The 66,890-nt window shown below is 38.3% G+C and overlaps 1 protein-coding gene and 2 pseudogenes across 31 annotated transcripts; 2 read left to right on the top strand and 1 right to left on the bottom strand.

The window, feature by feature from the left end:
- On the bottom strand, nt 7,702-8,569 carry Fth1-ps5 (ferritin heavy chain 1, pseudogene 5; annotated as a pseudogene).
- On the top strand, nt 8,403-17,485 carry Eif1-ps6 (eukaryotic translation initiation factor 1, pseudogene 6; annotated as a pseudogene).
- A 25,342-nt stretch (nt 17,486-42,827) lies between these two features.
- On the top strand, nt 42,828-63,094 carry Andpro-ps1 (androgen regulated protein, pseudogene 1). Of its 31 annotated transcripts, XR_015684702.1 has the most exons (8): nt 47,672-48,030; nt 52,177-52,305; nt 55,003-55,098; nt 55,644-55,689; nt 55,864-55,977; nt 57,104-57,164; nt 60,327-60,385; nt 61,161-61,486. XR_015684702.1 is itself a non-coding variant. In XM_087655230.1 (7 exons), the coding sequence occupies exons 3-7, from the start codon at nt 52,204-52,206 to the stop codon at nt 61,210-61,212; spliced, it is 423 nt and encodes a 140-aa protein (XP_087511356.1). In that variant the 5' UTR covers nt 46,510-46,667; nt 47,921-48,030; nt 52,171-52,203; the 3' UTR covers nt 61,213-63,094. The 31 variants fall into 31 exon arrangements, 23 of the variants coding, with proteins under 23 accessions (XP_087511365.1, XP_087511367.1, XP_087511366.1 ...); XM_087655230.1 differs by lacking the exons at nt 55,644-55,689; nt 57,104-57,164 and adding an exon at nt 46,510-46,667 and having other exon boundaries at nt 47,921-48,030; nt 52,171-52,305; nt 61,161-63,094; XM_087655232.1 differs by lacking the exons at nt 55,644-55,689; nt 57,104-57,164 and adding an exon at nt 47,374-47,466 and having other exon boundaries at nt 47,910-48,030; nt 52,171-52,305; nt 61,161-63,094.
- The last annotated feature ends 3,796 nt before the right edge of the window (nt 63,095-66,890 follow it).

Genomic DNA, 66,890 nt, shown 5'->3' with positions numbered 1-66,890 from the left:
TATTTAATTCAAACTTTTGAGCTAATAACCACTTATCAGTGAGTGCATACCATGTGTGTTATTTTGTGATTGGGTTACATCACTCAGGATGATATTATCTAGATCAATCCATTTGCCTAGAACACTAGATTGAAAGAATGGCTGTGTCTCTGCCATAATTGTTGATCAAGGACATTAATTTGAGCATATACACAAATCAATTAACTCAATTGGTTACTAATACTAGCCAAATATCCTTCCCTATAAAGGATATAGAAACTGATGGCTGCAATTTGGATATTACCTAAATTTCTTTAAGCAGGATTTTTGCACTCCACAAATTAATTTTCCAAAAATAGATAAATCCTCTATCTTAATTAAGTCTCTGCAAATCTACACCAACTTGGGACAGGATTATTATTATATTATTATGCAAGACGACCTTAGAGGGGCACAATAAAACAATAAGTGGAACTTCCAACATGGATTGTTTAATGGCATTAAATAAGATAGTCTAATAAACATTATTACGTGGAAGCTGGTAAATGACCTGAAACTGGGAATATCCTGAGGTATCTTCCCTCACTCTTTGCCTGAAAATCCATTATAATGATGACAAAGTAGAGAACAAATTAAATTTTCACTGTAAAATGTTTTACATGAGGGTCAGTATAACCAGAGAGACCCAAATGAAAGTTTAAAAGGTTTAGTGGATGATTTAATAATACTACATGAAAAAAAGAGATGGGGAACTTGACACATTTAAATGAATAAGAACCAAATTCATTAACCTCAAAAATCAAACAGCAAAAATAAAATTTATCCTTCTGAAGGAAGAAATATAATAATGAGGCAAATATAGTTGAAGGAATGAAGCTGATTCCTATCCCTCAGAGCCTTTATACAAATTTCCTAAATACTTTTCTATTTTGTACTCAACAGTATGTTTGAGGGTAGACAGATTTGGTTATAGGGCTACTGAACTACATTGATTCAACTTTGTGCCAGGAGTCTAATTTTTTTTATAACAAAAAGTACAACACAAGTCAACACAAACTGACATGGTTATCATGGTAATACACTGTTTTAAAACATTCACCTTCATCTTTCCATATCTGAAATTTGCAGAACCATCAAGAAATTAAGGACAAATTATTGTTTTTAATTAAGGTAAAATAAATTTCTAAGTGCTTTGGAATATAAAAGTGAAATATAAGGTGAAACTAAGCATTTATACAAATAGAAAATGCTATTTAGGAAGTAAGTGTCCAATGAATTAAATCCAGCTGCTCTACCAATCTTCTTTTTGATGGCATCCTAAGTTGTCTTCTACTATTGCTATATATTGCTGCCATACTTAGAATTTCTTCCCTACTTCGTTCAGTATCCAACTTGAAATACCTGGTATGTTATCAATGTTTGGTCTAAATGAGAAAGTAGGTAAATAAGAAGAAAAAAAGATTGAGGTATATCCAAGCACTCTTTTACATGCTAAAGACTAAAAAGACCTTAAAATGGCAAGCCAAGAAGAAAGTGTCAGATCTGGACAAGCAGGAAGTGTCAGATCTGAGGAAGCTGAAGATGTGGTAGGTTCCTTTAGAGGATAACTTGAGATGAAGGGTAGTTTTGGTATAGACAGAGATTTGAGGATGATGGCTACAAGAAATAGAAAAGAGAAATGTTAAGATGGGAACACTTGGACCATGTATCTAGCCTTGATCAGCATTATAAAGAGTGGCACTTTTTGCTTGCTAAGCATGTTAATTCCTCTGTTTATTGAAGCTCCTACTACTACTGTTATTTGATTATCTGGCGATAACCTTCTTGATTTCTTTTTATATATTGGATATTAGTCCACTATCAGGTGTAGGATTGGTGAAGATATTTTCCCAATCTGATGGTTGCAGTTTTGCCCTAGAGACTTTGTCGTTGGCCTTACAGAAGCTTTGCAATTTTAGGAAGTACCATTTCTCAATTCTGATCTTAGAACATAAGCCATTATTGTTCTCTTCAAGAAATTTTCACCAGGGCACATGAGAACAAGGCCATTCCCCAATTTACTGTATTTACTTGAGTGTATCTGGTTTTATGCAGAGGTCCTTGATCCACGTAGAATTAAGATTTGAACAAGTTGATAAGGATGGACCAATGTGCATTTTTTCCATGCTGAGAGCCAGTTGAACCAGCACCATACACAGAAAATCCTATCCTTTAAGTGGATATTAGCCCAAATCCTTGTATTACCCTTGATGCACAGAACACATGAAACTCAAGAAGGATGACCAAAATGCAAATGCTTCACTCCTTCTTTAAAAGGGGAACAAGAATACCCTTGGCAGGGAATAGGGAGTGAAAGTTTAGAACAGAAGCAGAAGGAACACCCATTCAGAGCCTGCCCAAACTGTGGCCCATACATACAGAGCCACCAAACTAGGTAAGATGGATGAAGCAAAGAAGTGCTGGCTGACAGGAACTGGATGTATATCTCTCCTGAGAGACACACCCAGAATGCAGCACATACATAGGTGAATGCCATCATTAAACCACTGAACTGAGAACGGGACTCCTGTTGAAGGAATCTAGAAAGGACTGAAAGAGCTTGAAGGGGCTTGAGACCTCATATGAACAACAATGCCAACCAACCAGAGCTTCCCGGAATTAAGCTACTACCCAAAGACTTTACATGGACTGACCCTGGGCTCCAACCTCACAGGTAACAATGAATAACCTATTAAGAGCACCAGTGGAAGGGGAAGCCCTTGTTCCTGCCATGACTGAACCACTTGTGAATGTGATAGTTGGGGGGAGGGTGGTAATGTGGGGAGGATAGGGAGGGAAACAACCATAGAGAAAGTGAGGGGAAGAAGTTAAGGGGATGTTGGCCCTGAAACTGGGAAGGGGAATAACAATCAAAATGTAAATAAGAAATACCCAATTTAATAAAGATGAAAAAAAAGAAAAAGAAAAAAAGAAAATGCTCTCTTTTATACACTAGATGGATTTAGCTCTTTGTTGAAGATCAAGTGACCATAAGTTTGTGGGTTCATTTCTGGGTATTCAAAACTATTCCAATGATCTACCTGCCTGTCTATGTACCAATTCTGTAAAGATATAATCACTATTGGTCTTAATGCAGATTGAGATTGAGGATTTTGATTTCCCAGGAGTTGTTTTATTATTGATGATTGTTATAGCTATTCTTTTTTTTTTTTTGGTTGTTATTTTGTTATTCCAAATGAATATGCAAATTTCTCTTTCTAACACTATGAAAACTTGATTTGGAATTTTGAGGAACATTGCATTGAATCTGCAGATTTTTTTTTTATTTTGCCAAATGGCCATTTACAAAATATTATTCCTGCCAATCCAGGAAACATGGGAGATCTTTCCATTTTCTGAGATCTTCTTCAATTGCTTTCTTCAGAGACTTAAAGTTTTATCATACATATCTTTCACTTGATTGGTTAGAGTCACACCAAGGAATTTCATATTATTTATAAATATTGTGAAGGGTGTCGTTTCCCTAATTTCTTTTTCAGCTTGTTAATTCCTTGAGTAAAGGAAGACTACACATTTTTGAGCAAATATTATATCCAGTCAATTTGCCGATGTTGTATATTAAACTTAAGAGGTCTCTAGTGGAACTTTTCTGGACACTTAAGTATACTATCATATCATCTGCAAATAGTGATTTTTTTTTACTCTTTCCTTTCAGATTTGTATCATGTTGACCTGACTTTGTTCTCTGACTGCTCAGACTACAACGTCTAGTACTATGATGAATTGGTAGGGAAAGAGTAGGCAGCCTTGTCTAGTCCCTGATGTTAGTGGGACTGCTTCAAGTTTCTCTCCATTTAGTTTGATGTTGCCTACAGATTTGCTATGTATCGCTTTTAGTATGTTTAGGTATAAGCCTTGAATTCCTTACATTTTCAAGACTTTTAACATGAAGGGGTGTTGAACTTTGTCAAATGCTTTCTCAGCATCTAATGAGATGTCATGTGGTTTTTTTCATTTGAATTTTTTATATACTGGATTACTTTGATGGATTTCTGTATATTTAAACCTCCGTGAATCCCTGGGATGAAGCCTACTTGATCATGATGGATGATCATTTTGATGTGTTCTTGAATTCTCTTTGTGAGAATTTTTTAAATTTTTTATTATACATTTCTTTACTTTCATTTCAAAGGTTATTCCCCCTCCTGGTTTCCTGTCCATAAGTCACGATTTCTTCCCCTCACCCTTCCCCATACAAGTATTCTCCAAATACATCTCCCTTATTGCCCTCCCCAATATTCCCCTGCACTGGGGGTTCAACTTTGGCAAGACCAAGAGTTTTCCCTTCCAGTGGTGCCTCAACAAGGCTATTCTCTGCTACATATCCAGTTGGAGCCCTGGTTCAGGCCATGTATAGTCTTTCGGTAGTGGTTTAGTCCCTGGAAGTTCTGGTTGGTTGGTGGTTGGCATTGTTGTTTTTATGGGGTTTCAAGCTCCATCAACTCTTTTAATACTTCCTCTAATTCCCCCCAATTGGGTCTGTTCTCAATTTGGTGGTTTGCTGCTAGCATTGACCTCCATATTGTACATGCTCTGGATGTGTCTCTCAGGAGAGATCTATATCCAGTCCCTATTCTAATGCCTCTTTTAGCTTCATCAATCTTAACCAGTTTTCATGGCTGTATATATATACAGCCGCATGTGTGTCAGGCTCTGAACGGCAATTCCTTGAGTCACTGCTCTAAACTTTGCGTCCATATCCCCTCCTATGAATATTTTCCCCCGTTTAAGAAGGAGTGGGAGCATCTGCATTTTGGTCATCTTTCTTCTTGAGCTTCCTGTGATCTGTAGATTGCATTTTGGGTAATTTGAGCTTTTTGGATAATATTCAATTATCAATGAGTGCATACCAAGTGTGTTTTTCTGTGATTGAGTAACCTCACTCAGGATGTTATTTTCTAGTTCATTCCATTTGCCTATGAATTTTATTGAGTACTTTTACATCAGTATTCATAAAGGAAATTGGCCTGAAGTTATTTTGTCTTCGTGTGGTTTAGGTATAAGCATAATTGTGTATTCATAGTAGGAATTATATAATGTTCCATCTGTTTTTATTTTATGAAATATTAGGAATAGAATTGGTATAATTTCTTCTATGAAGGTCTGAGAGTATTTGGCACTAAAAATACCTGGTCCTGGGATTTTTGTTTGGGACATTCTTAATAACTGCTTCTATTACTTTCTTAGTTATGGAACTGTTTACATGGTTTATCTGATCCTGATTTAACTTTGGTACCTGGTATCTGTGTAGAATATTGTCCATATCATCCAGAGTTTCCAGTTTTGTTGAATATAGGCTTTTGCAGTAGGATCTGATGATTTATAAATTTCTTCAGTTTCTGTTGTTAAGTCTCCCTTTCATTTCTGATTTTGTTAATTTAGATACTCTCTCTGTGAGCTCTGGTTAGTCTGGCAAGACCAAGGGTTTTCCCTTCCACTGGTGCCTCAACAAGGCTATTCTCTGCTACATATCCAGTTGGAGCCCTGGTTTATCTATCTTGTTCCTTTTCTCAAAGAACCAGCTCCTGGTTTTGTGGATTCTTTGTATACTCATTTTTGCTTCTACTGGGTTGGTTTCACACTGAGTTTGATTATTTCCTGCCTTCTACTCTTCATGGGTGTATTGGCTTCTTTTTATTCTAGAACTTTTATGTGTTCTGTCAAGCCAATGGTGTAAGCTTTGTCTATTTTTAGAGGCACATAGAGCTATGAGCTTTCCTCTTTTTACTTCTTTCATTGTGTCCCATAAGTTTGGGTATGTTGTAGATTCAGTTGCAGTAAATTGTAAAAACTTTATAATGTCTTCCCAAAGTTATCACTGAGTATAACATTGCTCAGATTCCATGTGAACTGAGCTTTCTGTTATTTTTGTTGTTATTTAAAAAAAGTCAGTTCATGGTGATTTGAAAGGATGCATGGCATTACTTCAATCGTTTTGTATCAGTTGATACCTGTTTTATCACCAATTATATGGTCAATTTTGGAGAAGATTGCAATGCCCACCTCGTCCAGCAAGAAGACGCAACACCATTGGATTCTTCTCAACAGCCCTTTGTTGCAGGAACACCTCATTGTTGATACGGGGACCCCAAGCAACAAAGGCACCAGCCTTATATACGAAACAGGCTATGGCTATATACTTGTCCTCTAGGGATTGGTGGAGCATGAAATACCTCATTAGCATGAATATCACTCCAGCCTGATAACTGCCGGAGAAATGCCAGGACATGTGCTTTGTGGGTGTTAACCACAAAGGACCATCAGATGTCAGCGCCATCTTTTATCTATATGTGCCGCTCCCTACAGAAGATAGTATGAGTTGCTGAGAAAAATGATATCCTTTTCTGTTAGGATGGAAAGTGTTATAGATATATGTTGAATCCATTTGGCTCATAACTTTTGTTAGTTTCTCTATGTCTCTGTTTAGTTTCTGTTTCCATGATCTGTCCATTGCTGGGAGTGGGATTTGAAGTCTCAAACTATTTTCTGTCCTCACAATGTGTGCAATGTGTGCTTTGAGCTTTAATACATTTTCTTTTATGATTATAGATGCCATTTCATCTGGAGCATAGATGTTCAGTACTTAGAGTTTATCTTGGAGGATTTTTCCTTTGATGAATATGAAATATCCTTCCTTATCTTTCTGACAGCTTTGGTTGAAAGTATATTTACTGAATATTAGAATAGCTACTACAGCTTGTTTCTTGGGACTACTTGCTAGAAAATTGTTTTCCTGCCTTTACTCTGAGGTACTGTCTTTCTTTGTCACTGCGGTGTGTTTTCTCTATGCATCAAAATGTTGTATCTCTTTAAATATCCAGATGGTTAGTCTATGTCTTTTTATTGGGAAATTGAATCCATTTATATTCAGAGATATTATAACATAGAGATTGTTGTCTCCTGTTATGTGTGTTGTTAGAAGCGGAATTATGTTTCTGTGGCTCACTTCTTTTGGGTATGTTGCAAGAAGATTATTCTCTGAATTTTCCTAGGATGTAGTCTTCCACCTGGTGTCAGAGTTTTCCATATATTATCCTTCATAGAGTGGGATTTGTGGATAGATACTGAGCAAATTTGGTTTTCCCTTAGAATATCTTGGTTTCTCAATCAATGTTAATTGAGAAGTTTTCTGGACATAGTAGCCTGAACTTGCTTCTGTCTTCTCTTAGGGTCTGCATGACATTTTCCCAGGAACTTCTGGCTTTCATAATCTCTGCTGAGATGTCTGGTGTAATTCTGTTAGGTCTGCTTCATATATTACTTGACATTATTCCCTTACTGCTTTTAATGTGTTTCTTTGTTTTGTGCATTCACTGTTTTGTTTATTATGTCAATGAAGGAATTTCTTTTCGGGTCCAATCTCTTTGGAGTTCTGTTGGCTTCTTGTATGTTTGTTGGCATCTTTCTTTAGGTTAGAGAAGTGTTTTTTTTTTCCTGTAATTTTGTTAAAGGCACTTCCTGGCCCTTCTTATTGAGTCCTAAATTTCCTTGATGTATTGTGTTAGTAGCTTTTTGCAATTTACATTATCTTTGATGGTTGTGTCAACGTTTTCTAAGGTATATTCTGCCTTTGAGATTCTGTCTTCTATTTTGAATTCTGTTGCAGATGGTTGCATCTATGACTCCTGATCTCTTTCCCAGGATTTCTTTTTTTTGGGGGGGGGTACCAAAATTCTTTATTTGAAGAAATGGTACAAATTAAAGAACTTTTAAGCAGATGTTTCGGTGCAACTTATAGAAAAAATAAAGGCAGCCTGACATGCATGCACTGCCTCAGTGACCAGTAAAGTCACATGGCCTTGGGGACTTCAGCTTAGCTCTCATCACCCTGTCCCAGGGTGTGCTTGTCAAAGAGATATTCTGCCATGCCAGATTCAGGGGCTCCCATCTTGCGTAAGTTGGTCACGTGGTCACCCAGTTCTTTAATGGATTTCACCTGCTCATTCAGGTAATGCGTCTCAATGAAGTCACATAAGTGGGGATCATTCTTGTCAGTAGCCAGTTTGTGAAGTTCCAGTAGTGACTGATTCACACTCTTTTCCAAGTGCAGTGCACACTCCATCGCATTCAGCCCGCTCTCCCAGTCATCACGGTCAGGTTTCTTTATATCCTGCAGGAAGATTCGTCCACCTCGCTGGTTCTGCAGCTTCATCAGTTTCTCAGCATGTTCCCTCTCCTCATGAGATTGATGGAGAAAGTATTTGGCAAAGTTCTTCAGGGCCACATCATCCCGGTCAAAATAACAAGACATAGACAGATAGACGTAGGAGGCATACAACTCCAGGTTGATCTGGCGGTTGATGGCAGCCTCTGAGTCCTGGTGGTAGTTCTGGCGCACTTGCGAGGGAGACGCGATGGTCATGATGGCGGCTGGGCGAGGCGCGGAGGCGACGCTGGAGCGGCGGAGAGACAAGTTGCAAAGGGCTCAGGCTCAAAGCGGCCGGCGGGGGTCGGAGGGGTCGAGCACCAGGTTCAGTTCAAGCACTGTTGAAGCAGGAAATCGCGGCGACTCTGGGCGAGAACGTTTCCCAGGATTTCTATATCCAGGGTGTATCCTTTGTTTCTATTTCTATTTTTAAATCCTGTATTGTTTTGTTCAATTGCTTTACCTGTTTGGTTGTTTTCCTATCATTCCTTAAATGATTTTTCTGTTTCCTCTTTAGGGGCTTCTACTTGTTTACCTGTGTTGTCCTGTATTTGTTTATGAGAGTCATTTATGTCCTACTTAAAGTCCCCTATCTTCATCATGAGATATGATTTTGAAAACAAAGCTTGCTTTTCTGGTGTGTTGGGATATCCAATATTTGCTCTGGTGGGAGAACTGTGTTCTGATGTTCCCAAGTAGTGTTGGTTTGTTCTGTAGGTACTATACATGCCTCTTGCAATCTGGTTATCTCTGCTGTTATTTGCTCTTGCTATCTCTCAAAATAGCTTGATACTCATTTAAGCCTCTGTTTTAGCACTCCTGGAGGCTGACTTTTTCCAGTGATATCTGGGTATAGAGAGTTGTGTCACAGTGTCAGCTCTGGGCCCAGGCAGAAGCCAGAAGTATCCTGTCCAAGACAGTTGTTTGGTGCCTCTGTCCAAATGGCACCAGGCTGATACCTCTAGATCCAGAAAAGGGGGCAAAAGTGGTGGTTTCATCTGTGCTCTCAGGATTGTCCTCATTTTGGAGAATCCAGCTCTCTCCCCAGGGGAGATACATAACCAGGTCAGCTCTGAGAGAAAGCAAAATGTGGAGCAATCCTTTCCCAGACTGCTTTCAATTCCTATGTTCTGAGGTCTTCAGGTTGGTCCCTCAGAGCAGAAGTGGTGGTCTTACTTCTGCTCTCAAACTTGTCAGTGCTCCTGGAGACCAGCTTTCAGCTCCAGGCACAGGCATAAACAAGAGACAACCTGTCCCTGATTGTTCCTAGGATCCTATATCCAGACAGCTTCAGGCTGATTCCTTTTGGGCCAGGAATGTGAGCAAAAGTGGTCATCTCCCCTGTGCATTTCTGGGAGTCCATCTCTCTCCCCCATGTAATCTGAATATAGTGAGCTATGGGTCGAGGTCAGGTCCAAACTTTACCTTCTTGAATGTATCATCATGTACATACAAAGAGTTTATATACTCTCTTTAAGTGTGTATCCCTACCACCAGGAAATGCTTAGAAATCACACAACTTAAAGACAAGTATTAAGACTATAAGTATGGATAATGCACATTTAGTGCTTTATCTGACATAAAAAATAGTATTAAAATACTACCAATGCTATAAATATCACTACAAAAAGTACAGGACTAGGAGATTTCAGAGTTTGAAATATTCATCGTTTACTAGTAAATATTAAGTATATATTGTTTCAGTTAAAATATCTTCTGACTTCCCTGATGATATTACAAAAGCCCAATTATATTTCCTTTTTATCTGGGCCTTGTGGGGTTAGGCTCTGGAAGAACTATAGGCAAGTTTGACTAAAGAGATTGGTGCTCATAACTACTGACTGGGTCACTTCGTTTTCTACTATAGATGAACTCTCAGTTGATTTGAAAAGAAAATTCGAACTCAGCAAGTTGGTACTTCCTGTAGCTCCTGATATAATAGCACTGTGAGGGACTGAAATTTTTGATGCAGGTGTTAGGAGGTTAGATCTGAAAAATCAGGACTCCAGGTATTAAATCCATGCCTTCAAATTTTTTCCCTAAAACTAATGTGAGGTTATAAGCCTTTGAAGATGATCAGGTCCTCTGTTTACAGAAGCATTTTAATGTGAAATTTGCATGTAGGAAAGAATGGCAAGGGCATTTGGGAAAGGCACATGCTGAGAAACCAGGATAAGTGTTAGGTGTCCTCTAAGGAATGAAATGAAAGGAAGGATTCTTTGGAATGGATGAATATCTGGAGATGATGCAGAGACAGGAAAGGTAAATAACAGAAAACAGGGATATATTTGGTAGATGTAGCTAGCATTATCTAGAAAACTACAGTACAGAGCAGACAGTTTTAACTCCCTTACATGTATTGTCCTTTAGTTTGCCAAAGCTCCAGATTCAGTTCTGAGGAAATCATGACTAAAGTACATTATAGATCCCTGCTATTTTTATATTTCTTGCTCTGTCCTGAAAATAAACCATACAACTAAAACTTATCAACAGACACATATGAGCAACAGTACTTAGAAAACCCTTAATTAATAAGGGAATCAGGATATTATATAGATCATAGAATATGGTTGCAATATCAACAGAAAAATGAGATCCAGACAGGACAGTCCTGACTCAGAAGTTCCAGCCATATATACAACAGAAACATAACTTTTTCTGAAAGTTAGCTCCCAACTGACTTTGGAATAAATGATGTCATGTGATAGATACAAATCCAAGCTTGGGATGAAGAAGAGGTCACTGAGTTTGCAATTCAAAACTTTTATCATTGCCATCATCTTTAGTCCATGGACACATGGTCTTATTTTCTAGACAAAAGCATGTTACTGTCTAGAAACTCCTTCTGTAAGCAGAGAATTGTCTTTCCTACCTCGGTTGCTACCTCATAACTCGAGGGTTTATGGACTTCACTCTTGTCTTTGGGACACAATCACACTTGTAACTATACACTAACAAAAATCCTGAAAAGGAGAGGGATTAAGACATTTCCCTGGTTGTCTGCCTCTTGCTAAGTCTAAGGTATGCAGTGTAAGCTGATAAGGCTCCAGGGAGAAAGCTTATTTAAGGAAAAAGTATCACCTTTTCTTATGGTGAAGAGCCAGGATCTATGAACCTGAGACGTACAGTTAAATTGATTCAAATAAAAGATCACATGTCAGCACTAGCTTTGAATATGTTCTAGCAAAAAGACTAAGCCTGAGAAAGAAAACATATGATAACTGTGAAAAATATCCCTTTAAAAGATATAAAAATTATAAGAAATATAAATTGCTAAAGAAGGAAAGTTTAATGTGACAGAGGAAAAACCTCAGGACTAACATTGAATATACAGAGATAGAAATTTTCCGAATAAGCCCATAGATGGTTATCTGAATGGTGGACTAGGACGAGGAAAGTTGATAGGAGGGATCTACTTATTACTTGATTCAATATCAAAGAAACTAAATTTGAAAGAATGCGCATAATAAAAGCACATGAAAAGAAGCAAGGGAAAAATGTATTGAATGTGATGAAATAAAGTCAATGAAGGTTAATACAGTTTAAAAAGGCAAACACAACCATATTGTTTAAAAAGCATCACTCTAGAATGAGAGAACAACCATGTAAATACAGTAAATTTCCTTATTTACTGATGCCATGCAAAAATTTGTAGAACATAGCTAGACCTATGCACTGTATTTAAGATAGAATGGTCATATGTGAAAATCTACATTTTCTGGTGTTCTAATACACTGTATTCTAACTTGAAATAGAATAAAATCAATAGAGAATGGCTAGTTTAACTTTAGGGAATAATCAATAAGATTGGGCTGTTTTCTTGGATTCAGTTTGCAAGAATTTTATTGAGTATTTTTGCATGGGTACACATAAGGTGAATTCGTCTGAAGTTCTCTTTCTTGGTTGAGATTTTCTTTGGTTTAGCTATAAGCGTAATTTTGGCTTATTGGGAATTGGGTGGTGATTCTTCTGTTTTTATTTTGTGTAATAGTGTGGGCAGTATTGATATGACGTCTTCCAGAAAGTTCTGCCCTAAATCCATCTGGTCCTGTGCTTCTTTTGGTTGGAAGACTTTTAATAAGTGCTTATATTTCTTTAGGAATTATCGGATAGCTTAGATAGTTTATCTAATCCTGATTTAACTTTGGGACCGGGAATCTGTCTAGAAAATTATCCATTTCACCCATATTTTCCAGTTTGGTGAATACAGGCTTTTGTAGTGCGATCAAATGGTTTTCCAAATTTCCTCTGATTGTGTTGTCATGTCTCCCTCTTCATTTCTGATTTTATTAATTTGGATAGACTCTGTGTGCCCTCTGGTTAGGCTGACTAATGGTTTATCTGTCTTGCTGATTTTCTCAAAGAACCAGCTCCTGGTTTTGTTGATTCTTTGTATAGTGCTTTTTGTTTCTACTTGGTTGATGTCTGCCATGAGTTCAATTAATTCCTGCCTTATACTCCTCTTGGGTGTATTGGTTTCTATTTGTGCTAGAGCTTTTACATGTGCTGTCAAACTGCTAATGTTTGCTCGCTCATGTTCCCTTTTGAAGGCATTCAGACCTATGAGTTTTTCTCATAGCACGCTTTCATCATGCCCCATACGTTTTGGGTATGTTGTGTCTTCCTGTTCATTAATTTCTAAAACATCTTTAATTTCTTTCATTATTTCTTCCCTGACCAAATTATCATTTGGGGGAGCTTTGTTCAACTCAATGTATATGTGGGCTTTCTGTCATTTATTTTTTGTTTTGTTTTTGAAAACCAGCCTTAGTCCATGGTGATCTTACAGTGTGCATGTGATTATTCAAATCTTCCTGTAACTATGGAATTTTATGGCCTATTTTGGATAAGGTACCATGACATACTAAGAAAAAGGTATATTCTTTCATTTTAGGATGAAATGTTCTACACATATATGTTAAATCCTTTTGGTTCATCACTTCTTAGTTTCTATATGTTTCCGTTTAGCCTCTATTTCCATGATCTGTCCATTGATGAGGCTGTTGAAGTCTCCCTCTATTATGGTGTGAGGTACAATGGGTGCTAAGACCTTTAATAAGGTTTCCTTTATGTATGTAGGTGACCTTGCATTTGGAACTTATTCAAGACTGGGAGTTCAACTTGGTGGAATTTTTTGATAAACATGAAATGTCATTCATTTTCTTTTGGTTGAATCTCAATTTTATTTGATATTACAATGGCTACTCCAACTTGTTTCTTTGGACCATTTGTGTGGAAAGTTGTTTTCCAGTCTTTTACTCTGAGGTAGTACCTCTCTTTGTCTCTGAGGTTGTTTCCTCTATGCAGTAAAATGCTGGGTCTTCTTTACATATCATGTCTGTTAGTCAATATTTTTTTGTTGGAGAATTGGTTCCATTGGTCTTAAGAAATATTAAGGAATAGTCATTGTTCCTTCTTGTTATTTTCCTTGTTAGAGGTGGAATTATGTTTGTGTGAATCTCTTCTTTTGGTTTTGTTGCAAAATTAGTTTCTTGCTTCTTCTAGGGTGTAGTTTTCCTCCCACTGTTGGAGTTTTCCATCTATTATATTTTGTAGGGCTAGATTTGTAGAACGTTATTGTGCAAATTTGCTTTTCTCTTGGATTATCTTGGGTTCTCAATCTATTTTATTTGAGAGTTTTGCTAGACATAGTAGCCTGGGCTGGCATTTGTCTTCTCTTAGCGTCTAGATGATATCTGCCTAGGATTTTCTGGTTTTCATAGCCCCTGTGAGAAGTCTGGTGTAATTCTTATAGGTCTGCCTTTGTATGTTACTTTACCGTCATATCTTACTGCTTTAAATATCTTTCTTTGTTTTCTGCATTTAGGGTTTTGACTATTTTGTGATGCGAGGGCTTTCTTTTCTGGTCCTATTTATTTGGAGTTCTGTATGCCTTGTTGTGCCTGAATGGGAGGAGAAGCCCTTGGTCCTGCCAAGGCTGTATCACCCAAGGTAGGGAAATGTCAGGATTGGGAGGCTGGAATGGTTTGGGGTTTTTGAAACAGGAACACCCTCAGAGAAGAAGGGGGATAGGAGATGAGATGGGGAGGCATGGGGGTTATGGATGGCAAACCATGAAAGAGAATAAGGTTTGAAATATAAATTAAAATGTGAATAAAATATTTTAAAAAATTCAAAAATACCCAGTATCTATGGAAAAGCATCAAGAAAGAAGGAAAGAAAGAAAGAAAGAGAAAGATTATTTTAAAAAGAAAAGGAAATACCAAAAGATGTTTTCCAATGACTCTATGACCAAACACATGTAAAGTGTTTGTCTTCCACTCTTAAATGAGTATTTTGATACCTTTATGAAAATTAGACAAGAATGTGAAAAAATCTACCTATGTTTGGAGTCTAGAACACCTCAATTTTGTCAATACCCAGGCTTTAAAAAAATAATTATGAACCCTAGTCACTGAGCTGCTGCAAAGGACTCAGCTGCCTCCCCCTCAAACCCACTGCTTCCAACACTATGCCCCAACACCCACATCCAAAACCGCAGCCTGTCTTCTCTGGCAGCTGCATTAGCAGGCCATTTCCACTAAGGAAAAGAAATCATATTGTAGGTCTGCTATCCAGAACCTCCACTCTTTCAACCCCTCTGATGATGCAAATAAGGGTGATGACCAGCTTCCTGCTGGAACTGAGGATTATTTCCTTATAAGAATTCAACAGGGAAACAGGAAGACCCTTACAACTGTCCAAGGGATCACTGGTGAATACAATAAAAAGAAACTACTTAAACAACTTCACCAAAGTGTCAGGGTATAAAATTGATTCAAACCAATCAGTAGCCATCCTCTACTCAAAGGATAAACAGGCTGAGAAGGAAATTAGGTAAATGACACCCTTCACAATAGTCCCCAATAATATAAAATATTTTGATGTGACCTTAACCAAGCAAGTGAAAGATCTGTATGACAAGAACTTAAAATCACTGAAGAAAGAAATTGAGGAAGATCTCAGAAGATGGAAAAGCTTCCATGCTCATGGATTGGTAGGACTAATATAGGAAAGATGACCATTTTGCCAAAAGCAATATACAGATTCAATGCAATCCCCATCATATGTCCTACTCAGTTCTTTATAGAGATAGAAAGAGCAATTTGTAAATCCATCTGGAATAAAAAAAACCAGGAGAGCAAATACTATCCTCAATAATAAAAGATCTTCTTGGGGACTCAACATCTCTAACTTCAAGCAGTATTTCAGAGCAATAGTCATAAAAACTGTATGGTATTGGTACAGCAACAGGCAAATAGATCAGTGGAAGAGCATTGAAGACCCAGAAATGAACCCACACACCTATGGTCACTTGATCTTTGAAAAAGAAGCTAAAACCATCCAATGGAAGAAAGACAGCATTTTCAACAAATGATGATAGTTAACTGAGGGTCAACATGTAGAAGATTGCAAATCAAACCATTCTTATCAGCATGTACAAAGCTTAAGTCCAAGTGGATCAAGTACCTACACATCAAACCAGATACACTCAAACTAATAGAAGAAAAAGTGGGGAAAAGTCTTGAACACATGGGCACTGGGGAATATTTCCTGAACAAAACACCAATGGCTTATGTTTTAAGATCAAGAATCGACAAATGGGACCTCATAAAACTGCAAAGCTTCTGTAAAGCAAAAGACACTATTGTTAGGACAAAATAGCAACCAACAGATTGGGAAAAAATCTCTATCAATTCTACATCTGATAGACAGCTAACATCCAAAATATACAAAGAACTCAAGAAGTTAGACTCCAGAGAGACAAATAGCCTTATTAAAAAAATGCGGTACAGAGCAAACCAAAACATTCTCAGCTGAGGATTAATGGATGGCCAAAAGGCACCTAAAGAAACATTCAACATCCTTAGTCATCAGAGAAATGCAAATCAAAACAACCCTGAGATTCCACCTCATACCAGTCAGAGTGGCTAAGATCAAAAACTCAGATGACAGCAGATGCTGGCAGTGATGTGGAGAAAGAGGAGCACTCCTCTATTGTTCATGGATTTGCAAACTGGTACAGTCACTCTAGAAATCATTCTCGAGGTTCCTCAGAAAATTGGACATTTCCTTTATTGAGGACCCAGCTATACTTCTCCTGGGCATATTCCTAAAAGATGCGCCAATATACAACAAAGACTCATGCTCCACTATGTTCAGAGCAACCTTATTTATAACAAGCAGAGGATGGAAAGAAGCCAGGTGCCCTTCAACAGAGGAATGGATTCAAAAATGTGGTACATCTACACAATTGAGTACTACTTAGCTATCAAAAACAATGACTTCATGAAATTCATAGGCAAATGGAGTGAACTAGAACCATGCTGAGCGAGGTAACTCAATCACAGAAAATCACACTTGGTATGCAAGCATTGTTAAGTATCCACTTAGCCGAAAAGCTCAAATTACCCAAGATACAATCCACAGACCAAAGGAACCTCAAGAAGAAGGAGGACAAAAATACAGATGATCCTACTCCTTCTTAAAAGGGGAACAAATAATCCATGGGAGAGGACGTGGAAGCAAAGTGTAGAGCAGCAACTGAAGGAATGGCCTTTCAGAGTCTGCCCCACATGAGGCCCATATATTTACAGCCACCAAAACTATGTAAGATTGATGAAGCTAAAAAATGCATGCTGAAAGGGACCGGATATAGATCTCTCCCGAGAGACATTTCAAGAGCATGTCCAATATAGAGGACAGTGCTAGCAGCAAACCACTGAACTGAGAACAGGACGCCCTTGGGGGAAGTTAGAGGAAGTATTGAAAGAGTTGAAGGAGCTTGCAACACCATAAAAACAAGAATGCCAATACACCAGAGCTTCCAGAGACTAAACCACTACTGAAAGACTATACATGGACTGACCCAGGGCTACAACTGCATGTATAGCGGAGAACAGCCTTATTGGGGCACCAGGGGAAGGGGAAGCCATTGGTCCTGGCAAGGTTGGAACCCCAGTGCAGGGGAATATGGGGATGGGGGCAATATGGAGGATGTATAGAGGGAATACCTCTATGGGGGAGGAGGAGTAGAGGAGATGCAGGCTTATGGACAGGAAACTCAGATAGGGAATATCATTTGAAATGTAAGTAAAGAAATGTGTCTAATAAAAATTTTTTAAAAATAAACTAGTGAAGGCGTTTAAAAAGAAATTTGCTTGCAATTGTACTGTAATTGAACATGTAGAATATGGAGAAATAATTCAGCTACAAGATGACCAATGCAAGAATATATGCCAGTTCCTGATAGAAATTGGACTGGCTAAGGACGATCAGTTGAAGATTCATGGATTTTAAGTGCTTGTAGCTCTCTGAAACTTAAGTGAGGATTTCCGTCCAATGAGTAGAATTTCCCTGGTGTCCCTTGTCACAAGTTTAGAAACCTTACAGCTTGTCTAATGTACTCATTTAGGGTCCACTTTTACCTTGGAGTAGTGTAACTCCTTCATGCAATAAACTGAGAAAAGCCAGGTCTTGAACCTCATTTACATAGGTTAAGCAATAATCCATGACAGTTTCTACCCTGAAACAAAGCAATAACAGGGTTTCAGGCAAGACAAGAACCCCCAAATCACAGCTGTGTAATGGGTATGTGTGACCAGAAGTTCCTTGGGACTCCCTTGAGAGAGACCCCAACCCTAGAAGAGTATCACCATTTGAACAGCTCAGGTGACTGAGAGTATGGTAACTAACACAGCTATGTCACTATATAGAGTCTCTGGCCATAAAAAGAACCCCTGGTGTCTGACCAGGTAGGCAAAATTCAGAAAGGGCCACCTTTCCAGAGAAGTCATGGACACTAGCTCACCACTAGGGCATTATATTTAGGCAGATCTATACTAACGAAGGGATGCTGAAACATGAAGGGTAAGACCAGCCTGATATCAGTTAAACTTACAATGAGGAAGCAAAAATCAAGCTGGTGCCATTAACCTTGTGGCTAACTGTAGAGATTTCAACTCAAAACAAGTTGCAGCCCAGTTCCATGTAAACGAACAAACTGGTCTTTTGGTTTCCTTTTCCCTTCCAGTTTCAATGTTATGTAATTTATTTAAATTCTTATTAAAATACATCTTGTTTTCAGAAATAATAATAATAATAATAATAATAATAATAATAATAATAATGACTGTTTCAAAAGATAAAGCAGATGCAGTTCTGCAGTTCTGCTGGTCACATTACATACTACTATTCAGACAGTATCAAAAGTATTAACACCAATGCAAAAATATACTGTAATAATGGTTGTGTATTTTGGAGGACTAAGTGTGTACAGATGAATATTTAAGTACATGCTTTTTCAAGAGATTTCTCTGATGGATTGCCTGGTAAAATTTTCACTCAATACCCATTCATTTATTCTCTATTTCCAAATCTGGGTATTAGGCCCGGAATAATCTCTGGGTGGTTTGTTGTCTGAATAGATTCACTAGTTCACTTGAGTCTTAAAAGGGAACATCTTGTCTTCTTTTGAACAGTATAGACTCATTCTGTATATTTAACAAAGTACCATCTCAGAAAAGGTCAGGGGTAACTCACTTCAGGCCAGATATGAAAGCCCTGTGTAGGATTTCTGATTCTGATCCTGGAGATAGGGGACCACTTGAAACCAATTAGCAAAGTCAGATGGTAAAGGAGGGAACAATCAGAAGTGATAGGGGAAATCTAACACAGCCTCACAAGCCGAGGCCACCATATGAGAGTGCTCTTAACAACCATTAGTGAATTGCAGATAGGCTCAATGACAATACTCTTCTATCCTTTCATGGAGTAATTGGCAGATTCTTGTGAGAGATATAGATGAAATTTGATTGTGTGTCTATCAAGTAAGCCCCACCAGGTTTCAATGAATAATTTGTAACATGTGAATGATAATACAATCAAAATTAAAAGGTTAAGCATATATTAATAATAAGAAAATCCATGAATGTTGAAGGGGACTTGTATATACGTTAGAAAGGTGACAGGAATTTGAAGTTGAAGAGAAGTTAGAAAACAACAATATACAAAAGTCAGTTTATGTAGTATCTAGATTGCTAGGCCTGACCATCTGTTCTTCAAATATATCTGTAGAAATGGGAGATAAAGGAAATTTTTCTCTTGGTTTCATATTATTATCAGAAAGCCTACTCTGAGAAAACAAACATTGCTTTGATGTATGTCTGGATGTTGATAGATAGGGTAGATATGCCAATAGGGGTTCTAATTCTTCTCAACATGAACTCAGTCTGCTCTCTTCCTTTGTCATGGAATATAGTGATTTGGTTTTACAGGAACATTTTGAAATTTCACAGGATACTCAGAAAACTTTACTACCTTTAGGGGACAAATATTACCTGATGCCGGGCTTCAGTAAATAAGGCAGACATGAAAAACTATTAGGTTGTTGATAAAAAGATGCATAGTGATGGATAAAATACTGCAGAATTCTTTATTTGGCACATGGCAGACACTCCTCTCTTGAAATCAGGGATCTTTGCTGACCCACTGTAGACCTTACACAAGCAAAATCACTCTAGCAGAATTATGAGCCTAGGTTGCATATCACTTTAAGTATAGCAGCAGACGCACAGCCTATGAGGATCTATAAGAGCTCTCTTCTTCAACACTTGATATGACTTTTAGAATTTTGATACAAATATTCCCTCATGGAAAGTGAAGAACATTTTCTTGGTAAACTATGACTGAAAAACTCTCCAAAGTTAGGATGAATATGACAAAGAATGTTCATTAAACAGTTCCTAGCTGTGATGCAAGGACAAGTCAGAAACAGAAAACAAATTCTTTATGTCATATTAATGCAGATGTGAAGGATTAGTCCATTTCTCCTATATGGATTTTTCTATTTACCTATCAGTTGTAGACAAAGTTCTGAAAAGGAGATCCAACTATATGTTTACTCATCAACACACGGTACATTTCTGGAAACACCAGAACTTAATGAAAAGCATTAGAATTTTTCAACAAAATAATCAAGAGCCAGAGGTACTGCTGACATTCACTATTAAGTGTAAAATATTACCAACATCATTGATGTCAATATCCAGTGCAAAATATTAAAACAAATGTTCTGATAGAAAACTCAGATGTAACAGAGGATACACTTCAGATAGATTCTCTTTTACAGAGTAATGTAAATTTTATGATTTAATCTACTGATAGTACCTTGAATCATACACTAGAAAGAGAAACAATCATAAATAGAATTAGATTAATACTTTGAATAATAAACATACATGAATAATAACATGCATGAAGATAATTGTGAGAGAAAAAATTGATTTGAGAAATTTTTTCCATATACAAGACCTGAGTATATGAATAAATGGAAAGAGATTTTTGTTTGTGATTGTGTGTACTGAGATCTCCAGAGTAAATTTAATATTACCTGTACAACCAATTTGCTTACAGTGTATAGAGGCAACCTTATGTGCAATGAACATCAAAATATAAGGTGAAATTAACAACACATGAAAGATTTTCCAACTTTACAAATCTGGAAAAATAATATGTATATGTCTTTCAGAACACTCCATATTGTTTCATTTATACACTTATATGAAATGGTCAGTCAGATACTGTATGAGAATTATATAATTTTCATCTATTGACAATCAAAATATGTGGCTAAAGGTAATAATAAGCCTTTCTGTCTCTAATTTCTCTGTGGTTTTGTCTTAACAATGAGGGAAGAAACTAAGGTAGAAAATAAGTAGTAAGATAGAAGTTGTAGTTACATTGGTATGATAACTATGAGTACCTGATTCTCAGTCTTTTAAATATTGTCTATTGACGATATCTGAAGGAGTTTTGAGCTGAAGAATAGAAAAGTCATCAGATGCTGTAAGGTGAACTAAATGGTTCATCCTGGAAGCACTTGGTAAAATCTGAATTGTCAGAGAATTATGACCAATTTAAGACTGGCTCATGGAATATCAAAGCACAAACAGTGTAATATTGAGAAATATTTTAGAGGTAACAATGGCAGAAATATTGTTACAAAAATATTGCTCCATTTTTCTAGGTCCTAGGAATTTTAAAGAAATTGATATTACATGCAATGAATTAATGTGTTAGGCAGAGAAAATGTTCATATAAAATAGCATTAATTCTATAGTATGGTATTTGTCTGTCACCATTATCCTTGAATTCTACACTGAAAAGGAACAAGAAGAGGTTGAATCATAAAATATGAGATGATTTGTGCTTATTTTTTAAATTTTCAAGAGTGTGGCAATGTAAAACCAAAGCGTGTTCTTGAAGATAAGAGACAAGTACTCCAACAAAACCCCATATTCTGCAGCTGGATCCATGTTAGGTTTTAAGAGGACTCACTAAACAAGGACTTTAATGAGGAAAGTGTGCATGTCTTAGCAAGGAGAGAGATGAAACTGGAAATTCAGCTGCACAGGTTTCTTTCTCAAACAAATAACTACAGAAAATATTTCCAATGATTCAGATCTAAAGGAAAGAGATAATACTGCCACTTTGGCTCAAAAGAGCCAGACAGGAGAAGGACAAGTGTTGTTAGATATAAAGACATGAAAGATATACAATTCAAATATTTTGGTGGTGTTTCGGAGAGGAATCAAATAGATGAACTAGAGCCTAGAAAACTGTTATTGATATGTGAAGAAAAGGCCAAAAAATTACCTACCTATGGTTAAAAGAAGCAAAATCAGAAACAGAAAAAGAGATTTTTCTCCCATGATCATCATTTCATCATGTATATTATGCAGAGTTTGTTTCCTCCATTTAGATGATAATTGGTTCCTCTCTATGAAGGTTAGACCAAGCTCCAGAAAAAATAAGATTCACTAATGTGTAACTTTTTCCATCGGCAAAATATTTGGCAAAACTATACATTGTATTGACAATCATTGGGATGTATCTAAGGATAACCAATATTGAGAGCTTTATCTGACTTTTCAATATTAATGATAAGATTTTACAAAAGTCAATAAAGTCAATACAACATTACAGTATTTAGATAGCTGTGAGTCGAAATGTTCATGCTATGCTGGTATATATTTAAGTACATATTGTTTCAGGTAAAATCTATATTACATTCCTGATAGATTGTTATTTGAAGCACAAAAATATTCTCCATCTCCAAGTTCTTAGTATTATAGTCTAGACAAACACTGAGAACTGTTGACTAAATGGACTGAACATTGCTCATGATGCATGAAAGTGGAACAAGGTTTCTTTTTCTACCATAGATGATCTCAGTTGATTTGAAAAAGAAATTTCTGTGACAATGGAGAATGCAACTCCCTCCAGCACTGAAATACCTGCACTGTGAAGGACAGGTTATCTTAATCCCAGAGTCAAATGTCAGATCTAAAAATTCAGGACCATACACATTAAAGATAATCTGGGCATATCTTTTCAGGAAGAACACAGCAAGGTTATGTGCGTTTGTGGAAAAACATAAAATTGTCATGTTTTAGGAAGCCCAGTCACTTGACAATGTCATATTGAGAATAACCTTAATATTTACAGGAAAGTATAAACTGAAGAATCACTAAAAAAGCCAGGAATATTCCAAGGAACAGCATTAATGGAAGGGTTATTTGAGTATTGAAGGATATGTAGAAAGGTTAAAGACACAATGTAGGGGATCAAGAAAGAAAAGTATATTTGAAGGATGGAGCCAGGCTTGCCCAGCAGAATATGGTACAGAATGACCATTCTTCCTTTTCTTGGATCTTCAATCTGTTGTTCTTCTGAAGCTCCAGCTCTGTCTGTGTACAAATCATGACAAAAGTATTTCGAATATCACTGTTATTGTTGGATGCCTTGCTCTGGTTTTGAAATTTTGCAGCCAGAACTGTACAATATAGACCCATGAGTACCAGAAATGAGAAAAGCCAGAATGAAGGACAAAAGCAGGATATTCTCTAGACCATAGAGACAAAAAGTTAAGACTAAGACCACACTGAAGAAAACTAGACAATAATAATCATGATTTTTACTCAGAAATACCAGTCATCATTACAAACAGATATTACTTCAATAAAAGAATTTGTGAAACTGAGCCCAAATAAGCTTATATTAATTCATACCATGTAATAGATAAAATTAAGAGCCTGGGCCCAGGAAGATTTCAAAGATGTTGCATTCACATTTTTCTTTTATCACCATGTCTTAGACGCTGTACACAAACGTTTAAATTCCTACTGACCTGGTAATTCCTTCTAAACATAAAACATTTTTCTCCCTACCTCAGTTGCTGCTTCATCTCTCTAACACCAATAGACTGCATCGTTGTTTGTCTGTTGGACATGATGAATACACTAATGAGTAATACCTATATAAGGAAGAGGTCTTAAGACATTCAGGTGCGCATTGCCTTGTATAAGATAGGCAATCTAGAGGAGAAGGATTGTAGAAGAAGTTGACCTGGAAGGGGGCAGTGAGTTATCTATAAACTGAATAAGTAAAAAAAATTAAATTATATAATGTAATATTCAAGAAAAAAGGTATACAATGTAACCTGATAAGGCTCTTCTGAGGTAGCTACTTTTTCTCAGGAAAAATAGTACCATAAGAACAGGGTGCAGAGCCATAATCTCCTAAATTATCCTCTGTCTTACAGGTAAATTGAATCAAAGCAAAGGTGAGATATCATCTTGTCCCATCTTGTCATTTTCCTTAGAAAAGAAATTAAACATGAAAAAGATCCCATATTATATCTAGAGAAAAGACTCAATAAACCTCCACAAATTGATACTCATGGGAAATGTAAGATGGTGAAGGAAAAAAAATTCAGATGTTACTGAACATAGTATAATCTATAACACATGGGAATGTAAATTCTCAGGGGCCATCTAGGAGAGGATAAAGGCTAGCAGGTGATTTTCCGGATATACTTTAACCATGGAATGTGGGCTATGAAGAATGTGATTTTCCTGGAATGAATCAAGAAATGATATTTCCTAATTTGATTCCTGCTACTTTATGCCATTCCTGTCAATATTAAATTAATGTAGAATCTGTCCTCAGCAATCTGCTATATTCTGCTTGCTGGAATTCAATTCTCTCTCTACCAATCTTGATCAGACCTGTGGATCCTGAAGCATATAGGAAAGCTTCCCTTCCCTCATTCATAATAACTACTCACTCAAATCATTAGGATATGCCAAGTTTCCCTGAGATTGCTGATATCCCAGGGGGACCTTCATTCTCCAGCCACATCTCACCCCTCATTCATTAAAAATGTGATTATGACTCATACAGATTATCTTCCCTTTTGCCACCCATCTCACCTGCTCTCTAGTAATTTGGTACACCCCAAGATGCCTTCAGCAGTCTGCTGATACCAGTAAACATTCAGTTTCCTCTTATCACCATGCTACCTTTATCTCATCTGGGAGCCTTAAGCTTTAATATTAGCTTTTCTATCATCACAAAGCTATCTTTTACTTTGAGCCACCCTAAGTGGCTCTGAGTAGTCTACTCTACAAGTAGGACATTCTTTGTGCCACCATTTCTCTGAACACATTCATCAGACCTGCAGAACCTGTACTATAGAAACATGGAGATTAGGAATGACACACTGTAAGGATATCCATCTGAGGAAGGCCACACATGGACTTCTGGGCTAACTCCTCTTACAATACCTACTAATAGGTACAATAGTAACAGTCTGGGGCAACGGTGATACACATGGCAAAGGCCCTGAAAATAACACAATCTATAACAGCTATGGCCATATAACTACTTCAGTGCAAAGCTATTCTACTACAGTATCCCTGAATAACCTAAAACAACTGAAGAACAAGAAAATGATATTAAATGCAACTAACAAAGATGATGTATGCCTTTTAAGAGCCGATGTATTAAACCCTTAAAGAAATTGAGGAGCTTGTAAAGGTCTTTAAAAAGCAACACACAAAGACCTTAAATATATATAGGAAAAACAATAAAAAAGGAAAAAAGTGTATAACACTTAAGTGATGTGAAAATGGAAATAGAAGCAATAAAGAAAACAAAAACTAAGGGAATCCTAAAGATGGCAAACCTAGGGAAGTGAACAGGAACAAAAAATGCAAGCATCAGGAATATAATACAATATATGGAAGAGAGATATTCAGGCATAAAAGATAAAATAGAAAATAAACTATAAATGGTGAATCTAAATACCATTACACAAACTAAGCAGGAAATCTGGAATACCATGAAAAGACCTAACTTAAAAATGATAGAAGTTGGCAAAAGTGAAGTATTCCAGTCCCAAGGCACAGAAAATGTTTTCAACAAAACCATACAAAAAACCTTTCTCAGTATAAAGAAAAAAATGAGTATAAGCATACAAAAAACTTATAGAACACCAGTTAGACTGGGCCACATAATAATCAAAACAGAAAATCTTAAGACCAAAGAAAGAATATTAAAATCAGTGAGGGATAATGGTAAGGTAACATCAAGAGAAGGCCTATAAGAATTACAGCTAATTTCACAAATATTTTCTAAAAGCTAAAAGACCCGGTCAGATATCTTGCATCCTCTAAATACAAAACAAAACAAAACAAAAACACAAATGCCACATAGACTAATACACCGAACCAAATCTCAATCACCATAGAGAAAATGAAAAATTTAAAGACAAGCACAAATTCAAACAATATCAGTCAACAATCCAAGCCCCACATTAAATATTAAATAAAACTACAACCCCAGAAGGATAATTTCTTTAAGAAGACACCTAATTTTATGAACATTCCTGTTAGCACTGCTATCACTGTGCCCGCATAAAATTGGGTATGTTGTGCCTTCCTTTTCAGTGAATTCTAGAAAGACTTTAGTTTCTCTCTTTGTTTCTCCCTGATGCAGAGATTCGAGAAAACACAGGAAATAAGCAATTCCATACCATGGAAAACAAGGGAAGCACCCACAAACACACATACATAAACACACCCAAATACATTATCCATGATGCATCTGCAATATTTATTGATGAGCAAGTCCTTTAAAGGCCAGTAGAAAGGCCAGTGCTTTCAAAAATGGTATGATATCTGCATATGAGTAAATATATAAAGAAATCATTTAGTTTTTTAACAATGGATCATATAGCAATCTTACAAGCAGTATTGATATTTTTATATGTCAGTTATCAAAACAGATCCTTCTCTGTGAACAGCAACACAACTGTCTTCACATAAAAGTGTAGGAAGGGCAGGCTCATCATGATGGAATGAATCTGGCCTTTAGAAATGTTTCTGAACACTACATTGAAAATACAGCTGAGTCTCTGACATAATTGTTGAACAAGGACATTAATTAGAGCATATATACCAATAAAGTAACTCAAATGGTTACTAATATAAGCAAAACATCCTTCCCTAAAAAATACTTAGGTATGATGGCTGTAAATTGAATATTACTTAAATCTCTTTAAGCGTGGTTCTTTGAACTCCACAAATTAACTTTCCCATAGTAGATATAAACCTATACTGAGGCTCCCAAACCCCATGGGAGAGAGAGCTCACCACCCAGACAGGTGGGCACTTCTGAGACTACAGAGCAGGAGAGACCACCAATACTGCCCACCCCTGCCCACATCCCTGGTCCAAGAGGAAACAATATAGGGCCTCTGGGAACCGGAAGACAGGGGCACTGGAACAGCAGGTCCCACTCAGTCCGGACACTGCCCAGACGTGAAGGGACTGGATCAACAGGTCTCTGCACCCAAATCTCGTGGGAGGGAGAGCTAAACCTTCAGAAGTGCAGACACACCTGGGAAGCCAGAAGAGACTACACTCTGCCCACATTTCTGACTCCAGAGGAAGACACCTAATGCCATCTGGTACCCCAGTGCACAGGGGCTCCCGGAAAAGGATGCGCAGGCCATCCTGGTTGCCTCACGGAGAGCTCAAAAGCAGTCCCCCATGAGGAACTTGAGCCACGGGACCACAGGTAAAACAAACTATTCTGCTCCAAGCGACCTGCCAGGTCGACTCAGAATACAGGCCCAGAGGAACAGCTGAAGACCAGTAGACAGGAAAGACTACACACCCAAAAGCAGAACACTCTGTTCCTATAACTAACTGAAAGAAAACAGGAAAACAGGTCTAGAGCACTCCTCACACACAGTCCTATAGGACGGTCTAGCCACTGTCAGAAATGGCAGAACAAAGTAACACCAGAGAAAATATGATGGCGAGAGGCAAGCACAGGAACCCAAGCAACAGAAACCAAGACTACATGGCATGATCAGAGCCCAATTCTCCCACCAAAGCAAACACAGAATATCCAAACACACCTGAAGAGCAAGATCTAGATTTAAAATCATATTTGATCATGATGCTGGAGGACTTCAACAAAGACATGAAGAACTCCCTTAGAGAAATGCAGGAGAACATAAATAAACAAGTAGAAGCCTATAGAGAAGAATCACAAAAATCCCTGAAAGAATTCCAGTAAAACACAATCAAACAGTTGAAGGAATTAAAAATGGAAATAGAAGCAATGAAGAAAGTACACAGGGAAACAACCCTGGATATAGAAAACCAAAGGAAGTGACAAGGAGCCATAGATACAAGAATCACCAACAGAATTCAAGAGATAGAAGAGAGAATCCCAGGAGCAGAAGATTCCATAGAAATAATCGACACAACTGTCAAAGATGATGTAAAATGGAAAAAGCTACTGGTCCAAAACATACAGGAAATCCAGGACTCAATGAGAAGATCAAACCTAAGGATAATAGGTATAGAAGAGAGTGAAGACTCCCAGCTCAAAGGACCAGGAAATATCTAAAACAAAATCATACAATAAAACTTCCCTAAACTAAAGAAAGAGATGCCCATAAACATATAGGAAGCCTACAGAACTCCAAATAGATTGGACCAGAAAAGAAACTCCTCCCGTCCTATAATAATCAAAACATAAAATGCACAAAATAAAGAAAGAATATTAAAAGCAGTAAGAGAAAACGTTCAGGAAACATAAAAAGGCAGACCTATCAGAATCACACCAGACTTCTCGCCAGAGACTATGAGAGCCAGAAGATCCTGGACAGGTGTCATACGGACCCGAAGACAAGACAAATGCCAGCCCAGGTTACTGTATCCAGCAAAACTCTCAATTAACATAGATGGAGAAACCAAGATATTCCATGACAAAACCAAATTTACAAAATATCTTTCTATAAATCTAGCCCTAAAAAGGATAATAAATGGTAAAGCCCAACATAAGGAGGCAAGCTACACCCTAGAAAAAGCAAGAAACTAATCGTCTTGGCAACAAATAAAAGAGAAGAAAAGTACACAAACATAACCTCACATCAAAATATGAATATAACAGGAAGCAATAATCACTATTCCTTAATATCTCTCAACATCAGTGGTCTCAACTCCTCAAAAAAATGACATAGATTAACAAACTGGATATGCAGTGAGGACCCTGCATTCTGCTGCCTACAGGAAACACGCCTCAGAGACAAAGACAGACACTACCTCAGAGTGAAAGCCTGGAAAACAATTTTCCAAGCAAATGGTCAGAAGAAGCAAGCTTTAGTAGCCTTCTAATATTGAATAAAATTGATTTTCAACTAAAATTCATCAAAAAAGATTAGGAAGGACACTTCATATTCATCAAAGGAAAAATCCACCAAGATGAACTCTCAATCCTAAATATCTATGCTCCAAATACAAGGGCACCTACATACATAAAAGAAACCTTCCTAAAGCTCAAAACACACAATGCACCTCACACAATAATAGTAGCAGATTTCAACACGCCACTCTCATCAATGGCCAGGTGATGGAAACAGAAATTAAACAGAGATGTAGACAGACTAAGAGAAATAATGAACCAAATGGACTTAACAGATATTTATAGAACATTCTATCCTAAAGCAAAACGATATACATTCTTCTTAGCTCCTCATGGTACTTTCTCCAAAATTGATAATATAATTGGTCAAAAAACGGGCCTCAACACTTACAGAAAGATAGAAATAATCCCATGTGTGCTATCAGACAACCACGGCCTAAAGCTGGTCTTCAATAACAATAAGGGAAGAATGCCCACATATACATGGAAGTTGAACAATGCTCTATTCAATGATAACCTGGTCAAGGAAGAAATAAAGATAGAAATTAAAGACTTCTTAGAATTTAATGAAAATGAAGGTACAAAATACCCAAACTTATGGGACACAATGAAAACTGTACTAAGAGGAAAACTCACAGCTCTGAGTTCCTGCAGAAAGAAACAGGAGAGAGCATATGTCAGCAGCTTGACACCAAACCTAAAAGCTATAGAACAAAAGGAAGCAAATAGACCCAGGAGGAGTAGGAGGCAGGAAATAATCAAACTCAGAGATCAAATCAACCAAGTGAAAGCAAAAGGACCATAGAAAGAATCAACAGAACCAAAGTTGGTTCTTGAGAAAATCAACAAGATAGATAAACCCTTAGCCAAACTAACGAGAGGACATTGAGAGTGTGTATTAATTAACAAAATCAGAAATGAAAAGGGAGACATAACTACAGAATGAGAGGAAATTCAAAAAATCATCAGATCCTACTACACAAGCCTATATTCAACAAAACTTGAAAATCTGCAGGAAATGGACAATTTCCTAGACACATACCAGGTACCAAAGTTAAATCAGGAAAAGATAAACCATTTATACCACCCCATAATTCCTAATGAAATAGAAACAGTCACTAAAGGACTCCCAACCAAAAAGAGCACAGATCCAGATAGGTTTAGTGCAGAATTCTATCAGAACTTCATAGAAGACCTCATACCAATACTATCCAAACTATTCCACAAAATTGAAACAGATGGAGTACTAACGAATTCCTTCTATGAAGCCACAATTACTCTTATACCTAAAGCACACAAAGACCCAACAAAGAAAGAGAACTTCAGACCAATTTCCCTTATGAATATCGATGAAAAATACTCAATAAAATTCTGGCAAACTGAGTCCAAGAGCACATCAAAACAATCACCCACCGTGTTCAAGTAGGCTTCATCACAAGCATGCAGGGATGGGTTAATATACAGAAAACCATCAACATGATTCATTATATAAACAAAGTAAAAGAACAAAACCATATGATCATTTCATTAGATGCTGAGAAACCATATGACAAAATTCAACACCCCTTCATGATAAAAGTCCTGGAAAGAATAGAAATTCAAGGCCCATAACTAAACATAGTAAAAGCCATATACAGCAAACCAGTCGCTAACATTAAACTAAATGGAGAGAAACTTGAAGCAATCCCACTAAAATCAGGGACTAAACAAGGCTGCACACTATCTCGCTACTTATTCAGTATAGTTCTGGAAGTTCTAGCCAGAGCAATCAGACAACAAGAGGAGGTCAAGGGGATACAGATTGGAAAAGAAGAAGTCAAAATATCACTATTTGCAGATGATATGATAGCATATTTAAGTGATCCCAAAAGTTCCATTCGAGAACTACTAAACCTGAAAAACAACTTCAGCAAAGTGGCTGGGTATAAAATTAACTCAAATAAATAAATAGGCTTCCTCTACACAAAACAGAAACAAGACCAGAAAGAAATTAGGGAAAGGACACCCTTCATAATAGTCCCAAATAATATAAAATCACTCAGTGTGACTAACCAAGAAATTAAAAGATCTGTACGATAAGATCTTCAAGCTTCTGAAGAATGAAATTGAAGAAGACCTCAGAAGATGAAAAGATCTCCAATGCTCATGTATTGGCAGGATTAAGAGAGTAAAAATGGCCATTTTACCAAAAACGAACTACAGATTCAATGCAACCTCCATCAAAATGCCAATCCATTTCTTCAAAGAGTTAGACACAACAATTTCCAAATTCGTCTGGAATAACAAAAAACCCAGGATAGCTAAAAGTATCCTGAACAATTAAAGGACTTCTGGGGGAATCACTATCACTGAACTCAAGCAGTATTTCGGAGCAATAGTGATAAAAAACTGCATGGTATTGGTACAGAGACAGACAGATAGAGCAGTGGAATAGAATTGAAGACCCAGAAATGAAACCACACAACTATGGTCACTTGATTTTTGAAAAAGGAGCCAAAACCATCCAATGGAAAAAAATATAGCATTTTCAGCAAATGGTGCTGGTTCAACTGGAGGTCAACATGTTGAAGAATGCAGATTGATCCACGCTTATCATCCTGTACAAAGCTTAAGTTCAAATGGAACAAGGACCTCCACATCTAACCATATACACTCAAACTAATAATAGAAAAAGTGGGGAAGCATCTCGAACACATGGGCACTGGAGAAAATTTCCTGAACAAAACACCAGTGGCTTCTGCTGTAAGATCAAGAATCGACAAATGTGATCTCATAAAACTGCAAAGCTTCTGTAAGGCAAAGGACACTCTGGTTAGGACAAAACGGCAACCAACAGATTGGGAAAAGATCTTTACCAATCCTACAACAGATAGAGGCCTTATATCCAAAATATACCAAGAACTCAAGAAGGTAGACCACAGGGAGACAAATAACCCGATTAAAAATGGGGTTCAAAGCTAAACAAAGAATTCAAGGCTGAGGAATGACAAATGGCTGAGAAACACTTAAAGAAATGTTCAACATCTTTGGTCATAAGGGAAATGCAAATCAAAACAACCCTGAGATTTCACCTCACACCAGTGAGAATGGCTAAGATCAAAAACTCAGGTGACAGCAAATGCTGGTGTGGATGTGGAGAAAGAGGAACACTCCTCCATTGTTGTTGGGATGGCAGACTGGTATAAAGATTATGGAAATCAGTCTGGGGGTTCCTCAGAAAATTGGACATTGAACTACCTGAGGACCCAGCTGTACCTCTCTTGGGCATATACCCAAAAGATGCCCCAACATATAACAAAGACATATGCTCCACTATTTTCATAGCAGCCTTCTTTATAATAGCCAGGAGCTGGAAAAAAAACAGATGACCTTCAACAGAGGAATGGATACAGAATATATGGTACATCTACAGAATGGAATATTACTCAGCTATCAAATACAATGACTTTATGAAACTCATAGGGAAAGGAATATAATTGGAAAATATCATCCTAGGTGAGGTAACCCAATCACAAAAAAAAAAAAAAAACCACACATGGTATGCATTCATTAATAAGTGGCTATTCGCCCAAATGCTTGAATTGCCCTAGATGCACAGAACACATGAAACTCAAGAGGGATGACCAAAATGTGAATTCTTCATTCCTTCTTTAAAGTGGAACAAGAACACCCTTGGCAGAGAATAGGGAGGCAAAGTTTAGAACAGAGGCAGAAGGAACACACATTCAGAGCCTACCCCACATTTGGCCCATACTTATACAACCACCCAATTAGATAAAATTGATGAAGCAAAGATGTGCAGGCTGACAGGAACCGGATGTAGATCTCTCCTGAGAGTCACAGCCAGAATACAGCAAATACATAGGTGAATGCCAGCAGCAAACCACTGAACTGAGAACAGGAACGCTGTTGAAGGAATCAGAGAAAGGACTGGAAGAGCTTGAAGGGACTCAAGACCCCATATGAACAACAATGCCAAGCAACCAGATCTTCCAGGGACTAAGCCATTACCCAAAAACTATACATGGACTGACCCTAGGCTCCAACCTCATAGGTAGCAATTAATAGCCTAGTAAGAGCACCAGTGGAAGGGGAGCCCTTGTTCCTGCCAAGACTGAACACTTAATGAACGTGATTGTTGGGGGGAGGGTGGTAATGGGGGAGGATGGGGAGGGGGAGACCATATAGAAGGGGAGGGGTAGGGGTTAGGGGGATGTTGGCCCAGAAACTGGGAAGCGGAATAACAATCAAAATGTAAATAAGAAATACTCAAATTAATAAAGATAAAAATAATTAAAAATATCAAAGAGTTAGAAAAAAAGAATACATGGTATTAATAGCATCCAAAAGGGATTATCAGGAATCATGGGTATGTTAAGTAGTTTTAGATGCTATGGAAAGAGAACATATGGTAAAGACTAATGGTATCCACTGGGTCAAATAATAAAAGTCTTCTAAGTTTGAAAAAAATCCAATACTGAATAAAACAAGAAAATCTGGATGAATGCACTATTTTCTAAACAGATAACAAGTACCAAAATTAAATCAGGATCAGAGAACAATCTAAATATTCACATAACCCTTAAAGAAGTACAAGCAGTCATGAAATCTCCTAACCAAAAAAATCCAAAGTCCAGTCAGGTTTGTAGCAGAACTCTATCAGACCTTCAAAGAATACCTAATACTAATATATATCAAGCTAGTCCACAAAATAAAGAGGGAACGATACCCAATTCAATCCATGAAGTCACATTTAGGCCTATACCTTAAACACACAAGAACCAACAAAGAAGAAGAACTTCAGACCAATTTTCATATGAATATCAATGGAAAACTACTTAATAAAGTTCTCAAAAACTGATTCTGAGAACATACACAATGATCAAGTAAGCTTCATCCTAGGGATGTAGGGATGGTTCTACCTATGGAAATCCATTAACACTATCCACTATATAAACAAACTCATACTAAAAACCTAAATACTCATCTCATTAGAAGCTGAGAAAGCATTTGACAAAATCCAGTGCCCATTCATGATGAAAGTTTTGGAAAGAACAGTAATGCAAGCCCGTATCTAAACATAGTAAAAGCAATATATACTAAAAGAGTAGCCAACAACAAACTGAATGGGAAGAAACTTGAAGTAATCCCAGTAAAATCAGGGAGTAGAAAGGATTCCCCCTCTCTCCCTACTTATCCAATAGGGCTCAAATTTTCTATACAGAGCATTTGGACAACAAAAGGAGCTAAAAGCATCCAGTGGGGAAAAGATAGCATTTAACAAATGGTGTGGTTCAACTAGAACTAAACATGTACAATACTGCAAATTGATCCATTCTTATTGCTTTGTACAAAGTTCAGGGCCAAGTGGCTCAAGGACCTACACCAGATACACTGAAACTAAAAGAAGAGATTGTGGGGCCTTCCAGTTTCTGCCTCCACCTGGAGCTGACCAAGTCCCACAGCTCTCAGTACCCAGATCCAGTGAGGGAGAACTTTCCTCTTGTGACAAGAGTTGACCCTGTGACAGAGCTCTCTGTACCCAGATCCCACTGGCAGGAAGGTGGTCTCCAAAAGTGCTGACACAGGCTTACAGGAGGGTCAAGCAACTCTCAGAGACAGCAAGACTACCTAACACCAGATAGAACCAAATGGTGAGAGGTCAGAATAGGAATCTAAGCAACAGAAACCACGACTACTTGGCACCATCAGAGCCCAGTTCTCCAACTAAATCAAGTGCTGGATATCCCAACACAACAAGAAAAGCAAGATTTGTGTTTATATTGACACTTCTTGATGATGATAGAGGACTGTAAGAAGAACGTAAATAGTCCCCTCTAAGAAATACAGAACACAAGTAAACAAATAGAAATCCTTAAAGAGAATACATAAGAACATCTTAAGGACAAAACACAAACACAACCAAAAAACATGAATGAACTGAACAAACCATCAAGGATGCAAGAATGGAAATAGAAAAAATAAATAAATCACAAAGGGAGACAACCTTCGAATTAGAAATCCTAGGAAAGAGATTAGGAGTCATAGATACAATCATTACCAACAGAATACAAGAGATAGAACAGAGAATCTCAGGGGCAAAAGATAAAATAGAAAACATTGAAACAACTGTCAAAGAAAATGTAAAAGTAAAAAACCACCTTATCAAAAATATCGAGGAAATCCAGCCCTTCTGGAGGTCCCTGGTAGACCCCCATAAGGAAACATGTGATTAGCTTTTTTCTTAGCTCAGGTATTGGGTGTATGGCTGCTTGGATGTGTATTGCTGGTGTTTGAAATAATAGCCTATGACACCTCATTGTCTTATGAGAACCAAGTTTTATTTTTAGATGTTTTAGGAACTGAGGGATCACAGGACATGAGTCAGTAGACATTGACCTCGGTGCCCTCAACCGCAGCATCTGAAGCTACTCCAGGAATAGAATTACAAATAGAGAAGTAATTGTGCTACAATTACTAGAAATGTGATTTTGCCAGCAAATAGTCCCCTGGGAGCATAACTGCTGATTCAAATGTTGTAAACTATTAATGAGACATTTGGGAAAATTATGGACATTTTCACAGAAACTTAGATTAGGATTACAAGGAATTTCTAGAAAGAAAATATCGGAGAAACAGAAGATAAGGATGAATTTGACCAGGAAATGGAGGATTTACAGAATATGGGATTAATTGTTAAGAGGAAAAATGACTCGATAGAGTTTCTTGTGCAAGGAACATGGTGGCAGTCCCCTAGATGGAAAGGCCCTTACAAGTATGATCCTACATATGCACCTTTACCTTGGACAGGAATTTATGACAATAATTTCGTTAGATGAGTGGTGGTTAATGATAAGAGAGTCAAGTGTGGTTCCCTATCTCCCTGGGGGAGGATCAGGCGAGCTCGAGCTCCCTGGTGTGTTCTCTCAGAGGATCAGCAATGACAGCTGAGGTGATAAGTATATAAATTTCTTATTTTTGAAAAAGACGATTCCTTTTATGGGAGAAATATATGAGATCACCAGAGATCCAAAGAAGAAATATTAAGATTATTAATATGGGAAGTTTAGAGATAGGTTGTGTTGGTTAATAATGAAACTAGTAAATCAGATGTCTGGCAGCATAACCACAGGCAAGCATAAAATAGAAATTATTTTCCTGTTTAGTCTGTGCTTTAAGCTTCTATATCATGGTGTGATGATTTCTGAATGAGATTGTAATCATTTGAACCTGTGCCAAACCCCTTGCAATAAATGTATATATACCCTGATGCTCTTAAGTAAAATTTGCAGCAGTACCGAATCTCTCTCGTGTGTTTGACTCTGTCTGTCTCACCGAATTCGTTCCTGACCTGAATATCGGAGCCTGGTCTCTCCGCAGTAAGCCAGACCCCTGAGCAGTCTGCAGCACTCCACATCCTCCAAAATGTGTTGTCACCTGAGGTTTTGACCTAAGTCCTTCTGACTGGTGTAAGGTGGACTCTCTGGGTCATTTGGATTTGCAATACTTGAATCATCAAATAACCCTTCCTAAAATGGGGTACAGAATTAAACAAAGAATTCACCACTCAGGAATATGGAATGCCAAGAAGCACCTGAAGAAATGTTCAATATCCTTAATTATCAGGTAATTGAGAATCAAAACAACTCTGAAGGAGGGGAGCAGAGAGTAGAATGTAAATTAAATAAGTTAAAATATAATAAAATTAAGAAAGAAGAAACTGCAAACTTCATATTGGGAGCATAATAAACCTGTTCTGAGGAGAATACTGCATCTAATCAAGACTTCAACAGGGAATGTGTTTGTTTTTTTGGAAATAAAGGAACTGAATTTGTAATGTCATTTTGGAGGTTCTCATGTCAAACAACAGGGAAATATATCTGTTGAGTCAAATCAGAAGTGTATACAGTGGATGTTACAGCTTAGGTCCAAGGGATCAATGTTCCACGCAGACATGGCAGTAGAACTAAGAAATATTGTGCATGTTATACTGATGTTAAAGTTACATAGGTGGCAGTTTAATGACGTGCTTATCTATGGTTTTAATTAGTATGAGAGGAAAGGAGTATTGGGTTCCCTGGAAGAAAGCTTCCAGAATTCATTATGTGAAGCTGTGCATGTGAAACATAATTAACTCTGAAGTCTTAGCTGGAAACAATGAATGGTTGTAAACATAAAACAAGTAAAGGTACTGAAAATAAATGGTATATGGGTGTCTATTCATATCAGAATCTGTATGGTATGATAGCCACACAATGGAAATGGGAGGAGAAAGAATGAATGAGTGTGAAGATAAGAAATCATCTGCCAATTATGTCTTTCAGGCAGTACTTAAGATTTCTAAACCTTTCAAAGACGACTAACGTTTCTCTCACAGTTTCAGGATATGCAGACCTTAGACATTTTTCATTTTATTTTTCTTAGATATTTTATGTATTTACATTTCATACACCCCCTACCCCTCTGTTTCATACCTCCTTTCCCTCCATCAGCTTTTATGAGGAAGTACCTACTCACACACACCCCCTCCAACCTTAATGCCCTGGCATTAACCTGCATTGGGGAGACAAGTCTTCACAGGAATGAGGGCTTTTCCTCCTATTGATGCTGGACAATGTGATTCTCTGCTACACATGTGGCTGGAGTCATGGTTTCCTCCATTTACACTCATTGGTTTGTGGTTTAGTCCCTGGGAACTCTGGCAGTGTCTGGTTGCTTGATACTTTTTTGTTCTTCCTACGATATGGCAAACTCCTTCAGTGCCTTCAGTTTGTTCTCTAACTTCTCCATTTGAGTCCCTTTGTTATGTCCAATGGTTAGCTGCAACAAAATGCATCTGTATCAGTAGGCATTTGGCAGAGCCTCTCAGGAGAAACATGTATCTGGCTCCTGTCATCAAGCACTAGCACTTCTTGGCATCAACAATAGTGACTGCATTTGGTGGCTGCATATGGGATGGATTCCCAGGTGGGGCAGTCTCTGGATCAACTTTTATTCAGTCCCTGCTTCATTCATTGTCTCTGTGAGAATTAGTGCTCCTATTACATACCAATATTAAAGTATTCTCAACATCAATATAAAACCTGGAGTACTACACTAAATCTGTGATTTGGAATATTCCAGGTCTATGGGTAAATATTATTTACATATATTTTCAATAATTTAAATTTTAAATGATATCCTCCTTATTAATTACCCCTCTAGTCACAAGCCTTCTCAACATCCCTCACCCTCCTCCCTTTGCCTCTCTGAGAGTGCTCCTCCACCCATTTTTCTAGTCCTGTTTCACTCCTCTAGCATGCCTCTGTGCTTGGGCATCAAGCCTCCCTCCACTACCATTGATGTCAGATAAGGCCATAGTCTGCTACATATCTATTTGGAGTCATGGCTCCCTCCATGTATACTCTTTGTTTGGTGGATTAGACTATAGGAGATCTGGGTGGTCATATTGTTGATATTGTTCTTCTTATAAGGTTGCAATCCCCTTCAGTTCCTTCTGTCCTTCCACTACTTCTTCCACTGGAGTTCCTGGGCTCAGTCCAATATATGCTTGTAAATATCTTTGTCTGTATTGATCAGGTGCTGGTAGAATCTATTGGAACAGCAATAACAGTCTCCTATCAAAAAGTGATTATTGTTATCAGCAATAATGTGGTATTCTCTTGTCTGCAGATGGGATGGATCCCTATTTGTGGTGGTTTCTGGATAGCCTTTCCTTCAGTCTCTGTTCAGTTTCTTGTCTCTGTCTTTCTTTTGGACGGGAATATTTCTGGGTTTAAAATTTTCAGATGTGTGGGGTCCCCATTCCTCAACTGGGGTCCATGTTTATATAATGGAAGTAGTGTCTATAAGTTGTATCTCCCATTTGTTGGTATTTCACTTAAAGCCATTGCCATTGGTTACTAGAAACCTCTCACTTCCCTGGAGCCTGGGATTTTCTAGTGGCTCCTCCAGTTCCCCATCCCCCACTGCTCCCTGTTTTTCTATTCAATCTCCTGATCCTCTATACTTCTCTCAGGTTCTTTACAAAACCTGTTTTTGCCCCCTTTTTTCTCTTTCTCCTCCCTTCCCCTAACTCCTTTGATTTTTTTGTTCCATGTTCTATGTAGAATTAAAGAATCTATAATTTGTTCTGCCTTCTTATGCTTCACATGGTTTATGGACTGTATCAAGGATATTTTGAGCTTTTAGACTAAGCAACTCATCAGTGAATACATACCTTGTGGGTTCTTTTCTCTATGAGGGATTTCAGGATGATATATTATATTTTCATCCATTTCCCTGGGAATTTCATAAAGTCATTGTTTTAATGGCTGAGTAGTACTCCATTGTATAAATGTACCGAAACCTCTGTATCCATTATCCTTTTAGGGGACATCTGGGTTTTTTTCTAGGTTCTGGATAATATAAATAAGGCTGCTTTAAACATAGTGGAGCATGTGTCCCTATTATACTTGGAGCATCATTTGGGTATATGCTCAGTAGTGGTACAGCTTCAGGTAGAACTATTTGATTTTCCGAGGAAACACCAAAATGATTTCCAAAGTGGTTTTAAAAGATTGTGGTCCGACCCTGTGCTCCAACTGCATAGGTAGCAATGAATAGCCTAGTAAGGGCACCAGAGGAATGGGGGCCCTTATTCCTGCCAAGACTGAACCCCTAGTGAACAGAATTGTTTGGGGGAGGGCAGTAATGGGGGGAGGATGAGGAGGGGAATACCCATATACAAGGAGAAGGGAAGGGGTTAGGGGGATGTTGACCTGGACACCAGGAAAGGGAATAACAATTGAAATGTAAATAAGAAATACCCAATTAAATAACGATGGAGAAAAAAAAGATTGCAATCCTCCTAGGAAAGAATGAGTGTCCCTCTTTCTCCAAATCCTTGCCATCATGCGCTATTGTCTGACTTTTTGATCATAGTCATTCTGATTGGTTTGAAGTGGATCTCAGTTTTGATTTGCATAACACTGATGAATAAGGATGTTGAACATTTCTGTAGGAGATTCTCAGCCATTTCAGATTCTTCAGTTGAGAACTCTTTATCTCTGTATACCACTTTAATAGGGTTATTTGGTTCTCTATAATTTAACTTCTCAAGTACTTTCTATAATTTAGATATTAGCCCGCTATCAGATGTAGGATTAGTAAAGATCTTTTTCCACTGTGAGAGTTTTCATTTTATTTCATTGACAGTGTCCTTTGCCTTGAAGAAGCTTTTCAACTTTATGAGGTCCCATTTGTCAATTACTGTTCTTAGACCACAAGCCATTAGCATTCAGTTCAGGGAATTTTCCTCTGTGCCCAGATATTGACATTCATCCCCAGTTTCTCTTCTATGAGATTCAGTGTATTTGGTTTCATGTGGATGTACTTGATCTTTTGTACAGTGAGATAAGAATGGATCATTTTGAATTCTTCTACTTGCCTAACAAAAATTAAACCAGAGCCATTGGTTGCAAATGCTGTTTTTTTTTGTTTGTTTTTGTTTTTGTTTTTGTTTTTTCCCGCAACTGGCTGGTTTTTGCTTCTTTGTCAAATATCAAGAGATGTCAGTTTTATGAGTGGGAAAACAACCAGGAAAGGGGATAACCTTTGAAACGTAAATAAAAATATCCAATAAAACATTCTCTTCCATTGATCCACCAGTATGTCTCTCTACCAATACCAAGATGTTTTTATTGCTATTGCTCTGTAATAGAACTGGAAGTCAAGGATGGTGATTCCCCCATAGGTTCTTTTATTGTGCAGAATTGTTTTCACTCTCCTGGGTCTTCTGTTACTATAGTAGGATTTGAGAATTGTTCTGTCTATCCCTGTGAAGAATTGAGTTTGGATTTCGATGGGTATTGCAATTAAATCTGTAGACTGTTTTTGGTAAGATGGCCATGTGTACTGTGTTAATCCTGCCAATCTGTGGGCAGAGGAGAGTTTTCCATCTTCTGAGATTTTATTAAATTCATTCTTCAGAGACTTGAAGTTCTTGTCATACAGATCTTTCATTTGCTTTGATAGAGTCACACCAAGAAATTTTATATTATTTGGGACTATTGTGAAGGGTGTCATTTCCCTAATTACTTTCTCAGTCCATTTATCCTTTGAGGAGAGGAAGGCTACTGGTTTCTTTGAGTTAATGTTATATCCAGGCATCTTGCTAAAGTTCTTTATTAGTTGTAGGAGTTCTCTCCTGGATTTATTTTGGCTTTTTCATAAATAATATCCTATCATCTGAAAATAGTGATATTTTGACTTCTTCCTTTACAAATTTTATCCCTTTGAACTGCTCTTCTTTCTAATTGCTCTGGCTAGAACTTGGAGTACTATATTGAATAGATGAAAAGACTGAGTATCATTGTTTTGCCCCTAATTTGAGATTGTGTCAAGTTTCTCTCCATCAAGTTTGATGTTGCCTATTGGTTTGCTTGATATTGTTTTTCTTAAGTTTACCAATGAACTTTGAATTGCTAATCTCTCAAATATTTTTAACACGAAGGGGTATTTTTCAAAGGCTTTTACAGCATTTAACAAGATGATCTTATGTTTATTTTTTCCCTTCACTTTGTTTATGTAATGGATTAAGTTGATAGACTTCCATATATTGAACCATCCCTGTATCGCTAGGATGAAGCCTAACTATTTTATCATGGGGAATGATCATTTTGATATATTCCTAAATTCAGTTTGTGAGGAATTTATTGAGTATATTTGCATCAATATTCATGAGTAAAATTGTTCTGTAGTGTCCTTTATTTGTGGGTCTTTGTGATTTAGGTAACAGTGTAAATTTAGCTTTATAGAAAGTATTGGGTAGTATTCCTTCTGTTTCCCATTGATGGAATAGTTTGACAGGTATTGGTATTAGGTCTTCTTTAAAGGTCTGAAAGAAATCAGCACAAATACCATATGGTTCTGTGCTTTTTTGGTTGGGAGACTTTTAATGACAGCTTCTATTTCTTTAGGAGTTATGGGGTTGTTTAGGTGGTATGTCTGATCCTAATTTAACTTGGATACTTAATATTGGTCTAGAAAATCATCCATTTCACCTAGATTTTCCACTATCATGGAGTATATGCTTTTGCAGTAGGATCTGATTTTTTTTTAATTTCTTCAGTTCTGATTTATGTCTTTAGTTACAGTTCTGATTTTATCAATTTGTATATTGTCTCTATGTACTCTACTTAGTTTGACTAAGGGCTTATCTTGTTGATTTTCTTCAAGAACCAGCTCCTGGTTTTGTTGATTCTTTGTATAGTTCTAATTGTTTCTACTTAGTTGATTCCAGCCACGAGTTTGATTACCTGCCATCTACTCCTCTTGGATGTATTTGATCTTTTTTTCTTCTAAAGATTTCAGATCTATGTCTTCTGGGGTGTGTGGATTAGAGTCCATTGATGTTGAAAGATATTAAGGACCAAAGATTGTTGATTCTTGTTAATATTGTTGTTAGAGGTACAATTATGTTTTTTAGTTATTTTTGTTACTTGTCAGAAGTCTAATTTCTTGCATATTCTTCTGGGTAGTTCCCCTCTTTGTATTGGACTTTTAGTTCTGTTTATTTTCTGTATGACTGTATTAACAAAGGAAATATATTGTTTAAATTTTGATTTGTCATGGAATATCTTGTTTCTCTATCTGTGATGATTGAAAGTTTTGCTGGGTATACTGGCCTGAGCCTGCGTTTGTCTTCTCTTAGGGTCTGTATGACATCTGCCTAAGTTCTTCTGGTTTTTAGAATCTCTGTTTAGAAGTCAGCTGTAATTCTGTAATGTCTGCTTTTATATGTTACTTGATCTTTTTTCCTTACCACTTTTTTTTTTTTTTCCGGAGCTGAGGACCGAACCCAGGGCCTTGTGCTTGCTAGCCAAGCGCTCTACCACTGAGCTAAATCCCCAACCCCTTCCTTACTTTCAATAGTCTTTCTTTGTTCTGTCATTTGGTGTTTTTGTCCTGAGTATGTCAGATTTCCTGTGAGTCATGCTGCCTATGAGATCCTATTATTCTGGTGTGTTTGAGTTACCAGGAGTCAAGCTTCCTCTAAGTTTTATACGAATTGGTGAGGACCCAAATCCCTGGGAACACTCCAGGCACAGCTGCAAACCAGAAGGGATGCATGCCTCTGTTTAGGCAATATTCCTGTGTTCTCCATGTCGCAGAGGGACCAAGTTAGACCCAGTATTGGTACAGACGTTGTGGTGTCACCTGTGATCTTGGTGTGTCACAGTACCTGGGGGTCAAGCTTATTCTGGATGCTGTTGTAGTAGGTAGGGAGCAGGAGACCTAGGTTTAATCTGTGCACAAGTGCAAATTGGAAGGAGGGGTAAATATTAATTACTAATTGCTTCAGGTAATATTTCTAGGGGTAATATTTGTGATACCCTCAGATGACCTTCCCTAAGGGCATTAACTGGGGCTGGTATACACATATTAAGGTGTTTTATTCACCATATTCTCTAAAGTCTTAAGTTAATAGTATAAAACTAATGATAAGATAATTTAGTTTAATTTAAGTAAATTAACCTTTAACTCTCAGATTCTAAACAGGCAAACTATTGTAAAGAATTCGTGAATGAAGGATAATTTAAGTTAAATGAATAAATGAAAATAAAATTTCATTTTTACCACTATGCAAAGCACAACCATTTGAAATTATTCAAAGACATTCCCAAGTGGAGAGCTGATTCTGGTATTACATATTAATATTTTAATATTGTGGACACTATTCCAAACATTATAATATGAAAATAGTTCTATGTTTTAAAATCTCAAGTGCCAAGTTTTAAATAGAAATTACAGGTTTCAAGCAGTGTGTCCTTGGGACTCCCTGATACAATATACCCCAAGATCTATCATTAGATCCCAGATCTTTGCCCTAGAAATATCCTTTAGGACCTTGTGACCTTTGTAATCTAAATTCATAGGGGTCTTTTAGGAGTCCTGCAAAACTAACACTGTAAGCTTTCTACAATAATGGCTACCACAGTAGTTTTAGCAAACAAAATACTTCTCCAGAAATTTGAGAATGAAATCCCTACAGCACATGACAGAAGAGCCAAGGGAGGAATACCAGATATTAAACAAGGGCTCAAAAGTACCCATGAACTATGGTGAAACAGGTAACTCAAAAATGCCATTTAGAATGTTCCAAGGAAAATAAAAATTTAATTTCTACTTTGATATCCAGGTCCAATAAATGTTTTACCACTCGGGATAACAAAAAAAAATCAATATTGGAAAGCAGAGGAGGAGAGCCAGGTCTAGTGATGGGAAGGTCTAAGCTGAGAAGTCAGACAAGTGGCAGAAATCCTAAATGGGTATACATGAAGTAACAAGTGTACTAGAGGTATTGAAGTTGGCAAGAATAAGGATAGTGAGGTAAACAAAAAGAGGATTCCATTTGGAAGGTGTGGCTAAATAGGAGGTTCAGCATTTAAGATAAAAGAAGTGTACTTACTTCCCAGGCATCTTGAAACCTCTTCTATTCTGAAGCTCCCCTTTCATATCTGAGAAGAAAATGTGCAAAACCCTATGTGGAACACTGCTCCTACTGGCCATCTTTGTACTGTTTCTGAACTTCAATCATGCAACTGCAAAAAGTACCATGGGAGGTAGGGAATATTTTAAAGGAAACTTCATGGAAAAAACAAACTAAATGATGTATATGATGTCTTCAAATTTCTGTACAACAAGTACAGTGATGACACATATCTCAGCAACATAAAAAATCAGTCATTCATCATGCACATATGGGTAAGTACTTCACCCAGGGTGAGAGACAGTGTTGATTTGTCCATGTGTAGCACTATCCTTTTTTTTAGTCTATTACTACAGTCTTTTCTGTAACCATGCTTGCTTATCTCCAATATACAATATTCATTTTCTGAAACAGATGGCTCATGGAAGGTCTTATCACACTACAGATAGAATGACGCATTCTTAGTACTGAAATGCCTTCTCAGAATTGCATTATTCTACCTGATTTCAAAGAACTCCTAAGAGATAGTATCCACACACAGACCAGAAATCCTGCAAAACAAAAAATGCTAGCATACGGTGGGAGCTCTACATCTTATTCTGTTTAAATTTGCTGGAAGTAAATAGGAAACAATATTTTTCTATTTCACAGTTAACATAAGGTGTCCTCTAATTTGGCTAAATGACATTAAACACCAGATGGAAATGTACACTGTTTAATGAAGGACCATACAATAGGACAAACAGAAACACAAACATTTATTATTGAAGAAGGAATGTTTTCATACTCTTTCAAGTATTTCAGTTATGTGTGTGTGTGTGTGTGTGTATGTGTGTGTGTGTGTGTGTGTGTGTGTGCGTCTTTCTGCATGCGCACGCGAGTGTGTGTGTGTCTGTACATGTGTATTGTTTGGAGCCAGTTTGTCACTGTATATATGGAAGTCATAGATGCCTTTGGTTAATTAAATATCTTTTTACATTGATGGGAGAACAGGAACAAACTTGGTATTTCTGCCTTATTAATTGCATCTTTCCTTACTGCAATCTCTAGATAGCCTAATTCTAATTATTATTATGGGAAATGAAGTTTCCCTCATACTACTCATTATGAGTTCACAGCATCCTTGTTGATCCTGCCTCCTTTCTGTCCAGTGTTACATGTGGCCATGTTTGCTTCATCCTCCTCACTGTCATGTAGTGCAAGGGGCTTCTGGTATGTGGGTTTATGTCAATATTTTTTTTCCAAATCTCATGATAATAACTATTTGTGTACTTCAGCAAACTATGGAATTTTCTATATAGTAAATATTTCTTTCTGGAAAATGAAGAGTCATTGTACTTGCTCTGATAATATCATACTTATTTCCTTCTTGTATATGACCACTGACATCGACAACCAGGGCAGACTATGGCTCCCACATTCTCTGTTCAGCTGTGCTTTACATACAGAACCTGAGAAAGTTTTCTAATATAGATATTGAGTAAGATTCTATTCCACAGTGGAAAATGGCCATTTCTTCTAGGCTAGATGCAGATGCTATTAACCCAAAAAAGTTGATTGACAATGGCAAGACACAAAAAACGATGTTAAATGTGCTAGGTGAGAACCTACAGAAAAAGAACTTAAGGGTATATTTCAAAAGGTGCATGTGTGCGCTTTATAAAAATTCACCATGCGGTCGACACCTCTGTCTCCTGCGCAGGATACGTGTCGGCCCGGAGATCCCCATAATAGATCTCCATAATAAACCTCGTCTTTGCTTATTATATCCAAAATGGTCTCTCTGTGTCTGGGGTCCACGATTTCCCAAGACTTGAATAAGGGTCTCTCTTCGGGGATCTTTCATTTGGGGACTCGTCCGGGATTGGTGTTTTCTGGGGCGCACCATCCTGAGACTCGAGCTAGGATCTTTCATTTGGGAGCTCGTCCGGGATCTTCGCGACCACCCCAGACTCTGAAGACCCCTTGGAGGTGAGTTGGATGTTTGTCTGAGTGTTTGTGTGTGAGCAGTGCCGCATTGGTCAATCTGTGTCTGTCTGTTTTGGTTCTGCTGTGTGTGTATATGTGTGTGTCTTAGTACCAGTCAGTGTTAAGAGGATGGATGGGTATTCCTGCCCTGTGCTAAGAGGGTGGATGGGTATTCCTGCCCTGTGCTAAGAGGGTAGATGTGTATTCCTGCCCTGTGCTAGGAGAGTGGATGTGTATCCCTACTCGGTGCAGCTGCCTTTGAGGTCTGTGAGGATCATCTGGCTCCCGCAAGCTGAAGCCCCTGGAAGACGTTCCATGGGAGGAGAGCAGTTGGGAGAGCCCGACTGTGGGCAGTCAGGAGGACCTGACTGTGGTTTTCTGAAACAAAGGAAATGGAGTGCTCCTTTTACCTAGGCGGGAGTGGATGAGGAATCCCACTCCGTCGGAGGTCGCGTTCGGCTGCCTATTTAAGTATAGGTGCGGACAAGTGTGCTTGGACGTGTTAGTGTCTGTTGTCTGTATTCTGTTTCTGTGTTTGGTGTTCTTTTTCTTTGCCATGGGGCAGACTGTGACAACCCCTTTGTCTTTGATGGTGGACCATTGGAAGGACGTTAGGGAAAGAGGACACTCTGGAATCCTCTTGGGAGGTGGAATCAGATGGTCCATCTCATCCCAGAAGTGGCTAAGGTTAAACTGCAGTTTGGGCCAGGTACTGAAGGTACCAGGCATCTGTGGAAATTGGTTATAGGATGCTTTGTCTTGGACTTGTTTGTCTGGTTTGTTTTCTGTGGTATTGTCGAGTGTCTTTTTGGCTTTTGTTTCGTTTTTGAATTTGGACTGACGACTGTGTTTAAAATCTTGGACTGACGACTGTGTTTGAAATCATGGAACTGTTTGCTTTGTTTGTCAAAGAGTTTTACTTGGTCCTCTTGGCGCTTAAGTTAAAAGCTGAAAATAATTTGCTTGAGAGAATTTGTTTTCTGCCAGGAGTTTTATCTTTCTCTCTTGAGCCTCCTCCCCAAGGAGAGATGCCCCAGGTTGGGGAGCAGAGAAGCCCCTAAAATAGTTTCAAAAAGAATCTACAACAAACTGTGAAGAACTTTGTTTTGCTAGTCAAAATTTAGAATTCAGGCTTTGGCTGTGGCCAAGGTCAGGATTAATGTTTTCTTTTCCATGGGCCTTTAGCCAAGTGAGACAGCTTGGTGAAGGACTACTACTGTAGTCCTGGTATTCAGAGACACGGGGAGAGCTATAGTTTTGTTTTTTTTTATTAAAGGTTGGTACTATAGTATTAACAATCTCTTTATTAGATGTAAGAGACAGGAAGCCCCAGGTGAACTGGTTACAATTCTTTTGTCAGCTGCTTAGTATCTAGCACCCAGTTTCTAACCATCCCTCCATCCTTTTGTTATTAGTTGTTACTAGAAGCCTAGTGTCATTTGGAGGCTGGTTTACTTGAGAGGCAAAGCCACCAAGCTGACACTGAAGAGAGGTACTCCTTAAGGGAAAATCTAAGTCCAGAGAGGCAGCCGGTAACAGATAGGCTGCCCCTCTGCTCGCCTTTCTGTTTCATAGACAAAGCTTGTGCTTATATTTACAATGGCCTTTTTGTCCAAAAAAGGCCTCCTAGTTTAGCGGTGTGACTAAATGCTATTTGTCCTCTTCAGTGGACCTCTATTCTCTAGATTCCCTTCTTGTTTTCTCACCATCCCACTTGAGAACTGTTACAGGTCTTCTTTACCACTGAGGAAAGACAAAATCCTACTAGAGGCCAGAAAGAATGTTCCAGACATGGATGGAAGGCCCTCACTCCTGACTGTTGACTTCAATACCCCTGAAGGTAGGGAGTGCTCCGGGTCTGCCCCCAGGCTCCAAGGGTGGATCTCCAAGGGGCTGGAAAAAGCCCCACCAATCTGGCTAAGATAAGGAAAGTATATGAAGAGAAAGTTACAGAAATTTAAAGGGTTAAGCTAAGTTGCTGAGAGTTAATATAAGTTACTGAGAAAGTAAATTTGAACAGAGAGACTGAGAAAGAGAAAGAAGTAAGATGAAAAGAACAGGAAGCTATGGAAAAGAGACAAAAAGAAGAGGAAGTTAGAGAGATAAATAGAGATAAAAGACAAGAGAGGAACATATACTGGCCACAGTAGTTAGGGAACCTAGGAAGACAGTAGAGAAGAGAATTCCTGGCTAAAGATCAGTGTGCCTAATGCAAAGAAAAAGTACACTGGGTCAAGGACTGCCACAGGAAGAACAAGAGGGGCCTCTCCAGTGACTCCAAAGGCAAGCCACTTGGTCCTAGAGTGCTGACTATGCACAAAGATGGAAGGAAAGCCTGCCCAGTTGTTTTGTGAATGCAGAGGGCCTAACACTCTGTGCTCCTATGTCCAAATGGACTAGTGTCCAGCAAAAGACCATGAGTACAGGGGACTACCAACAACAAATGATACTTATGAACTGCCCGAAGAACAGTGGACCTTGGCGTGGGCCGGGTAACCCACTAGTTCATGGTCATCCCTGACTGCCCCTATCCCTTGCTCATAAGAAATTTGCTCTCCAAAATGGCTTGTGTGGGCTGAATTGGCTGGGTGAGGCCATGTGTATGCATATCTGCAGACTGTGTATGTGGAGCTTAAGACCTGTCTCAGTGCACCAGTACCTGATGCTGGGAGATGTGTGGCTTAGTGCTGTTCTGCCTGGAACACGTCACTCCTGCCAGCCGGGCACTAACAATTATCACCCATTCCAGGACTTAAACTGTGATAGAGTGGCTGATGTTTTGCCTTTGAATAAAATGTCCCAGAGGATGGGACCACTGGTCAGCTGCCATGGACTAGATTCTCCACTGGTTGGGGGCAATCTGGTCACCGTGCTGCCCAATCCAGACCTGGAGCCACCATAGAACGAGTGTCAAGTACTGGCAGAAGCCCATAGGTGGAAGAAAGACCTCTGCGACTGGCTGATTGACCCCTGCTGAAAGCCGAGGACCTTGTTCACAGACGGAAACAGTTCTCTTCATGAAGGTCAGAGATAAGTGGGTGCTGCCATGGTGGACAACACAATGTCATCTGGAATGGCAGAACCCCAACCCCCCAGCACATAAGTGCCGCAGATGTCTTTACCATCTCTTGGATGACCTGATGAAGCCAACAACCGTGAGTATTATTCATTGCTCAGGATATCAGGAGGGAAGAGATTCAGTGACATGGGGCAGTAACAAAGCAGATCAAGTGGCTCAAGAAATGGCTATGCAGGAGCCTATCCTGGTTACAGGCCTGCAGGAGACAGCCACTGGGAACTGGGATTGGACTAAGGGATGGCCTCACTTATAATGTACGACAGAAGAAAAGGCAAAATTGCTTAAATGAAAAAAAAAAAGACAATGGCACACTTGAGGGGAAAGCTATACTCCCCAGAGAACAAAAAAAAAAGACTCACTTTGCCAAATACAGAAATGGACTCACTTAGATAAAAAGTTTGTCCAAAATGACACCCTTCATAATAGACCCAAATAATATAAAGTACCTCAGAGTGACTTTAACAAAGCAAGTAAAAGATCTGTACAATAAGAACTTCAAGACAATGAAGAAGGAAATTGAAGAAGACCTCAGAAGATGGAAAGATCTCCCATGCTCATGGATTGGCAGGATTAATATAGTAAAAACGGCAATTTTACCAAAAGCGATCTACAGATTCAATGCAATCCCCATCAAAATACCAATCCAATTCTTCAAAGAGTTAGACAGAAGAATTTGCAAATTCATCTGGAATAACAAAAAACCCAGGATAGCTAAAGCTATCCTCAACAATAAAAGGACTTCAGGGGGAATCACTATCCCTGAACTCAAGCAGAATTACAGAGCAATAGTGATAAAAACTGCATGGTATTGGTACAGAGACAGACAGATAGACCAATGGAATAGAATTGAAGACCCAGAAATGAACCCACACACCTATGGTCACTTGATTTTTGACAAAGGAGCTGAAACCATCCAATGGAAAAAAGATAGCATTTTCAGCAAATGGTGCTGGTTCAACTGGAGGTCAACATGTAGAAGAATGCAGATCGATCCATGCTTATCACCCTGTACAAAGCTTAAGTCCAAGTGGATCAAGGACCTCCACATCAAACCAGACACACTCAAACTAATAGAAGAAAAACTAGGGCAGCATCTGGAACACATGGGCACTGGAAAAAATTTCCTAAACAAAACACCAATGGCTTACGCTCTAAGATCAAGAATCGACAAATGGGATCTCATAAAACTGCAAAGCTTCTGTAAGGCAAAGGACACTGTGGTTAGGACAAAACGTCAACCAACTGTTCGGATAAGATCTTTACCAATCCTACAACAGATAGAGGGCTTATATCCAAAATATACAAAGAACTCAAGAAGTTAGACCGCAGGGAGTCAAATAACCCTATTAAAAAATGGAGTTCAGACCTAAACAAAGAATTCACAGTTGAGGAATGTTGAATGGCTGAGAAACACCGAAAGAAATGTTCAACATCTTTAGTCATAAGGGAAATGCAAATCAAAACAACCCTGAGATTTCACCTCACACCCGTGAGAATGGGTAAGATCAAAAACTCAGGTGACAGCAGATGCTGGTCAGGATGCGGAGAAAGAGGAACACTCCTCCATTGTTGTTGGGATTGCAGACTGGTACAACCATTCTGGAAATCAGTCTGGAGGTTCCTCAGAAAATTGGACATTGAACTGCCTGAGGATCCAGCTATACCTCTCTTGGGCATATACCCAAAAGATGCCCCAACATATAAAAAAGACACGTGCTCCACTATGTTCATTGCAGCCTTATTTATAATAGCCAGAAGCTGGAAAGAACCCAGATGCCCTTCAACAGAGGAATGGATACAGAAATTGTGGTACATCTACACAATGGAATATTACTCAGCTATCAAAAACAATGACTTTATGAAATTCGTAGGCAAATGGTCGGAACTGGAAAATATCATCCTGAGTGAGGTAACCCAATCACAGAAAAACACACATGGTATGCACTCATTGATAAGTGGCTATTTGCCCAAATGCTTGAATTACCCTAGATGCCTAGAACAGATGAAACTCAAGACGGATGATCAAAATGTGAATGCTTCACTCCTTCTTTAAAAGGGGAACAAGAATACCCTTGGCAGGGAAGAGAGAGGCAAAGATTAAAACAGAGACTGAAGGAACACCCATTCAGAGCCTGCCCCACATGTGGCCCATACATATACAGCCACCCAATTAGACAAGATGGATGAAGCAAAGAAGTGCAGACCGACAGGAGCCGGATGTAGATCGCTCCTGAGAGACACAGCCAGAAAACAGCAAATACAGAGGCGAATGCCAGCAGCAAACCACTGAACTGAGAATAGGACCCCCGTTGAAGGAATCAGAGAAAGAACTGGAAGAGCTTGAAGGGGCTCAAGACCCCATATGTACAACAATGCCAAGCAACCAGAGCTTCCAGGGACTAAGCCACTACCTAACGACTATACATGGACTGACCCTGGACTCTGACCCCATAGGTAGCAATGAATATCCTAGTAAGAGCACCAGTGGAAGGGGAAGCCCTGGGTCCTGCTAAGACTGAACCCCCAGTGAACTAGACTGTTGGGGGGAGGGCGGCAATGGGGGGAGGGTTGGGAGGGGAACATCCATAAGGAAGGGGAGGGGGGAGGGGGATGTTTGCCCAGATACCGGGAAAGGGAATAACACTCGAAATGTATATAAGAAATACTCAAGTTAATAAAAAAAAAGTTTGTCCAAATAGTTAAGGTGTATGTAATAGACTTTAAGATTTTAGGCAGAGAGACAGTAAAAAGTATAAGGTATGTCAATAAGTGAATGCGTAGCAAGCAAACAGGGCAAAGAGACCTAGAGAGTTTAGTGAAAAGTCGAAGTGAACTTCACTGAGATAAAACCAGGAAAATATGATCTCAAGTATCTCCTAGTGCTTGTAGATACTTTCTTAGGAATAGATAGAAGCCTTCCTCACCAAGCAAGAGATGGCCTCGGCAGTCATCAAGAAGATACTGGAAGAAATCTTCCCCAGGTCTGGAGTGCCCAAGGTAATCTGGTCAGACAACGGCCCGACTTTCGTTGCCAAGGTAAGCCAGGGTGTGGCCAAGTATTTAGAGGTCGATTGGAAATTACATTGTTTCTACAGACCTCAAAGTTCAGGACAGGTAGAGTAAATAAATAAAACTATAAAGAGACCCTGACCAAATTGACCATGGAGACTGGGGCAGACTGGGTGGCACTCCTTCCCTCTTGCTCTCTTCAGAGCAAGAAATATCCCTTCCAGATTCAGCCTTACCCCCTTTGAGATCTTATATGGGGCCTCAGCTGTATTAGATGATGTTATTGAACCAACATGTCATAGTAATAATGATTTGTATGCCAGGCTAAAAGACCTACAGGTGATACAGAAAGAAGTCTGGTCACAGCTGGCAACAGCCTATACCCCAGGGACCCCTGAGACATCTCATCAGTTCCAGGTCGGAGACTCAGCTACATACGATGACACAGAGCCCAGACACTTGAGCCTCACTAGAAAGGATCGTACCTGGTGCTGCTGACCACTCTGACAGCCGTCAATTCTCAGCCCTCACCAGCCGCATACTAGCTGTTGGGGCTGAGAGCTGGGACCTAGAGGGACACTCAACATGTTTGCCCTGGGTTCCATTGGGATAGGTGTGGGAATAGGCTTGACTCCTACAAAAAGATAGAGACACTTAACAAGGTTGGTTTGAGTCTTGGTTCACTCGGTCTCCTAGGATGACTACCCTACTCTCTGCTATGGCTGGCCCATTACTAATAATTTTCTTGGTTTTAGTTTTTGGCCCCTGCATGACAAACAGGTTAATTGCTTTTGTTAAAAATCGCGTGGGTACTGTTCAGTTGATGGTTCTGAGACAACAGTACCAGTCAGTTAGGACAACTGGTGAGACCAAATACGAGACTTGATATCAAAATTCTAAGATTAGAATTACTTAGTAGAAGAAGAGGAGAATGAAAGGAAAATTATACAGATTTAAGTTTCAAAAATATGAAGTTAAAAGAATAAGTTTCAAAATTCACAGACTCAGGGCTAAACACTGTGAAACACAAGTCCAGGCAGCCTCACCCGGACTAACAGACCATAAAGATAAAGAAAAGGAATGCAGGAACCAGCCCGAGTTATTTCGACTGACTCATAAACCAAACCATTTGACAGGAGGGCACCTCCCCAAGCTTACTCAGAGCCACACTTTAACCAGATGTCCTTCAAACCCTGATAAGCCCCTGGCTTCTAAAATCGAATGCCCCAGTCAGCACGTACTCTTCTGCTGTGCTGTAATCTCACTGCTATGTTTGAATGAGCCAATCACTTACAGCCGAGCCGACTCTCCCCATCCCCCTGTTCCTCACCCTATAAAAATCCATTGCTTCTAAAAGTCCAGGTAGATACCTCTGTCTCCTGCACGGGATATGTGTCAGCCTGGAGATCCCCGTAATAGATCTCCGTAATAAACCTCGCCTTTGCTTATTACATCCAAAAAATAATAATAATTAACCATGCACAATGAGCCAAATTTCAAATTGTATGGAGACCTCTAAAGGACAGGTAAAGTCATCTGAGCAATTCCCAGCATGGAATTTGTAGGCTTGTATTTTCAAATTAACCTGGAGATTATACATCCTTTTTTCTAGTGACCTTGGAATGATCCTGGAGCAGCACTTAGGAACTAGAGTCCTAATTTTGCAGAAAAAAAAAAAAAAAAAACATTAGGACCTATGACCGATGCAACTAGTAACCAACTGTGAAGGATGACCACCTTGTACGCTATATCATTCAGCAATGTAGAGTCAACCCCTGAAACATACTACACTCAGCCAATTTGTTAGTCAAGGCACAAATACTAGACTTTCCAAAAACCTGAGTAAATGTTAAAATTATAAAATTACAAAAAAGGAAAATGTGCAATCCAAACACATAACAAAGATGCCTATTGTTCAGTGTATACCTGAGTCGAAATGTAGACACAGGATAAGCATCATTCCAGGGAAAATTGTCCTTACTCATGGTTTCAAAGGACAAATTCTATTATTTTAGCTTGGTTTCTTCCAGGAAATGTATCTGAGATTCCCTCCGCAATGAATATGTAAGTGCCAATTTGTTAACTGCACAAGTGACTAAAATGCCATGAGATATGTTAGTATCAATGATCAAATTTAGAATTGAGACACTCACAGGCTCTATTTATTTGTGATGAAGTTTCCCCTTGTGTGTAGCATTCCAAATTCTCCTGTCCACTGAAGGAACTATAATTAGAAACCAAATGAAAGGGATGCTCTGTGTTAAATGTAGGTATTAATGGTGATCATTAGGTGAACAAACCAACCTGAAACCTTGTTAGAGGTGCAAAGTGTGACTACCTTTTATCCTGAAATTAATAGGATCATTCAATTCATGCTGCATTCTAAAGCCTCCCTTCTTCTCAGAGCAGATCATGTATTGGGAATGGTTCTTACCTGTCCTTTTGGTTTCTATTCCAGGCTGGTTCTACCTTATTAACAATATTGAAAAATGTTAGTCACAGACTTCCAACGTTGATGTCTTATTTCTTCTATTTCTTAGAGTAAAGATGTACACAGAAAAAGGTCCTGAAAATCATTCTGTTGGAAGTAGTTTGTGTGTGTGTTCAGATGGCAATAATATTGACATGGATCCAAAATAAAAGTGTTAGCTACAAAAGTAAATTAAAGCATACATGTAAATAAAAATACAGAACTACAAAACAATTGTGCTCCTTTCTTCATAGGAAATTGGAGAAATTGAAATGGTTAAAACCACATGTAAAAAGACTGAGTCTGACTTCCACCAATGTCATTTAGAGAGGGAATTCTATGCCATAAAGGTGTGTATTTGGTAATGCCTTGTCTCCTGAGAAGTTGGGCAGGGTGGCAGAGGTACTATGCTCATGCATTGGTATAGATATATGGATATTTTGAGAAAATGTGAGTATTGGAGAGAAATGTGTAGAAATGTAGTTATTTATGAAGGGATAGAGCTGGGGATAAATATACAAGAACTTGTGGGTTAGAGTAAGGGTATGTGCACAAATCATAAACTTGAATTTTGAAGTGTTTTCCATTGAACTCTTCATACTGAGCAGAAAACCTTCTGTAAGTTGGTGTTCCTCTCTGGATTAGAGGACCCTTTTCAACGACACTTCCTTTGGAGATGATAATTAATTAACCTGAGCTTCAGCAGCTTTCCGTGTGGCCATGAAAGAAAAGAGCCCCAAACAGGCCAAAGGTATCCAGTGCTGCCCCTTAAATTTTCCATATGTATAGAGTTGTTTCTGGCAACACTATAACTCACAGATATAATCCTTTCATTCCTAATTCCACTGAATGGATTTTATTCTTCTCTTTTGTCATGTTTCCTTCTTCTTATTAGCACAAGACAACTCATGAAAGATGCTCATAATCAAACAACCAGTAAGGTGGGAAACAATTTCTATGAAGATAAGTTTTATTTGTTGTGTGAGGAATAATCCATGCAGCTAAAGAATGCTGAAATAAATGATAAAAAATAATTATTTCCATTTCAAAGAGCTACTACAAAGAGAAACTTACCAATGAGAAGTGATACAATTAATCCTGTTCCTTTTCTAAAGCGGACTCCTGGAGAAACAATGTACTATATATCATTGCCTGGAAGAATCAGATGCAGGAAGTTCCTGTCTAATCTGGGCAAATGTCCCTTCCAAGAACAAACAGAAGAACTGAAGGTATGAACACTAAGTGACCCCTCTTGCTGAAAAAACCTTGTGAAAAATAGGACCGGTGTATAATATCTGAGAAGGGTTTTGTGCTAGTATTTTATGCTTGCAGCAAGGTAATATAAATGAAGTGCACAGGAAAAGATCATGTGCAAACTTTTATAGAGAGAAAGTGGGGATGATCAATAAGAAAAATAGATACACTTGTTGAGTGCATCAATTCCTCTAAAGTAGCACTGTGCACAGATGAGGAGGAAAAGTCCATAACAATTATTATTCTCCATTTGCTGGGAACTTTACTTCCAAGGGTATGATTGAATTTTTGCTCATTGACAGAATAAAGTGTTGTGGATATGGTTGCTTGTCAGAAGAGAGTCTCTTATTCCCAACCTCACCATCATTTACAAGGTTTACTTTTAAAAGCCCCACACAGTCATTCAGGTACTGAGGTGTGGTGGTTATAAGCAGACCAAAGGTTCATGACCTCTGGCCTTTAACTATCTCTTACTGTTCTGGTTCCAGAAGCTAATGGTTTCTGACTTTTGATTGCTGATGTTAGGAGAGTATTGGGAAAAGAAACTTAGTTACTTGGCTGCTTTTACTTGGGGATTTCTTGATACACAGGTAAGAGCCTAGGAATTCATTAACCTTTTGTGAATCATAGAAAATGAAAAAGTGTAAAATTAAAGTCAAGCATACACCACACACACACACACACACACACACACTCACACACACACACACACACTCACACACTCACACACACACAAATTTGGCTGATGACAACCACTCAACTTCAAAAGTGCACATGTATACATATAGACATACATTTTAATAATAAATATTATTAAGCATACATATGTATGTACATACACACAGACAGACAGATATACATATATACTATATAAAAAGTAAATATAAACATTGTGTGAATAGAGAATATCCCACTACAACTACACATTACATTTTATTTTTCTCTGAGTATTTTTTAGCTTTTTAGAATATACCTCACAGATGAAATTTCAAAAAAAGGAGTTATGGAAGGTTGTAGATAGTCAGGTCAAAGTAGTGTTTCACTCTATAAACTCATTATAAGTTTAAAACAACAGTTTCACATGTCCTTGCTAAATTCCAGTGCACACTGTTAGCATCATGCCTGGATACTACCTAGAATTAATGTCTTTCATTGATCTAAGGTATGTCTCAAATTTCTTTCTCATCTTACTTGAATCTTTAAAGCTCATTTCATTCATTATAATTCATTCATTATTCTATGAGGAGGTGCATGTACTGTTCTTGATTTTAACTTTATTACATCTTTCTGGGAAAATAAAACCTTCTCCTTAAATTTCTATCTAAAATTATTGAATCGAATCAAGAATTCTATAGTCATTAATTCATCTAAAAAGCACTATTATTTTTTAATCTTTATTAACTTGAGTATTTCTTATTTACATTTCGATTGTTATTCCCCTTCCAGGTTTCTGGGCCAACATCCCCCTAACCCTTCCTCCTCCCCTTATATATGGGCTTCTCCTACCCATCCTCCCCACAACAATCACGTTAACTCATGGATCAGTCTTGGCAGAAACAAGGGCTTCTCCTTCCACTGGTGCTCTTTACTAGGCTATTCATTGCTACGTATGAGGTTGGAGCCTAGGGTCAGTCCAGTCTTTGGGTAGTGGCTTAGTCCTTGGAAGCTCTGGTTGGTTGGTATTGTTGTTCATATGGGGTCCCCAGCCCCTTCAAGCTCTTCCAGTCCTTTCTCTGATTCCTTCAAGAGGGTCCCGTTCTCAGTTCAGTGGTTTGCTGCTGGCATTCGCCTATGTATTTGCTGTATTCTGGCTGTGTCTCTCAGGAGAGATTGGGAGAGTGCGGTTCCAGTCAGCCTGCACTTCTTTGCTTCATCCATCTTATCTAGTTCCCTGACTGTATGTGTATGGGCCAAATGTGGGGCAGGCTCTGAATGGGTGATCCTTCTGCCTCTCTTCTAAACTACGCCTCCCTATTCTCTCCCAAGGGTATTCTTGTTCCCTTTTTATTATTATTATTATTATTATTATTATTATTATTATTATTATTATTATTAACTTGAGTACTTCTTATATACATTTCAAGTGTTATTCCCTTTCCCGGTCTCTGGGCTAACATCCCCCTAATCCCTCTCCCTCCCCTTCACTATGGGTGTCCCCCTCCCCATCCTCCCCCCATTGCCGCCCTCCCCCCAACAATCTAGTTCACTGGGAGTTCAGTCTTAAGGGGTGAAGCATTCGCATTTTGGTCATCGTTCCTGAGCTTCATGTGTTCTGTGCATCTAGGTTAATTCAAGCATTTGGGCTAATAGCCACTTATCAATGAGTGTATACCATGTGTTTTTTCTATGATTAGGTTACCACACTCAGGATGATATTTTCCAATTCCATCCATTTGCCTATAAATTTCATAAAGTCATTGTTTCTGATAGCTGAGTAATATTCTATTGTGTAGATGCACCACATTTTCTGTATCCATTCCTCTGTTGAAGGGCATCTGGGTTCTTTCCAGCATCTGGCTATTATAAATAAGGATGTTATGAACATAGCGGAGCACCTATCTTTGTTATATGTTGGGGCCACTTTTGGGTATATGCCCAAGAGTGGTATAGCTATGTCCTCAGGTAGTTCAATGTCCAACTTTGTGAGGAACCTCCTGACTGATTTCCAGAATGGTTGTGCCAGTCTGCAATCCCACCAACAATGGTGGAGCATTCTTCTTTCTCCACATCCTCGCCAGCATTTGCTGTCACCTGAGTTTTGGATCTTAGCCATCCTCACTGGTTTGAGGTGAAATCTCAGGGTTGTTTTGATTTGCATTTCCCTTATGACTAAAGATGTTGAACATTTCTTTAGGTGTTTCTCAGCCATTCAGCATTCCTCAGCTGTGAATTCTTTGTTTAGCTCTGAATCCCATTTTTTATGGGATTATGTGTCTTCCTGCAGTCTAACTTCTTGAGTTCTTTGTATATTTTGGATATTAGCTCTCTATCTGTTGCAGGATTGGTAAAGATCTTTTCCCAATCCATTGGTTGCCGTTTGTCCTAACTACTGTCCTTTGCCTTACAGAATCTTTGCAGTTTTATGAGAACCCATTTGTCTATTCTTGAACTTAGAGCATAAGCCACTGGGGTTTTCTTCAGGAAATTTTCTCCAGTGCCCATGAGTTCGAGATGCTTCCCCACTTTTTCTTCTATTAGTTTGAGTGTATCTGGTTTGATGTGGAGGTCCTTGATCCACTTGGTCTTAAGCTTTGTACAGGGTGATAAGCATGAATCAACCTGCATTCTTCTACATGCTGACCTCCAGTTAAACCAGGACTATTTGCTGAAAATGCTACCTTTTTTCCATTGGATGGTTTTGGATCCTTTGTCAAAAATCAAGTGACCATAGGTGTGTGGGTTCATTTCTGTGTCTTCAGTTCTATTCCATTGGTCTATCTGTCTGTCTCTGTACCAATACCATGCAGTTTTTATCACTATTGCTCTGTAATACTGCTTGAGTTCAGGGATAGTGATTCCCCCTGAAGTCCTTTTATTGTTGAGGATAGCTTTAGCTATCCTGGGTTTTTTGTTATTCCAGATGAATTTGCAAATTGTTCTGTCTGACTCTCTGAAGAATTGGATTGGTATTTTGATGGGGATGGCATTGAATCTGTAGATTGCTTATGGTAAAATGGCCATTCTTACTATGTTAACCCTGCCAATCCAGGAGCATGAGAGATCTTTCCATATTCTGAGGTCTTCTTCAATTTCTTTCTGCAGAGACTTGAATTTCTTATCATACAGATCTTTTACTTGCTTGGCTAAAGTCACACCTAGGTACTTTATACTATTTGGGGCAATTATGAAGGATGTCATTTCCCTCATTTCTTTCTCAGCTTGTTTCTCTTTTGTTCAGAGAAATGGTTATCCATTTATTTGAGTTAATTTTATACCTAGCCACTTTGCTGAAGGAGTTTATCAGGTTTAGTAGTTCTCTGGTGGAACTTTTGGGATCACTTAAATATACTATCATATCATCTGCAAATATTGACATTTTCACTTCTTCTTTTCCAATCTTTATCCCCTTGATCTCCTTTTGTTGTCTGATTGCTCTGGCTAGAACTTCAAGAACTATATTGAATAAGTAGGGAAAGAGTGGGCAGCCTTGTCTAGTCCCTGATTTTAGTGGGATTGCTTTGTTTCTACTTGGTTGATTTCAGCTCTGAGTTTGTTTATTTCCTGCCTTCTACTACTCCTGGGTATATTTGGTTCATTTTGTTCTAGAGCTTTTAGGTGTGCTGTCAAGCTGCTGATATATGCTCTCTCCTGTTTCTTTCTGCAGGCAGTCAGAGCTATGAGTTTTCCTCTTAGCACAGTTTTCATTGTGTCCCATAAGTTAGGGTAAGTTGTACCTTCATTTTCATTAAATTCTAAGAAGTCTTCAAACAGCACTACTACATAAAATGTTTTCATATTGATATGAAGAATCTGTGCTCAATATTGTGAGATGATGCCCAGAAATTATTAAGCAGTAATAGTGGCAGGAAAGCAATATCAGAAGTGAGAAGCTATTTTGGGATTGATCCATGCCTTTCAGAGCACACCAATCACAGCTATGCAAAATGGTGGGCCATCTCCAGAAAACCTACTTGCTTGCCATCACCTTTCCTACATGGTTGGTCCCGTGCATCTAAAAGATCTGCCATATGTTCATGACTTTAATCCCTCTTGTTGAACTCCTGTTTCAACTGCCAGATGCTGTCTTACACATTGGATTCCTCTGATACTGTGGGTGGCAGCACTTATCTTCTCCAATATTTGTATCATACCTTATTTTCACATCAATATTCCCTTCTTTGATTTTTTTCCATGTGCCATGCTTAATGATTGTCAAGGTCTAGAACTAGATGGGCCCTGATCCTGGGGACTCATGTTGTGTAACAGGATTCAGGATCTCATGAGTTCTTGATTGTTCACATAAAATCTTGTGAACTTTAGACAATTTTGTCAATGACATAGTCCACTGAAGAGTTATGCTGAATATCCAGGGACCCAAGGACACTGGGATGACCAGTGTGTCATTTACATGGTTACCATTTCCATTTCACTTAGCAGGATTATTATACTCTTTTTAATTTTAATATCCCTAACGATCTATATTTCTTTCCATTTTTAGAGAGAAATATGTTACTTTCAACTGTATCCTGATTATTATGAGCAAAATATGAATGCTGTAAGATTCAATTGTTATACTGAATGAGACTCTGAGCCTGACTGGACTGTTACCCACCACTTGCAGACATTGATTATAGTTCTGGAACTCTAATATGGAATCACCCTTCAGTCTGGATGCCAGGAGTCGCAGAGATATGCAGTCCAGTTATGTACACCTGAACAATTGTCTTCCTTTTACTTTTCACACACTTCTTTTAAATGAACCATTGTAAGCCTCCCATGAAAAACCTATGCTTTGCTCAATAAAGGTACTCCCAATCCTCTTGAGTTTTTGTCTGAGAACAACTGCAATGCGGGTAAATGGAATCAAATGCAAAGAACCCTGAGGCTCTTATCAACAAGTCTGTGTCAAGTATGTTCTATTCTCTGTGATGATATCCACGTTTCATAGGCACTTGCAGTTCCTCCTGTATAAATGAAGACTCTTACTTTCTATGTAAGAAGACTGAAATATAGTGAATAATCTTCCATCTCAAGGAAGATATGCCCTGTAGTTATAACAGCAACGTTACAGTAACATCTAACTGAATCATGTGGATGACTAACATTCACAAAAATCACAGCCAGGCCTTTGTTACTATCCTATCTATAGCTCAAAAAATCACTCATAGGGTTGACTTTGTATAAGATCTGTTGTTTTAAACCTTTAAAGAAAAAGAATCATCTCACTTCTGGATAGGAGAATATAAAACTAATGTTCTCTGAGAGAAAATATCAACAGAGGTATGCACAGAACTAATATGCTAGATAGCACATCCCATTTGGTATATATCACACCTGTGTTATATATAAATATGCATGCCGATTCTATTTTTAAATTTTAAGAATTATACATTATCTGAGGATGCCGAAGGGAAAACGTATATTCTGTGCCCCTATGGATTTGTAAAATTAAATCATATAATTCAATGTGGTGGAACTATATAAACATTTGTGTATAACTGCATCTGCACCCAGAGATGAGGCTGTCCACAGCCTTTGGATACAAAACCTGCTGGCAGAGAGCTGGTCTGCCAGAAGGGCCCTTCCACCTAAGCTCACAGGTAGGACCCCACTTTCGCTCCACTGACTATCCAAAAAGAAAGCTGCCTAGAGCACAGGGTGGGCAGGAACCGCAGGTCTGCCTAAGACTGTACACCCCTGTCTCCATCAGCTTCCAGAAGTATGCAAGTTACTGGACCCACATGGAAGATTGTTACAGGACACATCCTGTCTCCATCTGAGCCCAGAGATAAGGCTGTCTGACAGCCCATAAGACTCAAAACCTGCCCACAGAGAGCAGGTCTCCTGGGAGTTTGCACATGCCTAGGATCACAGGCTCATAGGCTTACAGGCCCACATAAGGTAAAATATCCAGTCAGAGACAGCAAGACCAACAACATCAGAGATTACCAGATGGTGAGAGGCAAGCACAAGAACCTAACTAACAGGAACCTACACTGCTTGGCATTATCAGAATCCAGTTCTTCTACCACAGCAACTACGGGATATTCCAACACAGTGGAAAGCAAGATTTAGATTAGAAATCACATCTCATAATGATGACAGATGTCTTTAAGAAGGACATAAATAACTCCCCTAAGGAAATACAGGAGAAACTTCTTTATATCATTAATAACCTGAGAAATAGGAGATTATTTTGATCATTTCAGCAAAGAAGAGTCTCAAAAGACATACACACTATGGATAGCAACATTCCCTTGCTTGGGTCTTGGAGAGTAAAAAAGAAGACAGTAAGTTGAGCATTAATTATTACTTCGTGTTTTATGACTGTGAATGTAATCGGATCATCTGCCTTGACGTTATTCTGTTATTTTTTTCCTGGGGTCTGTGTACTTGGACTGAGAGGCAAAATAAACCATTACTCTCTACAAAGAAAGGAAAAGAAAAAGTAAAAAAAAAAAGAAAGACAGGAGAACCCATGTAAACAAGTAGAAGCCCTTAAAGAAACACAAAAATACCTTAAAGAAATACAAGAAAACTCAACCATTAGACTTAATAAGAAAAGTCCAATCAAGGACTCAGAGAAAATACTGAAGGAGATGAAGGTGTTTGTTACCCCATAGGAAGAACAAAATATCAACCAACCAGATGCCACCGGAGTTCCTAGGGACTAAAACACCACCAAATGAGTACACATAGAGGGACCCATGGCTCCAGCAAAATATATTGAAGCACATGGCATTGTCCAGAATCAATAGGAGGAAAAGCCCTTGGTCTTCTGAAGGGCACTTCCACAATGTAGGGTAAAGCCAGCGTGCTGATGTGGGAGTAGGTGGGTGAGAATGGGAACGTCTTTGTGGAAGCAGGGAGAAGAGGGGATATGGAATAGAAGGAAAAGAGGATACTATTTGTAAAACCATTATGTAATTGCACGAAATATTTGTGAAAAATAAAATCAGAAAACATTTGCATATATACTTATTTACTAATATTAATACTTCATGTGTCTTACGTATTGTATTCACTGTAATAGATGAGCCAGTCTCTTTCTTAACACACAGCTCATGTCTTATTGAGTCAAGCTAGTCAATGATCTTACATAGTCCCTGGGTCTACTAGGGTTGCAGATAGTACTGTTACATTGTGTTTACATAGATTCTGGGGATCTTAAATAAGGCCCTGATACTTATATTGCAGTCACTTAACCATTGAAAAGTTTCATCAAGCCTAAATCACGTTTGATGCAGTTGTATGAAGAATTCTCTCCACTAGGGAACAGTTTGTCGTCTACTGGAAAACACTTGTGAAAATTAATAATGGAGGACACTCAAAGTTGAAGTATATGTCTCAGTTTTATTTTTAAAAGATAAGAATGAACCTGACCCCATGAATTTATTTTTCTTTTCTCAAAGTGTTTTAATGTGGTATGAGAATCCATTTTACAATACTAGAACTTGAAAACAGAAGATGATGTATGCAAATTTACCATCTACCATTCTGAATTGTTAATTCCTGCCTGGAAACCAAATCATCTATGCTCATGATTGTGCATTTTCATGTTCCTGATTGCTTTGAGTGTTTAGGACAACATTACATATCCCTTCTATTATTACCAATTGAATATCTAATATAGACACTAGTGACATACAGGTAGATACAGATTTAGGGGTAGGAAAATGCTGCTGTTGCTTCCTTCTTCCACTCTAGTTATTACTTGATCAGAATTGATTAAGTTAATCAATTCTGATGATATTATCAGAATGATAGTACCTTCAAGAAAGTACTCAGATGAAAAAATAAAATGTTTTCCATGGCACTGAAGCAATTCTCAGTCACATATCATGCTCTAATGGTCCTTCCAGTTCTCATTCACTTTATAACACTTCAACATTGATGATCTCCTCTGAGTCTTTCATCTCTCCTAAGCATCCACATAAGATATTTATAACTTTCTAAATTCCTCTCATATACATAAATGTCATGTATTTTCATGACACCCAGATGATGCTACATGGTTTCTGAAGAACTGAATATTTATCCTTGTGTGGTTCTACATGTTATTGGAGATATAAATAGGAATGGGCATTATATCAGAAAAGTCAAGGAAAATGAGATAGGAATAGAAACCAAATATCCTGGTTGGGGATTTAGCTTTTAGCTCAGTTGTAGAGCACTTGCCTAGCAAGCGCAAGGCCCTGGGTTTGGTCCCCAGCTCTGAAAAAAAGAAAAAAAAAAGATGAAGAGAAATGGAAACCAAATATCCTGAAACTTACTTTGGCTAATAGCCCAATATACTGAGAGATGTGTTGATAGCCTGCAAATGCTAAGAAACGAGGAAGTGATTCACTGTGATTCCTTTAGTTATGGGTTCTTTAAAGCTGGTAAACTCAACATCAAGAATACAATTAGAACCATTTCCTACTAACAAGAATATAAACCATGCTTATAGTAAATTTACCCAGAATTCCTTGTAATCTATGCCTGTTAATAATTACTTGAGGTTTTTGACCTTTTTTAACTATTCTGTATGATTTTATTTTTTTATGTATGAAATGTTCTTTATAAAGAATTTTGTACTCTTATTTTAAATATATGTATTTGTATATACATATATATGTTTTCACATATCTATGTTTTGTTTGTGTATTATATATATATGAAGAGAGGGAGAAATATTTTACATAAATTTTTAAAGTTCATGGAAACTTTATTAGAATTTTTAAAAAATATGAATATACGAATATAAGAAGATTCCGAGGCTAGTACCTCATTGCAAAGAAGGGAATTTAGAGAGCCTGTGAGGAAACCCAAAAATGTTAGAGAAATATGAGGAGTACAGGGATCATATGAAGAAACAAGAAAAGTTGGGCTTTGGAAAATAATTCCATTAAGCACTCAAGGTTATAAGCCACATGGCTGAATCCAGGTCAGCTCATGTCTTGCTTAATATTTTGAGCTCAGATATGCATTACATGATGAAAATACTGTGACCTAATAAGAATTGATTCATTATTTCACCTATACACAGAAGCACATTGCTCTGATCAATCAAACTGTAGATTTGCATCTTTATTTTTGATAGATCCCAGCTCCTTTTTATAATAAATTGTTCTGATATTCTTTATTATGATGAATGTGAGAAGTCTTGTATACCCAGTTCTTTCCTTCCTTATGAAAATAACTATTTGTTTGAGTTATTGAGACAAAGAAAGAAAGATAATGAGAAGAATAGAGATAAAGATTCTGTAAGGATTCATTCATTTACTCTCCACTGCACCAGGATCACTCCATCTTCTGCTATCTTACTGTGAAATAACAGTTTTAAAAGCAGTTGCTAGGAGCTCACCGCCTAGACAGGTGGGCACTTCTGAGAATGCTGAACAGGAAAGACCACCAATACTGCCCAACACTTCCCACATCACTGGCCCAAGAGGAAACTGTATAGGGCCTCTGGGAAATGGAAGATAGGGGCACTCAAGCGGCAGGTCCCCTGCGGTTCAGACACTGCCCAGACCTGAAGGGACCTAGACAACAGTTCCCTGCACCCAAATCCCATGGGAGGGAGAGCTAAACCTTCAGAGGGGCAGACACGCCTGGGAAGTCAGATGAGACTACACTCTGCCCACATTTCTGACTCGAGAGGAAAACATATAACACCATCTGGGGCCCCAGTGCACGGGTGCCCCAGGAAAGGACAGCACAGGCCCTCCTGGTTGCTGCCCTCACTAAGAGCTCAAAAGCAGAACTCTAGGAGCAACTTTAGCCAGGGCACCACAGGTAAGATCAACTTTTCTTCTCCAAGTAACCTGCCTGGTGGACTCAGGACACATGTCAACAGGCACAATTAAAGACCAGTAGACAGGAAAGACTACACACCTGAAAGCAGAACACTCTGTTCCCATAACTGGCTGAAAGAAAACAGGAAAACAGGTCTCCAGCACTCATGACACACAGGCCTATAGGACAGTCTAGCCACTGTCAGAAATAGGAGAGACAACCTGATGGCGAGAGGCAAGCACAGGAATGCAAGCTACAGAAACCAAGACTACAGGGCATCATTGGAGCCTAATTTCCCCACCAAAGCAAACACAGAATATGCAAACACACCAGTAAAGCAAGATCTAAATTTGAAATCACATTTGTTCATGATGATGGAGGACTTCAAAAAAGATATAAAGAACTCCCTTAAAGAAACACAGGAAAACATAAATAAACAAGTAGAAGCTTA

The sequence above is a fragment of the Rattus norvegicus genome, chromosome 3 (genome assembly GCF_021556685.1).
Source record: "Rattus norvegicus strain SHRSP/BbbUtx chromosome 3, alternate assembly SHRSP_T2T, whole genome shotgun sequence".
Taxonomy (NCBI): Eukaryota; Metazoa; Chordata; class Mammalia; order Rodentia; family Muridae; genus Rattus; species Rattus norvegicus.
Note: the sequence above shows the minus strand (reverse complement) of the source record. Positions and strands in the feature narration are given on the sequence as shown.

What these genes read in the sequence shown, in the direction of transcription:
- Andpro-ps1 (XM_087655230.1), top strand. Translation starts at nt 52,204, where the DNA reads ATGGCCTCGGCAGTCATCAAGAAGATACTGGAAGAAATCTTCCCCAGG. An exon ending in AACAAACAGAAGAACTGAAG is followed by an intron (nt 55,978 to 60,326) that starts GTATGAACACTA and finishes TTCTTTCTGCAG; the next exon opens with GCAGTCAGAGCTATGAGTTT. An exon ending in ATTGTGTCCCATAAGTTAGG is followed by an intron (nt 60,386 to 61,160) that starts GTAAGTTGTACC and finishes TTCCATTTTTAG; the next exon opens with AGAGAAATATGTTACTTTCA.